This window comes from Acanthopagrus latus, unplaced genomic scaffold (assembly GCF_904848185.1).
Source record: "Acanthopagrus latus isolate v.2019 unplaced genomic scaffold, fAcaLat1.1, whole genome shotgun sequence".
Taxonomy (NCBI): Eukaryota; Metazoa; Chordata; class Actinopteri; order Spariformes; family Sparidae; genus Acanthopagrus; species Acanthopagrus latus.
In genome coordinates this window covers 1-67950 of record NW_023504060.1, presented here as the reverse complement: position 1 = coordinate 67950, position 67950 = coordinate 1, and the positions used below count along the sequence as shown (strand labels likewise).

At 41.9% G+C, this 67950-nt stretch overlaps 1 protein-coding gene and 4 long non-coding RNA genes across 32 annotated transcripts; 2 read left to right on the top strand and 3 right to left on the bottom strand.

Moving 5' to 3' along the window:
- The first annotated feature begins 1242 nt into the window (after window positions 1-1242).
- LOC119016110 lies at window positions 1243-2086 on the top strand. The gene is made up of 3 exons (XR_005073818.1): window positions 1243-1321; window positions 1638-1752; window positions 1843-2086. It is a non-coding gene; the product is annotated as an uncharacterized LOC119016110 (long non-coding RNA).
- Window positions 2087-3425: 1339 nt separating this feature from the next.
- LOC119016109 lies at window positions 3426-4015 on the bottom strand. The gene is made up of 2 exons (XR_005073817.1): window positions 3986-4015; window positions 3426-3584 (listed from the first exon to the last, which is right to left on the bottom strand). It is a non-coding gene; the product is annotated as an uncharacterized LOC119016109 (long non-coding RNA).
- A 4645-nt stretch (window positions 4016-8660) lies between these two features.
- On the bottom strand, window positions 8661-9282 carry LOC119016107. The gene is made up of 3 exons (XR_005073814.1): window positions 9244-9282; window positions 8939-9012; window positions 8661-8754 (listed from the first exon to the last, which is right to left on the bottom strand). It is a non-coding gene; the product is annotated as an uncharacterized LOC119016107 (long non-coding RNA).
- Window positions 9282-10611, bottom strand: LOC119016108. Of its 2 annotated transcripts, none has more exons than XR_005073816.1 (5): window positions 10598-10611; window positions 10371-10437; window positions 9686-9803; window positions 9465-9529; window positions 9282-9343 (listed from the first exon to the last, which is right to left on the bottom strand). It is a non-coding gene; the product is annotated as an uncharacterized LOC119016108 (long non-coding RNA). The 2 variants fall into 2 exon arrangements; XR_005073815.1 differs by having other exon boundaries at window positions 10371-10434.
- A 24692-nt stretch (window positions 10612-35303) lies between these two features.
- On the top strand, window positions 35304-58115 carry LOC119016111. 27 transcript variants are annotated; one of them, XM_037092009.1, is made up of 13 exons: window positions 35501-35563; window positions 35781-35851; window positions 44159-44209; window positions 45474-45593; window positions 46586-46677; window positions 46959-47042; window positions 48009-48078; window positions 51796-51896; window positions 52219-52327; window positions 52414-52523; window positions 52950-53122; window positions 53225-53281; window positions 53935-58115. In XM_037092009.1, the coding sequence occupies exons 8-13, from the start codon at window positions 51833-51835 to the stop codon at window positions 54022-54024; spliced, it is 603 nt and encodes a 200-aa protein (XP_036947904.1). In that variant the 5' UTR covers window positions 35501-35563; window positions 35781-35851; window positions 44159-44209; window positions 45474-45593; window positions 46586-46677; window positions 46959-47042; window positions 48009-48078; window positions 51796-51832; the 3' UTR covers window positions 54025-58115. The 27 variants fall into 27 exon arrangements, 21 of the variants coding, with proteins under 21 accessions (XP_036947906.1, XP_036947902.1, XP_036947904.1 ...); XM_037092006.1 differs by lacking the exon at window positions 45474-45593 and adding an exon at window positions 44361-44466; XM_037091993.1 differs by lacking the exon at window positions 45474-45593 and adding an exon at window positions 44361-44784 and having other exon boundaries at window positions 46586-46710.
- The last annotated feature ends 9835 nt before the right edge of the window (window positions 58116-67950 follow it).

Here is a 67950-nt window from a genome sequence, read left to right as displayed (position 1 = left end):
TACAGAGTAGTAGGAGATTTTGTGTATTGCACACATAACAAGAGATCCAAAGTGGTCCTAATGTTCAGATGGACCTCAACTTTGCAACAATAGTGAGTGCAATTTAGCACATCATCATAAATATTATTACTGGGACTACTGTAATTTCTAGCCCTGTTAGGATTATTAATGTAACTACTACTTCTATTACTGTCTCTCTCTCTCTTTTCCCACTCAGAGAGATGTAAAAGAAAGAAGACAGGATAAAGGTATTCAGTTAATCTATCTGAATGAATTTGACAGCTGAGTTTCTTACAACATCAAAGAACAAACTTCCTACAGTCTCTAAAAGTAGAATGGGAGGCAGAGCCTTCAGTTATCAGGATGCTCTACTGTGCAACCAACTTCCAGTCTGGGTCCATGGGGCAGACACCCTCTCTCTAGTAGACTTAAAACTTTACTTTTTGACAAAGCTTGCAGTTGGTTCAGGTGTTTCTGCCTCTAGAGACGCAGAGTCTGGATCTCTCTCTCTGATACACCCTGGGCAGATTGCCAGTCTGCTGCGGGGCTAACATGTATAGACAAACAATCACACTCACGTTCACACCTACAGGCAATTTAGAGCATCCAAATTAACCTGATGTGCATGTCTTTGGACTGTGGGAGGAGACTGGAATACCTGGGAAAAACCCCAGGCAGACATGAGGTGAACATGCAAACTACGCACAGAGTAGCCCCAGGCAAACTGGGGCTCAAACCTTGCTGTGAGGCAACAGTGCTGACCACTGTACCACTGTGCACCCTCAAAGTGGATCTGATCCACTTTACTCTTGACGGTGCATGTTGGGTTTGTTATCCTTCACATACTGAGAAGCTGGTCTTCAGCAACCTCCTGAAATGTTGGGTCTGAGTTAGATCACTTTCTTTTGTGACAGATGGACAAGTCATTGGTCCTAATGTTCAGATAGACTGAAACTTTGCAACAAAAGTGAGAGAAAGTCAGCAACGGCAGGTTCAAATTATTAGGTCTTAGCCAGTGGGCTGATGGTCATTGGAGGTCAGCTCAGAGTTTTTTGGATTAAAGGCTCTTAAGGCTAGATGTTGGGTTTGTTAGCCTTTATGAACAGGGAAACTGGTCTTCAGTAACTTCTTGAAATTTGGTGACAATTCCTGTTGTGGTAGAGGAACAAGATAGACGTTAGCTTCTCAGCAAAAGTGAGTGCAAGTCAATACACTTGCACAGTCTATTAGTCAGACATGCTGCAGAGACTGGCCAATGGCTTGTTGAGCTTCTTAAGCCTCCGCCATTGGGATGATGGCCTTTGCTCATCTCTGGACAAATGTCGGTATTTATAAGGATGTAAATAATGATTTCATTTATTTATCATTTACATACTGAGAAGGTAGTCTTACCTGGCTAATGTCAGCTATTTATGAGGACTTTTAAAAAAAGCTTTGACTGCAAAGTAGCATTGGATGACCTGTGTGTGACATTAAATTGAAACATCATGGTTTGGAGCCTTGAAAAGAGCTAGCCACTGGAAGATGCTACCAGGTTGGGTTTCGGAAAGCTGGACAGTTGGGTCTCTGTGTTACAGTGTCCTCCTTGTGTTACCTCCTCTTAAGTTGTGCGTGTGTGTGTGTGTGCTTTGTTGCAGGGGCGTGATGCTGTGCTGTTTGCTGGTCTCACCTGTTCTCCATCAGCTCATCAGATCAGTACATCTATCAAGGCTCCCAGTCACAAGCTGCCAGATCGTTCTTGTTTACCATATGGTAACACTCCAGCCCGCTTAAATAATAATCCAATTTTTTTTCCTACCTCTTTTAAATCTCACACAAACTGTGCTTTTCACTGTGCTTCAGCCCTGTCAGTTCCAGCACAGCTGTCCACCCCACTGCAGAAGTTCTGCTCACAGCTCCTGCTGCCAGTCTCCCCAGCCTCCCTTCAAGCGACCTCACCTTCCCCACCGCTTGCCCTACGCACTTTTCTGGAAGGCTGATCAAGAATCAGTAAAGACGACTGTTCCCACATCAGAACTGTGTCTGTGTCTTGAGTCAGCTTTTGGGGCTCATTCCAGAGTTTTAGCTCAATCTTGGCTCTGCCCACTATTAATGTTTGATGCCACTTGAAGGTCAACAGGTTTTTTTTTTTTTTTTTAACATTAAAGGCCCTTAATTGAGCCCCCCAGGGCCACAAACCCATAGTGTTGATATGTCATGTCTATTTGATCACACTTCTCCCTCCAAGACGCTTCGCATTAAGTCCTCGGCCAATAAAATACATTTGTGGCAGGGGATGTGACTTCACTGGCCCAATACTTGTGTAGAAAACTACATTTCCTACAACAATGCCCTTGACAACCACTAACTGGTTCTACAAGAAAAGTTTTTAAGTATTTCTAAGTCTGTGTTAAAACTGCTTTAAAAGAAAAGTCCACACATGTGAAATGTTTTAGTTTTAATTGAACATGTAGAACTGAACTATACACAACCAATTGGTTTCTTTCTCAAAAACATTATGACTTCAAGAATTTTCTATGCATCTTCATGCATGTCATCAACCTCCTTTGTGACCAACCTAACAAATAAAGAACACAGGGGGTTCAATAGTGGCTGATCAGGCCAAAGACACACAAGAGGAATGACACAACGCATTAATACATTAACTACTAATGAACTAAACTCAATAACCCCAATTCCCCCCTATTGTAGCAGGCTCTTGGTTCAGTCTCATTGGCACTTCTTGAACTGTGCCACTGCCCTGGGGCCTATACTTTTGCCAATCCAGCCAGATGAACTCAGCAAGGACAACAGGAACCCTGGGGCACTGGTAAAACAGAACAAAAAATTAGAAAAAACCTAAGTCAAACTAACCTAACATACTGTTGAATATACATCACTAACTAAATGTGCATGTTACAAATACAGGTAATGTATTTTAAACAACACTAAATAAATCATGAATATGCTGTATGAACTCCATTTTTTGTGCTCTCAATATACTAGCAAGGTTTTCTTTTTGTGAAACGAGCATCTCACATTTTCTTGTAGGAGCCCCAGACACACAGAGACCTACCCAGATAGGGGCAATGGTCCTTCATATGGTCCTCTGGATCAATTTGACCTGCATCCGCAGAGACACACAGAAACACATCCACAGCCACATACACGGACACAAACACACAGAGACATGCACAAGCATTATGCTATAATATTCTAAGAATGATGTATTCTAACAGCATTTTCTCACACTAAATGCTTGTACCTGCACTACAAGGGGGCTCCGAAGATTATCAGTACCTCTCCATCACAGTACAGAATCTTCCATCATCAGTATAACCCAAAAGATTTTAGCTGTCAGGGCTGGAGGGCTTTAGAACTATCTTTGAAAGAGAGTCAGCACACAGCGATGTGAAAGAAGAAGACTTAGAATTTTGAAACATTAATCAGTGAGTCTGAAATGTCCTACCTTTATTTGAATATCTGGAACAGAACTGTAAACTAAAACAATGTTTTTTTCTTATGCATCAAGAACATTCGAACTTCTGCAGGGTAGCAGCTGGATCTCCTTGTCCTCCTTTGTGACTCCATCTTTAATGTTTCTTCTGCAGTAACACAAAAGTGAAACACTAATGTAGGGCACCATTCTCATATATGATAGAAAAAACCTGCAAGTAAATCACTGAGTCCTCCCCACTCACTCCCCCTCTCACTGACGACAGCAGGGTCAGAGGTCGGCTGACTTACCTGATTTACTTTAATATTAACATTATACAGATGTGGTTAATGTTTGTACACCGACATGACCCCATCATTGTCTCTGCATCCTGTCCCTCCCTGTCCAGATGTTTAGGCTATGTCCAGAGTCTAAAGTCAAAGTCTGAAATCAAGAGTCTAAAGTCAGACTTTGAGTGCGTATCAGAGACCTACGTCTTTGGTTCATGAACCTCACATTCCACTTCCTAGACACATTTCTTCAATCATCTGGCAGTTTTAGTTTTCTCACCGGCAGTAGAGGGAACACGGTGTCCCCGCCTCAGCTGGTAGCACACGATGGCTGGGTCCCCATATCAGATAGGTCCTCCATCGGCTCTGAGAAACCAAACTGACACTCTTTATTAAGAGCAGCCAGCTGATGGCAACTTCGACTGATTGGAGAACAAACAAACAGGACAAGGGCATTACTTAAATTTAACCTTTAATGTTTATTCTAATGTTAAGAGTTCTTTATGACCACTGGGGGCACCAATGTAGGACATTTTCAGAATTGTACACAATAGCAAGTTAAATAAGATCAATAATATTCAGACATGTCTTTATTTTGAAATGAGGTTGTCATGGTAATCTGGTGTCATTATGACTTCCTGTGACTGTTCACTTAGTGGTGAAAATACCGACAGATGTTCACTGTGATATCATTATTGTCAATATTAATGTCAGTATCATAATTATCAGTAAAATTATCAGTGATATAGTCCATTATATTAAAATCAACAATATTATTATCAATAATAATTGTCATGTGGTGGTTTCGTTGCCGTTCACCGTGACCTGAAGGTGTAGTTCTCGTAGTTGTGATAATATCGTCTTTCCAGGGTGGTGTAGTGGCAAATAAATCTAGGTTATGATCATGCATATAAATAGATTTGGGAATATCCCATGCAGTCCCAAATGATGCTCTAATATGAGTTTTGAGCCTGATAAAAGACCAGTTTTTTTTCACCCTTTACGATCACAATGTTAAAATGAATGAGCACGAGTGCAGCCACAGCTCACCCAAGGCCCACAGATAGGGCCTGGGTGAGACATTTTGTAGGCTTTTACATAACACATTCAAAAATGGAAAATAGTAGATAACAGTCTTGTGTGATCATGACAAAGGGGGGTGGTCCAAGTGGGCACTGGTGACTTGACCCCAGGTATAAAAGTGGGTGATCCGAGGAGATTTCTCAGTTGCCCCGGGGTACCTCATGGATTTATAACTTCTTCTCTTCGAATAAACACCTTTTTGGACTGAAGACTTCCTGCCTCACCTCTGTTTTGGACTTAATCTCTGAGCTGTTCTTGCCTCTGATTTGGACTTAGTCTCTGAGCTGTTCTTGCCTCTGATTTGGACTTAGTCTCTGAGCTGTTCTTGCCTCTGATTTGGACTTAGTCTCTGAGCTGTTCTTGCCTCTGATTTGGACTTAGTCTCTGAGCTGTTCTTGCCTCTGATTTGGACTTTGTCTCTGAGCTGTTATTGCCTCTGATTTGGACTTAGTCTCTGAGCTGTTCTTGCCTCTGATTTGGACTTAGTCTCTGAGCTGTTCTTGCCTCTGATTTGGACTTAATCTCTGAGCTGTTCTTGCCTCTGATTTGGACTTAGACTCAGAGCTGGTTCTCCTCTGATTGGGACTTTAACTCTGAGCAGATTACCAAGGTCTCATATGTGGAATAATTTAACAGATAAGGAAGGTAGTATCCCACTACAGTGGAAATAGGTCAACTGTGGACCAATTAGGTGACGTTTGAGGAAAGTGGGCGGAGCTTTTGACCAGAATCCATGAGACTACAGACAGAGACACACACTGACACCATAGACACATAGACGCACAGAGACACAGAGACAGAGAGACAGACATACACCACAATCAGTTCAGTCGTGGACCAATCAAACCTGTTGAACATCCAGGACAACAAGTCCCACCTGGAAGCTCCATAGCGAGGAGGTGTGGGTTTGGGGTGGTGGTGTGGGGGTGCAGCGGGGTGGTAGGCCATGGCTCCTGGGAACGGCGGGGTTTGCTGGTGGGGGTGACCAGCTGGCTGGAAGCGGGGGGGTAGTGCAGAGGGGGGGGCTGGGCCTCCATAGTAGGATGGTGGTGGCATCAGAACTCTGTCCCGGCCCTCCACTGCTACCCATGAATCTTCCTGAAGTTGCAATGGCGGTGATGACCGCCCACCACAAGAGTCCAAGTCTGGATGGGGCCAGAACGAGATCAAAGACAGAGTTCAGGCAGGGGGACACAGAGGTCAGGGTGGGTCAGAATAGTCACAAGGGGGGATCACAGAGGTCAGAAGGGGTTCACAGATAGATCATAAGGGGGGGATCACAGAGGTCAGAAGGGGATCGTTGGGGATTCACAGAAGTCGGGGGGGGGAGGGGGGTGTCACAAAATTCGGAGGAGTCACAGAGGTCAGGAGGGTACCACAGAGGTTAAAACATACCAAGGTCTCCATTTCTGGTAGGAGCAGCAACATTCCAGGCAGGAACTGGATTCAGTCCGTTGGGGGGGAACAGGAGTCTGACACAGAGGCAGAGACAGAGAGATGTACTGAACTCTAACTAACTCAGACCAGACCTCCTCAAAGTCACCAGTCTGAGGGGATTCAGTCTGTCCTCAGTGGTCTGAGGGTTCAGTGATATTATCAAATATATTAAAATCAACAATATTATTATCATACAATAAAATTGTCATGTGGTTGGTTCGTTGCCGTTCACCGTGACCTGAAGGTGTTAGTTCTCGTAGTTGTAGATAATATCGTCTTCCAGGGTGGTGTAATGGCAAATAAATCTAGGTTATGATCATTCATATAAATAGATTTGGGATGTGTCCCATGTAGTCCCAAATGATGCTCTAATAATGAGTTTTGAGCCTGATAAAAGACCAGTTTTTGATTCACCCTTTACGATCACAATGTTAAAATGAAATGAGCAACGATGGCAGCGCACATGACTCACCCAAGGCCACAGATAGGGGCCTGGGTGAGACATTTTGTAGGCTTTTACATAACACATTCAAAAATGAAACAGTAGATAACAGTCTTGTGTGATCATGACGAAGGGGGGTGGTCCAAGTGGGCACTGGTGACCTTGACCCCAGGTATAAAAGGTGGGTGATCCGCAGAGATTTCTCAGTTGCCCCCGGGGAACCTCATGGATTTATAACTTCTTCTCTTCGAATATACACCTTTTTGGACTGAAGACTTCTCCTCACCTCTGTTTTGGACTTAGTCTCTGAGCTGTTCTTGCCTCTGATTTGGATTTAATCTCTGAGCTGTTCTTGCCTCTGATTTGGACTTTAATCTCTGAGCTGTTCTTGCCTCTGATTTGGACTTAATCTCTGAGCTGAGTTCTTGCCTCTGATTTGGATTTTAGTCTCTGAGCTGTTTCGCCTATGATTGGGACTTTAACTCTGAGCCAGATTACCAAGGTCACATAGTGGAATAATTTAACAGATAAGGAAGGTAGTCTCCCACTACAGTGGAAATAGGTCAAACTGTGGACCAATCAGGTGACGTTTGAGAAGTTGGGCTGAGCTTTTGACCAGAATCCATGAGACTACAGACAGAGACAACACAAACTGACACATAGACACAGAGACACACAGAAACAGACATACCACAACAATCAGTTCTGTCGTGGACCAATCAAACCTGTTGAACATCCAGGACAACAAGTCCACACTGGAGGCATCATAGTCAGGAGTTCTGGCTATGGGGTGGTGGTGTGGGGGAGCAGAGGGGTCGTGGGCCATGGCTCCTGGGAACGGCGGGGGATGCGGGTGAGGGTGACCCACTTGCTGCAAGCGGGGGGGTAGTGCAGAGGGGGCTGGGCCTCCATAGTAGGAGGGTGGTGGCATCAGAAGCTCTGTCCCCGGCCCTCCATTGCCACCATGAATCTTCCTGAAGTTGCAATGGTGGTGATGACGCCCACCACGAGAGTCCAAGTCTGGATGGGGCCAGAATGAGATCAACACAGAGTTCAGCAGGGGGACACAGAGGTCAGCCGGGGGTCACAGAGGTTAGGAGGGGGTCACAGTGAGTCATAAGGGGGGGGTCACAGAGGTTAGGAGGGGGTCACAGTGAGTCATAAGGGGGGGGATCACAGAGGTCAGGAGGGGGTCGTTGAGGGCGTCACAGAGGTCAGGAAGGGGTCACAGTGAGTCATAAGGGGGGAATCACAGAGGTGAGGAGGGGGGCGTTGGGGGGGGTCACCGAGGTCAGGAGGGTATCACAGAGGTTAAACATACCAAGGTCTCCATTTCTGGTAGGAGCAGCAACATTCCAGGCAGGAACTGGATTCAGGTCCGTTGGGGGAACAGGCGTCTGACACAGAGGCAGAGACAGAGATGTACTGAACTCTAACTCAGACCAGACCTCCTCAAAGTCACCAGTCTGAGGGGACTCAGTCTGTCCTCATGGGGCTGGAGGGTTCAGTGATATTATCAATAATATTAAAATCAACAATATTATTATCAATAATATTGTCATGTGTTGGTTTCGTTGCCGTTTACCCTAACCCGAAGGTGTAGTTCTCGTAGTTTGTGATGATATCGACTGCCAGGGTTGGAAGTAGGTCAACTGTGGACCAATCAGATGATGGCTGAGGAAACAGGAGGAGATCCGGCCCGAATTCATGAGGCAGACAGAGACACACACAGACACACAGAGACAGAGAGACAGACATACACGAAATCAGTTCAGTTGTGGACCAATCAAACCTGTTGAACATCCAGGACAACAAGTCCCACCTGGAAGCTCCATAGCGAGGAGGTCTGGCTATGGGGTGGGTGGTGTGGGGGAGCAGATGGGTGGTAGGCCATGGCTCCTGGGAACGGCGGGGTTTGCGGGTGGGGGTGACCAGCTGGCTGGAAGCGGGGGGGTAGTGCAGAGGGGGCTGGGCCTGCATTGTGGGATGGTGGTGGCATCAGAATTTCCGTACCGGCCCTCCACTGCTACCATGAAACTTCCTGAAGTTGCACTGGCGATGATGACGCCCACCACGAGAGTCCAAGTCTAGATGAGGACAGAACGAGATGAAGACAGAGTTCAGCAAGGGGTCACTGAGGTCAGCATTGGGTGACAGAGATCAGAAGGGGTCAAGGAGCTCAGCATGGGGTCACAGTAAGTCATAAGGGGGATAACAGAGGTTAGGAGGGGGTCACAGAAGTCAGGAGGGGGTCACGGGGGTTAAATATACCAAGGTCTCCTGTTCTGGTAGGAGCAGCAACATTCCAGGCAGGAACTGGATTCACTGGTTTCAGGTCCGGGTGTCTGACACAGAGACAGAGACAGAGACAGAGATGTACTGAACTCTAACTAACTCAGACAAGACCTCCTCAAAGCTTGACCCCCTTCAATGTGAAATATATTTCCACACAACGTCTCAGAATTCTTTGTAAAGATCAGTTTAACTCTCACACTCCATCTGTCCTCATCTGTCTGAGGGTTCTGAGGGTCTGGTTTTAGGGTAAACTTAGTGTCAGGTATAAGTGGTTTTGTTACTTTTTTCTGAGTTCCTCGATGATGAGGGTGACGGCCGTGAGTCTGTTTCTACTTCCTGATTGAAAGCGTTGGAGTACTTCCCTATTGCCTCCAAATGCACCTGAAACACAGGTGGAGGTGATGACACCCCACATGTGAGACAGACACAAAAGCCGTCCACAACATACACAGTCCTGACCCTGATTCAGTATTAACATCAGTATCGTGAAGTGTAATGTTACCTGACAATTGTCTCCCAGGAGGTACTGCCTTCCTGCAAACAACTTGTAGTCTGTCTTCTGCATCTCTGTCTCACACACACACGCACAGATAGACAGACAGAGAGACACACACACACACACACACACACACACACACACACACACACACACACACACAATCAGAACTACTGTCTCAACAGAAACCCTCTATATTTTTCTGTCAGATGTATGTAACCAGTTACCTTCGCAGGTATCCAGCCGGATGTTCAACTCCACATCTCTGTAATACTCTGCGTCCAGAGACCTCATCACCTTATATGAAAGAGACAGTCTGGCGCGGGGCGGGGCTTCTAGTGGACACTGACCAATAAAAACATTCAATTTTGCTCCATTTCTCTGACAAGTTTATGTTTATGTTACCTACAAATTTAACTGAAAAGCCACTCAGAGCTCGTATGTGTGAGTCACCATGAGCCAAGCTCAGTTCTGTTCACACGAGCAGTGACCGAGTCTGAAGAAGGAAGCAAAAACCAGCAGTTTCCTCAGTGCCACCGAGGCTTCAAAAGCAAGTCAATCCCCATAGATTCCCATGTTAAAATGTCCAAATATACCAGCAGATATAAAAATGTTTGCAGCCTTGTTACAAAAACAGTTTTGGTCATGACAACTGTATGGGGGGTGAGTTTTTCTATAACTCACCCATTTAGATATTAATAAGCTTAAAGTTAGACATAAAAAGGGCATGGCCATGCAGTATCTGTTTGGTAGCTTTGAGCTAGGTGGGCGTGTTTCATCAACAGGGCTTCATCACCATTTTTAGATTAGCTGAGACTAGGAGCCCCGCCACTTGAGCTTCAGAACAAACCTGCAGGTGACACCATGGATCATGCATTCCCCCACCAGTCCCACCATCCCACCCCACCCCACCTTTGCCCCCTCTGTCACAGCTCCTCGCGTCTCTTCAGCAGCTCCCCCGGACTCCACATCCTCCCTGCTGGACAAACACACAGGTGTGTTAGAGAGTGACATTATAGCAGTTACCTGAACATCACGGACAACAAACAGAAATCCACATCAAGCCAAGAAATCTGACGGCAGTGCGATGATGTCATCTCTACATCAGCTGTCAATCTGTCGAACATTAATGTGTGTACCTGTGAGCTTGATCTCAGGTGTGCTGTGTCTATAGCGCTGACCTCCAACTCTGCAGGCCTCCATCGCCTGACAGAGCTCCGTCTCTTCTGACAAAAACACCCAGTGTAGAACAGCTCATACAGGAGAGCTAGACAGACAGACAGACAGACACAAAGAACAGAACACTGTTTGTTCTTCTTTACTTGTGAGGGCCCTCACTGTCATGATCTCACCGACACCACCATCGAAATACATCTCACCTGAACCTGGTTCTGACCTGAACCTGGTTCTGACCTGTGAACCTTCACTAAGACCAACACAGTGGGTCTGACACTAAATGTTGCACACAACAGTTGTCAACCATACTGAGCCACCAATCAGTGATTCTGCACTCACACTGACGGAGGGCGGCAGAGGCGTGGTAAGTCCTTGGGTAAATGATGTCATAGTGACCATTGATGGAGTGGGACAGCATCACCTGGACAACAGACAAGACAGAGCTGGCCAATCAAAACACAAAGAAGAATGTCATGTGACCTGCTATGTTCATCGTCATGACAACCATCAAAGGGAAAAATAAGAGTATCACCTCAACTACGAAGTTGTCCTCTGAGATTCACTTTGGCTGAATCCCCGGGCAATCGTAGATCAGGAAACAACACCTACACACACACAACACACACACACACACACACACACACACAGGACACAGACACAGACACAGATAGACACACAGAAACACACAGACACAGCCACACACACACACACCCAAGTCAAGTTCTGATCTAGGTCTAGCTCTGGCCTAAGCTGATCTGTAGGTGAAAGCGATTGACTGATTGAGGACACAGAAGGTGAGTGAACACCTTAGAGCCTCTCACCTGTACAGCTGAGATAAAGCTTTGATCTCCACCTGACTCCACCGTCTCCTGAAAAAACACACTCACTGTCACACATTGCCACAACTATCCACAGGTAAAACAGTGATTCAATGGTCAGAAGGGGCAACAGCAGCTCACCGTTCGGGTTCTCCACACTCCCAGATGCTTTTCAAAGGAACCTTCAACAAACTGAAAAACAGGGTGAGGAGAGGGAGGATGTAAGAGAGGAGGTGAGGGAGGAGGTGAGGGTCGAGATGAGGGACGAGGTGAGGATGGAGGAGAGGGCTGAGGTGAGGGGGAGTGAGGGAGATGTAGAGAGGAGGTGAGGGAGGAGTTGAGGGTTGAGGTGAGGATGGAGGAGAGGGCAGAGGTGAGGGGTGGAGGAGGGGCCGAGGTGGAGGACGAGGTGAGGATGGAGGAGAGGCAGAGGTGAGGATGGAGGAGAGGGCAGAGGTGAGGATGGAGGAGAGGGCAGAGGTGAGGGTATAATGAATAAATTCTTAGTTAACGATCTCAGACTCACCACTCAAATTTACATCTGTTGGCTCTCATGAAGTTAGCGCAGTGCTGACGGACCCTCCGGTGGTAGTTCTGAGAGTAATACAACTACACACACACACACACACACACACACACACACACACACACACACACACATTAATTAAGCATCGTGACAAATGTTAGCGTGATGATAATCTGTCTGTGTATATATTTTGTCATATGAAAGAAGTAAACTGGCCAGGTACAGTTTTATATTGAGGCCAGTGTACTAAAAAGCCTGTGTAAATGTGTATATGTATTATTTTATTGTAAGAAATATTAGCGACTAAGGAGTGAGTTCATGAGCTTGGTCAAGAACTCACAGTAGGGAGGGAGTGACATAAACTAGTTTATTTGGAAATATTTTTCATCATTATTGTGATTAATTCAGTTATAAGCTGCTCATAGATATTCCATCTTTTGTTATGTTTATCTTAGCTGGATCAGCAGCAGCCAGGGGTCAGAGGATGCTCAGTCAGTAAAGCAGCACAAGATGGAAGAGCAGGGCCAGATCAGATAACTGAGCATATCAGCCTAATGCAAAAGAAATAGCAGTTCAAAACTTGCAAGCAGAACCCTACATTTCCAAGAGAAATGGTTTAAAAGAATTTCCTTGGATTCATTACAGTCATAGTATGAATGTAGTCCTGTGCTTTTACTGTGTAAAAGCATTTCAACTTGACAAGTCCTCACTGACGAAAAACACTGATTCAATATTTGTCTCCGCTGGGTTCAGAAATGTAAAAAGGCTGTGGAGAAATGTACAGATCATACAAAAATCAAGTCTCATAAGCTGACAGTTACTACACATTGTCAAAAAGCAAATCCATTTAATTCTCAGCTTTCTAGTGCATTGGCAGCATCACAGCAAATAGCAAGGGCATGCTTGATGAAGATCATGAGCTGTGTGCATTTTCTAGGCAGACGAGGCCTGGCTCTCAGAGGAAGGAAATCTTTCTTGTGATGCCATTGTGGACCATAATCCAGAGATTAACAGGAGATGTTGGATGTGCAGTTAGCCATGTTCACGTCAAAGAACACCTACATATCAAGCACAGAAGCTGCAGACATCCTGAGAGGCCTGCTGCCTGAAGTCAGAGGTCTATTTGATCAGGTGGAGGTCCTTGTGAGGCTGTTGTTGGTTGTTCCAACATCGTCCTGCTGAAGCTGAGAGGAGTTACAGTGCACTGGAGGAGGTTAAAGACCTGACTCAGCAACTGCATGAAGCAGAAACGCCTGAACAATGTGGCAGTTTGTCACATACACCAAGAAAGTGTTGATGCCTTGGACAGTGAAGAAACTCTGCCAGAATTTTATCACTGCCAATGATCGAAGACGTCATGTGTTTGGAACCTTTGGATGAGTTGATTATGTTGACCCTCCTGTGGACTTTGGGTCAAAATGACCCTTGTTCACTTTACATTTACATCAAAAATAGGATTTTCTCCATATAACTGCCTTTTAAAATGAGTTTTACACCCATTTCAAATAAAATTGATTACTTGACTACTTTACTCTGAACTATGGACATTTTATTCAATTTCTCCCCACCTGTGATATTCCTACCAGTTTGACCTGCCCACTACTGGGTGGTGATATGTAAATGAGGACTGTTATTATTTTATTATTATTAAATGTTATTAATATTTAAAAATAAATAAAACTGGTTTGATGAGTTGGAGTGAAAACAAGGTTAAACACCAGGTGATAACGTTTTGCTACATGCTTTGCAACCACTCAAACCAAAAAAGGGAACAGTAAACTAAAAGTAGCAATAGAAAACTAAAAGAACTACTAGAAACAACAGTGAACTGAAGGAGTTAGAGTTTTATTAAAAATTACGTGTGTCTCACCCCCACCTCTGAATCAAAACTTCGTCCTTGCTTGTGTTTATTCAAAACTGGCTTAAATGTGGTATCTGTTTCTATGGCGACCTGCTCAATCAAGACTGTGTAGCAGAGTGATAACTTAGACACCTAGGTGCCGTCACCTGTGACACCAGACCCCCACACTCCGCACCGCCATTAGCTGTGACTTTTAGCCCGACTCACCCGCTCAGACACGGCTCGGAACAGACTGCACGCGTCCCGGGCCACCATCTTCCTGTAGAGGCCCAGACTGTAACAGGTACTTGTACCATGTCTGACGTAGAACTTATTGAGGGCTTTCTTCATCCTGCCGCCGGTAAACACACAGCAACAATTCACGGTAACGTCGGTAAACTCGCTCCAGTTCACGCGCCACAGCTCGAGTCGCCGTCCACTGGAATGGTCACGATAGATCACTGTCATCTGAAATATGTCAGCAATGCTGGTTACTGATTGGACTGGTCCGGTCCTGTGAACCGGAAGGGACATAATTTACATGTTTTCAAACAAGAGCACCGCTAGTGACGACCTACGCGCCGCTATTATTTAATTTTGATGCAAGACATGGATATGATGATGTTTGAAGTTTTATGGTGTTTTACCTATTCGGCCATAAGCGGTCATATTGACATATTGACACATCATTTCGCAGGGTTTCATCAAGGCCGATTATCCATAGACTGGGTTGGGGTGTCACCTCATGATACAAGCTTTAAAAATCTTTACGTAAATGTATATATTATTCACTGGAAATTGTTGAAAGACCATACATTACTCGTTTATGAATATTCATTCACAAAAAATAACAGCAATAATAATAAAAAATCACGATTACATGACCCAGTCACAGCAGAAGCACAAAGAAGACTGATATCTGAGACTGCTATCAAAGTTAGTAGATCAGGTTTATATTTTCACAGCCATTTGGTTTATAACTCTATCCTGAAGCTACGGAATTTCAGAATAAAAGCCTGTGACTTTCTACTTGGCATCTGAGTCATCTTTCTAGCCCAGGCCTTACATATGGGGTGTTTTCTGAAGCTAAGATTTGTCTGATAAAAGAGTTCATACTTAAAACTTAATGAGCTTATCTGTTAATTCCTCTAGGTGTTTCAGAACTAATGTATAATTTACTTTGTGTGTGTGTGTTTGCTTCATAAGGGAGACTAGAAATTTTTAATACTGTTTGAAGAAATTTGTATTTGAGAAGTTTGTACTTCTGGTCTGATCATGAAAGTGTATAAAAATTAAAACATCTATCAACACCAACATTTGAACATGCTTGTAATGTAGGAAGACCTGAAAGTGTAATGTAGACGTTCACACGTTTCACACGTTTGTACATTTGAGATCTAATCATGAAAACATTTTCAGCGTACATATAGTTCAAATACCCATCAGCACCAACACTGAAGTGTCTCCCCTTGTAAAAATATCTGAAGGGTAAGACAGTTTCCATGTCTCTTGATAATGATAAAGGAAAGTTTCAGTGCTCACAAACTTGAGCTGCTGAGATTTTAACAATTCTAAACCCAACCAGGTTCCCATATGGGCAGAGGCTCTTCCAATTTTTTTTAAGTTAACATTTGTGTTAACACTCGGACTAAAGTGTGCATATCACACTTTTGCAATATTACACTTTCACCTTTCATGAGAATACCTTCTTAATCCCTTGTGTTTCTGTTTTAGTCCTTTTGAACAATTTTTCTGTGGTGTATAGTAGCTCTGCGCAAGCACCGTCCAATTTGTTATACCCCCCGTGCAATGACAACAAAGACTGTTCTATTCTGTTCTATTCTATTCTATCATATTTAAGACCACCATCTCAATATGAACAGATGCAATTTTGGAGCCACAAATCCACTTACATTGTGCTAAATAGCCACATTTGCCCAACAATCATTGAAAGTCACCTACCCATTCACTGAGGCCAATTTCTGCAGTATACATGAAGATCGGGCTTTGCAAGTGTTCGGCTGATACTTGTTCAGCCAGATCTTGGTGTTTGGACTAGCAGTGAGTCTTGCCATAAAGCTGACACTAGGACCTGTGACATATCTCATGGCTGTAGTTTTGGACCCAGAGGCAGACACAGTATACCATGTCCAGTAAACTGGATTTATTGTGGAAGCTGGTGGAGGAAAAGAGCGGCACTGGGTAAGGCAGCGGACCGGAAGGTAGGTGAGCAGGTGGAATGGTTGGAATTTAATGAGTTGAGTTGTAAGATGGTTGGAGGTGAAGCTGGCACTGGAAGGTGTTCCACTTCCTGTGTGTAGCCAAACTCATAGTTAATGATGCATCTGACCACTGCTGTGTCATCCATGCACCTCACAATATAACAGATTGGATGCCCAAACATATTCCATAGGTGTGTGTTTGTATGTATGTATGTCGCATGTATGTATCTATCTAGAGGGAGCCTCACCAAATGAAAAACACACAGGGACCACACAACTGAAAATACATACGTCAAGTAGATGGACCTTTTGCAGGTTAGTAGTATAAATAATTAGTAGTGGTCATTTCTGTTAAAGTAGGTTGTTTCCAATCAGCCGTTTTTCTAAGAGCCACACTATCACAGAGCTTTGGCCTAGCCTACTACATCAGATACCATAAAAATCACTCTAACAGGCATGAAAACGGGTCAGGGTTGAAAAAGGTGAGAAGGATTCGACTCCTCTCGGGGGGTCCAGGGGCATGGCCCCTCGGAAGACATTTTTTAATATTTCATATTCAAGAGCATCAACCTGATGCATTTTTGAGAGAAAAATCAAGCAGAATTACAAGACAGTATGAATGTATAACAAAGTATCTTATCTATACATGGTCACATTATGCTATATAAGAAATGAGACTGACAACTTCTCTCATGACATGCGCAACAGCACAAATTTAATAGCGCAATCTGCTGCAGAATTAAAAAAAGCAAGCCCTTAAAGAGTGTGTTTTGACTGTGTCTTCTTCCTGTGCACTTCTGTTTGACAGTGTGCCTGCAGTGCATGGCTGCCCTTGCTTGCATAGTTAATAGCAGTTTTATACCGGGCAGCAAGCCGCCAATTCTGTTTGTACTTTTTGTGGCTAGGTCCACGATTTAGAGAGAGGGCGATATATGGGAGTCTGTTTCTGGTCCACCAATTTGCCGCCTGGGAGATTACATCCTCAGAGGTTATCTAAATCCGGGATGTTGATGTGCCAGCTATGGCATGAGATGGGTGGAGGTGTAAATGACCTGCACTGTTGTTGCGACCCACAGCCGGGGAGTTTTAAAACCAGGAAACAGCTGATCACAGCAGTCAGTCCATCACTTCATCCACGGACATTAAGATGAACAACTGGACAGCTGCAGAGATCCAGGAGATGCAGCGTCTCCCTCGATCTCTGTAGCTGTTTGGTTGTGTCCACTTGTCGTTGTAGTGGCAAGCCTATGAATGGGTTGCTACTTTCAAAGTAAAAGCCCCCCGCTAAGAACCCAGTTCTAAACTCTATATATGCACTATAAAGCTCTTATTTGAAGACAAATTCTTTCTTTTTCAGACAGAGAATGTAATACACTCTCTCTCTCTCTCTCTCTCTCCCACAATATTCTGCGTCTACATGCCGTGTTCCCTCAATACTTCTGTTATCATCCTTGCTCGGTCATTAATCTAAATTTTCATAACGTAAAAGACGGACACACAATGGGTTTACTTACGGACATTTTCAGTGCATCGAGTTTGAAGAAATGTGTTTTTACGAATAGATTCCGGTGTCTTTGAAAAACAGTCATTAATGCTCTTTCTGCCTGGTGAAAGACATCTTAAACTGTTAAATTAAACGTCAACATCTTCCCAAAATGTAAACGACCTAACCTGAATCGGCATCGTCATGTTGTCTGCCTGCAGCCGCTGCTGACAACTGCGGTTGGTCAATGTACGGTTAAAATGACATCAAGTGTTCAATGTTTACACCTTCCTAACCGGAACTTAAAAATAATATGCGTCTCACCTGAGGCTGGCATTGCCATCTTGTCTTTGCTGCTGTGATAACTTTAATTGCCGTCTCGTATTTGCACGCCTTCTTCTTCTTCTTCTTCTTCTTCTTCTTCTTCTTCTTCTTAAATCATTAAATCGTCCTCCTGACCACCGTAGCAACACGTAGGCGTGTTTATATGGGGCGTGGTTTGTATGGGCGTGGGTTGTGGTGGCTTCGTGGGTCCCAGTGGCTGCAGTTGAGTATTAATGGACTTTCAAGAGTGGCAGCTCATTTCTAGGTAAGAGTCAACTGCTGATTTCTTTCAGCTACAGTGCTGACTCCTTTTTTTTGTCTGTTTCTTTTTTTCTGCTGAAGTATTCTTCTGGTGTGAAATTGACGGCCACGATCTTTTTTTTTGCTAAATGTGAAACTGTAACCGATTTTTTTCTGTTTCATCCGCTAAAAAGTTAGTTTTTTTGTGCTACAGTTAGAGAAGGTGGACTTAAAGACTGTGTAAGTGAAACTATCCACTGTTTCTGTTTTGAGGACGAGTTGAAGTCTACTTTTGCTTTAAAAGGTCCTTTGCTGTTAAAAACTTTCATGGCATTTATTGTGCCCTGTATCTTTGCTTCTCCGTTTCTCCTCCTCTGTCTTTCTTTACCCCGACGCCTTCCCTGTGTCTTTGCTTCTCCTGTTTCTCCTCCTCTGTCTTTCTTTACCCCGACGCCTTCCCCTGTATCTTTGCTTCTTCCGTTTCTCCTCCTCTGTCTTTCCTTTTCTCTGACATGTCCCTCTGTATCTTTTCGTCTCCCATTTCTCCTCTGCCTATCCTTTTCTCTGACAGATCAGCTCCTCCTGTGTTTGTAATTCTATTGGTTTTCTTCTTCATCTTCACTCATCTTGTCTGAAGGCTCCACTTGTGTATTTGTGTCCCTCATTTGTTTTTCTCCTTCACTCCTTGTTTTTTCAATAAATTCCTCATGTGACATCCCCTCCTGACACACCACTTGCACTGTGAGTCCTTCATTGTAAGAAAATAATGATTGGTAACACATGACAAATTGCCCAGTAATAATATTGTGTATGAATATCTACCTAAATTGATCATCTGTGTAAATCCAATGTTTCCTATGATAATCTGGAATAATCAAGAAAAAAATTCAAATGATAACAAACAACTGTACTGTCTGTCTTAAGTCTGTATTATTGTATTTTTCATGACTGTTTGTGTCCACTTACCAAATATTAGTATGTTGAACTTCAAGTGAAGAACATATATAACAACATTAACATTTTCAGATCAGTTTCACTAATGTCATTTTAAATGACATGCACAGAAAGCTCTTTAATCACTTATACACAATGGCAGAGATTCTAAATATTTCTTCTATTGACACAAATGTCCATAATTTAAAAGGAATGGTTTAACTACATAATGACTTACAGTTTTAATTATGTGAATATGTATGTTGTAAAATGAACTTACTAAAGGCGTCTTCAGAGTGACAAGATCCAGTGTAACACTAGCTGAATTCAGTGGTAGGACTCGAGGATGGGCTCATCAATGCTTTCTCATCCTGTAAATTTGACAACATAAATGTAATAATTGTAATAAAAAATAACATACTGCATTGACATTCTTGTTTACAAATAAATAGATTTATCAAGAATGAACTTCAATCCCAATTTGCAGGTCTTCTCCAATAAAGGTTTTAAAATTACTGTGGTGGACTTCTTAACAACTTCAAAACACCTCCAGTGATAAAGACTCAGTACTTTTTCCATAAATGGACCTCCAAGACCATAAGTTTGTTTGCTGCTGCTTCTTGTGACCTTGCTAAAAACTGATCGAGCCCCACCGTCCGATGTCCTCGCATCATGTCTTCCTTTCTCTGTTTCTCTTTGAATCTTCTCTTTCATTTGGTCCATATTTCCCTGACCTCATCCCATCGTTATCAGATGAGCTCTCCTCTGTTTCTGAAAACCATAAAGACATATTTTGCCTCAGTTTGGACTTCAAGATTCTGGTACGTGTCAGCACTGAAACTGATGACAAGTCTCACCTGTCGCTGCAGGATGGGCCACTTAAACCACAATCGTATGTCCCATCTCCTTCAGAGGAGTGCTCTCTGTTTCAAAAAAACATCAAGATTTATTTTACTCATTTTGGATTGAAAATTCTCACAAGGAATCAAAACTGATGACAAGCTCTAACCTGTCTTTGCAGGACATAGCGCTCACTGTCTTTTTCTTAGGCAGGTTGGGAACCCTTTGTGTAACTTCTCCCTCTGACTCTTCTGAATCGTCATCTGAGTCATCCTGCATGGGTTTCTAGTCATCTGTCCCACCCTCTCAACCGTCATGATGGTCTGTCACGTCATCTCTGAGGAGGATGGTCTGTCCCGTCATCCCTCAGGAGGACACCATCTTCTATTTTTAGAAAAGGGCAATGACGATTGTCATGATTGAAAGCACAGGAAATGATTCAAACAACTCTTACTTTTTTCTGCTGGTTTGGAGGCACACATTTCTGTTTTCTGGAGAATTTTGTAAGTCTTTTAACTGTGGTTGGCAGATTCTCTCTTACTTTCAGAGATGGGCTGAGGACTCAGTAATTTACCTGCATGTATTATGTCTGTTATATATGAGAAGGTCACACGCCCTACATGAGTCTTTCACTTTTGTGCTCCGGAAAAATTGAAGACTCAAAACAAAAGACGAGGATGAGGACACCCAGCTGCCACACCGCTTAATGTTCATGTTGAACTGTATTTGAGGGGAAAAAAAAAAAGTTTCTGTTTATAAGTTCTGCTCCAAATGTTCAAAAGTTGGGCCATTTCAAACATGTGGATTAGTTGTTTTTAACAGGTAAATAGTAAAACAATTATAGTGAATGAATAATCTTTATTGTCATTGTACAAAAATGTACAACGAACAAAACTCCATTGCTGTCAGAGAAAGTATAACATGTAAGAGGTTAACAGAATACTATGCCTCAGCAAGTACAATCGTAAAGTGTCAGCTGCAAAGTGTCAGCGCAATAAATTATGCAGAGATAAACTGTATATTATAAAAAATAAGTCAAAGTCACAAAAGAGGAAGAGGACATCTACTCTGAATTTTTGCCAGGAACCAGTGTTGAAAGCATGGCACTGGAGAGATATGATCTTGCCTTTTTGTCACAGTAAACAGAATGAGGAACCCACGTGCAGAGCATTGGTACAAAAGACTAGGGAAACTTTTTGAAGAGGGCTCTGGTACAGGCTGGTACTCGGACACAGAAAGTGTCCATGGCTGCACCTCATGCTCAGGCTGAGGCTCAGGAACAGTAAGCTGTAGCGGCGGTTCAGGTTCGGGAACAGGAGCAAGAAGACATGACTGAGTGGGGATTTTTGAGCGTGGTGCTACTAGTGGCACATGGGGACTTAAATTAGTATGTTAAGGGCCTAATAGGGATAACCTGGCTGCTTCCTGAGAATACAGATAATTACATGAAGCTGTCAACTAATCCCCATGTGGCCAAGAACTAACATTGCAGTGTAATTGTGGTATAGCTGGATCCTGGAATTGGAATGCTGGGTTATACGGATTTTATGGACTATTGGACGCAATTCACGCACATTAGTCTCATGCAGCCCAAAGACAATGTTGGATTTTGAAGACACCATATAGGTATATCCATTATAAAGGATCCAAGTTCACCCTCATAACCCATAAAATGAAGGTTAGGAGCCTGCAGTGCCTCTGACTAGAAGTCCCCGCAGAGGGTGGTGAGGACAGCGGAGAAAATCATCTGAAGCTCTCTTCCTCCCATCCAGGACATTGCTAAAAAACACTGCCTGACCAGGGCTCACAACATCAGGACTGACACCTCCCATTCCCACCATGGACTGTTCTTGCTGCTGGACTGGAAAGAGGTCCCACAGCCTTCGCAGCAGAACAGTCAGGTTCCACAACATCTTCTTCCCTTTTGCCATAAGACTGAATTCCCTCCTCCATCCATATTGTATATTGTGAGATGTATTGTATATATATTATACATTGTATTACATATATTTTGTCTGCACTTTTTAATGATTTATTTTTCATGTAAATACATGCTGTTTTTTAAAAAACCGTTAATCCTGCACTATCCTGAGCCACTGAAACTAAATTTGGTTCCCATTGCACTGTAAAGTGTAATTTGAATGACAATAAAAGAAAGTCTAAGTCAAAGTCTAAGTCTATAGCTGCTGCAGAATTCCAAATCACTCTAGCCCTGACCTCCAAATAAAGACATGGAGCAGTGGGCACTTTTGGACATTTTGGCACCTCCCTCTGGCAAAAAAGGTTGTTCAAGTAGCATCGACTGCACCTCACATCCATGATCTCACTAGGCACCCAGCATGTCACTACCAGTGCCTGACTATGCCAACCTAAGGCCCCCAGGAGCCCCAGGGGCTCCACCCCACGTCCATGATCTCAGTAGGCACCCAGCATGTCACTACTAGTCCCTGACGATGCTGACCTAAGGCCTCCAGGGGCCTCGCCCCACGACTAGGAGGCCGTGATCTCAGTAGGCACCCCGCATGTCACTACTAGTCCCTGACAATGCTAACTTAAGGCCCCAGGCAACCCAACACCTACATGCATCTTGAAATAATCTGAGTTGCCTCCCAGAGGCCCAAATAGGCCTCAATGGGCTCAAAGTGTTCTAGATGTGCCCAAAATTAAAATGTATTTTTACTTTGTCTGACTTGTCTACAGGGTCAAGCAAGAGCCCCAGATGGCTCCCAGGAGCCCCAAACTGAAATTGTAATTGAAGACCATCAGACATGTCTGCCAAGTGTCTGTGTCAACACTGTGGTTCAACACTGTGCGCCCCCAGGGGACCCTGAAAAGACCTGGGCTAGGGAAGGTACTAGAAGGCTGTGCTTCAGTGTTCTCCATGAAAGAGTGTTTGTGAGTCTTCAAGATTGACAGCATTTGGTGCTGAAATCAGTTTTTCTTACATTAAAGAATCTTAAGGGTGTATGTTGGGTGCTATAGCCTTTATTTACTGGGAGGGTGGTCTAAACGACCTCCTGAAGTTTGGGGTCAAATTCAGGTCACTTCCTGTTGGGACAGACAGACAATTTATGGGTCCTAATGTTCAGCTAGTTAGACCTCAGCTTTACAGCAAATGTGACAGTCAGTTGATACAGCCACATTTGGGTGAACAGGCCTCAGTCATACACTTGCAAAGTCTGCCTCTTGATTAAGCCTCGCTGCTTCTTCCACCAAAACTTATACAAATGATCTAGGCCCGCCCAAGGACCACTGTTACTACACCCGGCCTAGGATATACCAGAGCAAAACATAGTGATCTCTCCCTTTCCTACCCCCCCCCCCCAAAAAAAGAAAACCCCAACAAAAACAAAACAAAACCAAAACAATACCACCAGAAAGCAAAAATAAGGGATTTTTATTTACCCAAATGGAAAAATACTTCAGGGTGAGCAATACCTAAAACTATAAACAACAACAAGCTGGTTTTAACACAAAAGTCAACATAAATACAGTCTTCTTACCTCACTCCCTAACAAAAAACAGGAGAAAAAGGTGTACAAAGAAAAAAGGCTACTCACCCCTACTAACTGGACTGAAAAAGTATTTTAACAATTATTTACAATATTTACAATATGTGCCAAAAAAGAGATACAAATCTCTGCAACACCGAGATTTAAATTTGGCAACAGTCACTAAATCAAGACAGTGATCTGAGTGAGAGAGAGGACTGGAGGGGCTCATCAAGTTATTTCTAAGTTGTTTTTTTTGTTTTTGTTTTGTTTTGGTTTTTTTTTAATTGTATATTCTCACAGGATGGTCTCCACTGACCTTTAACCTTGACTCAGGCCTTCCCATACCAGTTAGTCTTCTGAACTAATTTGGCCACTGAAGCAGATGAGGCTGAAACTTGAACTATGTACCAGGGGGCAGGCCAGAGGGCACGTGTGGCATCCATTATATTCTTAGTCGAAGGGACAAAGTTGCATACGTTGGGAGTTTCTTCATTTCTATCATGATAACATGGGTCCAGTGTCTTTAAGGCCTCTTGGGTCATATTGTTTTTCATTTCCTATTAAGTGAGACAAACTATGTCATAGCACTTGTGTTTACTGACGCCTTCGCTTCAATCAGTAAAAGTGACTGGGAGTTTGATAAACCCTTATTTGATTGAACAGAACTCAGTACTATCATCATATTAATCTGTCTGTTTGTATAATTCAGAAAAAAATAAAAAAAATACAACGTCTCACTTCTTAGCCTCAGCCAGTTGGCTTGATCACCTGTGGTGCTTCAGGTCTATTTAACCACCTACTATCATGTAAATGAATACAATATATAAACACATTTATTTATATATTGATCTTTACAGCATTGAGCATTGAGCCACCATGGTTAAAATGTACATCTCCTACTGCTTCAGGATCCAAAAGAGGACACAATAGGCAACAGATCAAGTCTTTGACAATAGGCCTCAAATTAAATAGATGTAGAACCCAACAACTTTCTCAAGACCTTTGAAACTTTGGAGTCATGCTTACCCTCTCCAAAATATCACGCTCCTCCCCCAGCAGGTGGCCCTCAGGAATAAGGTTGGATGAAGATGCATTTTATGGCCTTGTGAATGGCCAGGACAACCAAGGGCCCTGCACTGGGGACCCTCATAACCCCCCAAGTAATGATTGGAGCAAATTCTGAAAATTAAAACAACATTTTTACTTCCCTGCATCATTGGTGGGAGTATAAGAAAACTACCTTCCTCTTCTGAACTGTTGAACATAGGAGACACCGCATAGGGCTTTTGGACAAATCTTTACTGTGAAGCTTTTCACAATTAGAAAAGCGGATAAATATGGAAAAATAGATACAAAAAACTCTTTAGCTAAACCCTGTTAACATTTAAATGTGAGGATTACTGGACTTATGACTTTGGGAAAACAAATTCCACTATTTTGCAAGTTGAACTGTTCTATTGATCACATCAAATTCAAGGAACTCTGCAGGGTGACTGAACGTTTTAATGCACATGCTTATTTTTCCCCTTTTCTGAAGGTTTTGAACAGTTTCCATTTCCTCCTGCTTTCTCCTTTCTTCCCCTGTGATTCTTGAAATTTCCTTCTCTTAAAGGGCATCTTCCAGGTTTGTGCTGTTCCACTTGATCCTTCTTCACTTTCCCTCTCATTCGTCTCCAAATGCTCCTCTTTTAGTTTTCTCCTTTGCACTTCTTTAGCCCTACTCCTCGTCATCACCACATGCTCCTCTTGAATCTTTGTTTCTCTCTTCTTTCCCTTTTCACTCCTACTCTCCATCTTCTCCAAAGGCTCCTCTTGAATCTTTGTTTCTCTTTTCTTTCCTTTTTTACTCTTACCCCCCATCTTCTCCAATGACTTCAGTTGAATCTTTGTTTTTCTCTTCTTCATTTTTTCACTCTTACTCTCTATTTTCTCAAAAGTCTCTTCCTGTGTCTCTTTCTCTGTCTTTTCTCCTTCTTTTATCTTATCTTCTGTCTTATATTTGTCTTCACCTTCAGTCTTTGACTTCTCCAAAGAGCCCTCATCCACCTTCATTCACCTTCTTTTTCTTGTCCATTATATTGTCCCGCCCTTTCTTCACACAGATTCTTGTGGAATGTTGTGTCTGCCACTGAGACTTCATTCTCCAACAGCCACTCCTTGGACACTGTTTCTCCCACGGATCCTTAACGGATTACGTTAAGTAAATAATGATGATGGTTACTATTGAAAACTGTACCAGTATTCATCCTTTGCACTATGTATTTACCTGAGGGAAATTATCTGTCCAACTGTGGATCCAGCCTGGTGTTTGATGCTGTTGCCTTAAAAGTGTATAGTAAATACATGTTGAGAATTATTTTGAAAGAACATGTTATTTGTAAGAATGAATAAGTTAAATATGAGTCAACATTCAAATTCAGAAAAACGGTTAATGTGTTAAATATGTAGTTAAGGAGAACTGAATCTCATTTCATTTGATGTGGAGTTATACTAAAAACAGACTTCATTACCCAGGATGCTCTTGGGAAAAAGGTGAACGTGGCGTGATGGTGTCAGATTCTGTTGCAGGAAGCTATGCTGTACCTTTAGTTTAGTTAGCACACGCTGTATGTATGTTTTTCTTGTCGCTTTTCTTTACTCACTAAAGGACTGAATGGAATGGAATTAACAGTCTTGCTTCGTCATTTTTAGTCATCAGCTGATTCTGATACATTTTTTGGTGCTGAAACCCAGGAAGCAGGAGATAATGGCTGACGAAGACAGAGACTACGAGGGCGACTGGACGGTGGGGAACAACTTACTGAAAGGGCAAAAAGAAAGTGTCGGACAATATGGAGTTCCACCACGAGACTGCTGAATCAGATCGATGCCGAACTATTAAAGGAAGACCCAAACGTTGGCCGTGTACAAGAGATGCTGGTCATATTATCAGCAAAGGAGGACAGCTTACGTGAGCTTGACCGTGTAGTGGAGTAACACACTTCACTTGAATATGCCGAGGAGGAGATCAAACTCGCAGAGGATTACAGAGACCGCATCATCGGTATGAAGGCGCGAGCCCACCAAGTGATCAGAGCACATGAGACTGTGAGTAACGGCGATCCCTGGGCTGCTCGGCTAAGTGATGTTAGCGCAAGCTCCGCCGGCTCTCGGTACAATAACCTGACCATGAGACTGCCAAAGATGAAGATTGATAAATTCGATGCAGATGTAAGTTTATGGCAGGTTAAAGCTTCAGTCTCTGTGAAAGTGAAGGAGTACAGGGAAGGCGGGAAAAAAACCCAATGTTAATTTAAAAATGTAAAAAAGGAACAACCTGGATAAAGTTCAAATAAAGATGATCAGTAGTGAGATTGTTGTTTTCATGTTCAAGCACTAGGCTTTTTGCCAATTCTCCGCCATTGTTTGTTCACACAGAACCAAGCAGCTCCAGTGTAAAGACGAACCAGTGTGTGCTTCACACAGAAAGCCGGCGCTGCAGGTCCAAAAGAGGCGTGATGGTACTGATCATGACGTTGAGATCTGTGGGGGTTTTTTTTCAATATGTTTCCCCTGGTGTCCTCCTGCTAATCTAAACATGTACCCGCTGACTGTTTTAATCATATGGATGCAGCTATAATGTGTAGTGATTAAGGTCTTCACCCACCAAACATCCTGGAAAGTGACAAAGTTACGTTTTTTTCGCTCTAAATGACATGATTACATAATGGGCACGAGTAAACAGGACGCTGTCTGACTCTTTCACTCGCGGGGAGGGATGCTGTTTTCTGAGGAAAGTTCGTAGTCTGTACTCTCGTCAGGAGGGCTGACCGTCGCGGTGATTTTTTTCAAGACTAACTACAACAACACAATAGTGGAAGGAGACAAACACTCGGGGAATTAACTCCTTACGACCCTGTGTCCTTTGTCTCTAGACCAATAAATACTCTGTAACTGAATGATGTCAGCAATGCTGGTTACTGATTGGATCCTGATTATCCAATCACAGTCATATCATGACTTTGATCACGCTCAGAGAGAGGGACAGACATCGGACAAGACAAGACAAGCATGGCGGAGCAACTGCAGAGAGGGAGGAGTAAGTGCCCATTTTCAATCAAAATATACATTTTTGTTCATGCTGGCCAAAAAAAATGCTGTCAGTAGTAATTTTAACTGTTACAAGTGATAATATTTGAAGTTATTTTAAACACATATCATTAATTTATAGGAATTTTTCAAAGTCCATTGCAATGGACATCAGGAGCTGGGTGGGTTTAGCTAACACTCACATGTTTAGTGTCAGTATATAAGCCTGTAAGCTTTTCATAGGTAAAGTATGGAGTCACAGTTTATCTACTCATGATTATAACTTTTTAAACACATATTTTATAATTCTAGTCACTGTGTGTGCTTCCACCAGCTGCGAAACTACATCCTGTTATATCGTGCGATCATGCGTGAATTCGAGAGGGCTACACCATCAGAGAAATCAGCCTAACAAAAGGTGGGAGTCAGCTTGAGGTGAAGCCAGTGCTGGTGTGGAAACACAACATGCATATCGAGTACTTGGCAGTCGCCTGTTGGCCATTGGCTGGCACTAAGAGAACCACCTGTGTGGAGGTGACGATGGAGGGAAGCTATGACAGTGGATAGAGGGACAGTAGAGGAGATGGAAGATGAGGAGAAGGAGAAAGAAGATTCAGAAGTGCCAGGGATTTCACACCTCGGCTGGTAAGGTTGGTATGGGGAAGGCTCTGTCGCCTCCCCCCAATCCATGGATTTGTACAACCATTTTAAAAAGGAGGGAATGCATATTTTCTTTGTGAATTTACAGAATGCATTTACAGAAAAATGTGAACATTTGTCAAAGACCAGGATGTTAACTGTGAAGTATGTGGTTTCAAGTTTTCTTTTTAAATAGAGGAGTTACCCCTTGTTGAAAAGTTTATTGTCATATTACCCATGTTTTCCCTCCCAATAAACCTCATGCTTTCCTACAGTCAAGGAAAAAAAAAGAAAAAGCTTCCGGAGAGGGTAGAGAGTCCCCTACCCTAAACCTAAACCTAAACCTAAACCTAACCCAAGCCAGGCAGCACTCAGATCAGATGACTGCTCAGTGATAACGCAACAGCAGAGTGACCGGAATGTCAGCCGTCTCTTACATGTACATCTGCAGCGGCTGAATTATTTATTATTACAATTGTAAGCCTAGCAAGGGGAGAGAACCTGTTGGAGAAGGCAGAAAAACAGACAAAAAGAAGCAAAGCTAACGGTTGACAAACATCTGGAAACGTGGAAAACACTAACACACAGAAATGGGAAGTTTGGATGGAGAGTGAACGTGGTACGTTACGGAGGGAGATGCCAACGCACCTACCAGCCCTACTGGGATATTACGGCTGAATACGACAGGGGAAGGAGAGTGTACTTCATGTCGCCTTCAGGGGGAAGGTGACCCTGTGGATTTGAACCACCATTTAAACCAGAAGGAAAGCTTATTTTCATCTGTGTTTCATCTGTTTTGACTTTTTATTCCAAAGCACTTAAGGTGAAACATGACACTACAGAGATTCTCCCTCCCTTTCCCTGGAACCTGCTTCATCAGAGCTGGTTGTTTAATCTATCAGTTCAAAATCAGAGGAGGCAGCAGCTGCAGACAAGACGGACGTGGTTGTTCATCCTCACAGCCTCATATTTGTACTTCTGTCTTAGGTTTCTCTGTTACGCTGTTCGTCTCTTCTTCAGTTCTTCTCTGTATTTAGTCTTTGTTCTCCCTGTACTCCCTGTCAGTTTTCCAGAAAGGAAATGTCAAACCAATCTGTGCAGATTCCTAATCTTTGTATAGTTTATATACATTTAAGGTGAAGCCTGTCACTTTTTTTCAGGTGTCAGCGTGCTGAGAGGAATTGGGAGTCAAGGTGAAGTGGGAGAGTACAGGACATGGACGAAGAGGAGGGGGAAGATGAAGATTCAGCCTCCCTCCACACAAGCTCACTACTGAAAAACTGTAAATAAGTTTGTTTTGTAATAAAGTTTGTTATTTAAAAAAAGTCAAATGTTTTCTCAGTGTCTACAGAAAAAAATGGCCCTGTGACAGTCATTTTCCTGTTGTCACGGTCAGTGTTGCCACAGTAATCTTGAAAAAGTAATCTGAAACTGATTACTGATTGCTTCTTTAAAAAGTAACTTTGTTACGTTACTGATTACTTGTCTTTAACAGTAACTGAGTTAGATTACAAGTTACTTTATTAGTTACATTCAGCAGCTGCCAACAACACCCTCGCTGCCTCAACATAAAAATGACCTCCTGCAGAAGTGGAGGCTGCAGCTCGCTGCTTAACACCACCTGGTGGGCCTTGCTCTGTGAGCTTAACTGTGCTGTGCTGCGACTGTCATGTTTTTGAAGCTTGATAGTAATTTGTTGCCAGCACAGAGTTTACGACAAACCTTAATATTCTCATCTGTAGCTGCCACAAACTCAAAATAATGACTATCTCCTGCTAGAACTTGTTGCGTACGTGACATCACTCCCCGAGATGCAAGAAGAAAGCAAAAATACATACTTTTACCAAGGAAAATGACTAAAGTAAGAGTAACACATAGTGACTTGAATACTTAACTTTATTATGATTACTGGTTTGGAAATATCAACGCGTTAGATTACTCATTACTGAAAAAAGTGGTCAGATTAGAGTAATGCGATATTAAGCAACAATTTACAGTACACACAACAGCAAAAACACTAATATAATCATAGAGAGGCAAACATTTCTCTGCCTCTGCCTCTTCCTCCTTGGGCTTTGGGTAAGGGACATGGCCCTGGTGGGGGATCTGGCTGATACCTGAGGTTGCAGAGGTTGCTGGGGTGGCCTGATGCAACAATCCGTAGTTCCGGAGACGCATCACATTCTACAAAATCAAAAAATCAACGGTAACATTTAGTGCCACTGGACTATCCTGCTGTTCCGTCGTGGATCACTGAAGGATTACTCTTGGCCTGTTGTCCACTCAGAGCAATGGGACATATAACACTTCAGTCCAAAGAGTTGCTGACATGTTGCTCTTTTGCTGATTCGTAAGCTCTTCTTCTTTTTTTTTTCTTAAAGTATTTTTTGGCCTTTCTGGCTTTATTGACAGTACAGCTCGAAGATAGAGACAGGAAACAGGGTAAGAGAGGGGGAGTGACACGCAGCAAAGGGACCCGGGTCGACTACCGGCCCGGGTCCCTTTGCTGCGTGTCCACTGCAGAGCTTCAGCACATGGGACGCACACGCTACCAACTGAGCTAAAACAGGCTATATTACAAAACGAGGTGAACTGGTTTAGTCTTAACTCTTGGTTGACGGTGTTGGGAGGGGTCACGTGTTGATTCCCCAGTGTCAAATAAACAAATGGATAAGAAGAGGACACAGCCATCAGGTGCCCAGGTCAGGAAAAAGACAAGAGAAGAAGAGGAGAAACCAGCAGAAGATAAAGGTACGGAGCCATGTCAAACACTCTTCAGAAGTGTGACCATGCATGTAATGAGATGAAATGACGTTAATTAGTAGAAGTTAGGCTAACTGGTATGTTTGTTAGCCTCTTGCTACACTGCTGGCTACAATAGTAGATGACGACAGCATCCGTTTTCAGTCCAGCTGACCTGCAAACATTCTATCTAATTCATTTCACCCTAATAATGTAACACAACATGACCAGCTCACATAGTGTGTGTTAAACATCACGTTAGGTCCTGTGCTGCTCAGTAAAGTCAATTATCACTTCTGGAAGCTAATTGCTGGTGTAACTTTCTGTTTTTCATTTTACAGACAGTGGCATGTATTTTGTACACAGCTGTACATAGTTTTTTTTTTTTTTTAAATTAGTCACAGTTACTTATAGTTAGGTACATTTTGTTATTTTTTAATTTGTTAGCGTTAGGGCTGCACAGTGGCCCAGTGGTTAGCACTGCTGCCTCACAGCTAGAAGATCCCCGGTTCGCGTCCCTGTGTGGAGTTTGTATGTTCTCCCTGTGCAAGCGTGGGTTTTCACCGGGTACTCCGGCTTCCACAGTCCAAAAACATACTGAGGTAGGTGTCCGTAGGTGTGAATGAGAGTGTGCCTGGTTGTTCGTCTCTATGTGTAGCCCTGTGATAGACTGGCGACCTGTCCAAGGTGTCCCCTGCCTTCGCCCTAAGTCAGCTGGGATAGGCTCCAGCCCCCCCGCGACCCTGCAGAGGATTAAGCGGCGTACATATATAATGTGTACAGATAATGGATGGATGGATGTATGGATAGTTAGCGTTAAATATTGTTAGTTAGATCCCTGCACATGGACTCTGCCTTGACGTGTCGTGGAGGCTTGCGTGCCTCTGTGATACCAGGGAGTGTCCAAGTCCCTAGTATCACCGAGCCAGACAAAAGAGTCCATAAAAAAATGTCGAGTCGTAGAAAATATCACAGGAACTTATCCAAGCCAATTAAGGAAAAGAGGAGAAGAGCCAGAATGAACGAGAGCTTGGGCAAGTTGAAAACTCTCATCCTGGATGCATTCAAAAAAAAGATAGCTACAGACACTCTAAACTGGAGAAGGCGGAAATCCTGGAGATGATGGCGAAGCATCTCTGGAATCTCCAGAGGGCTCAGATGACCGCAGCCCTGAAGCACTTCGGCTTCATAAACCCCCTGTTCTTCCACTTTTAGGAGGTCTTCAACAATTTTTCAACAAAAATGTTCCTTTAAAAATTCAACAATACTTTATTTACCTTCTTCTATTTTTTATACACTTAAGTTTCATTTTATAGGGATTTTGTATTGTTTCATTTGGAGTTTATAATTTTAAAAAAAAAGGCAGATGAATAAATACAAAATCAATAGGAACCAGATCCACTGCATGACGCCCCCAGCTACTGGGGTTCATCATTTTTTAAACCTTACCTAACCCCTAACCCTGAAATGTGCTCCTAAACACTTTCTGGAAGTAGGAGTTTCACTCTGACACTTGGTTAAATTTCAGCAAAAAGTTGGAAACTTTTCAACTTTTTATAGGTATCTATTAGGGATCGACCGATATGGATTTTTCAGGGCCGATACCGATACCGATTATTGATAACCAAGCGAAACCGATAGCCGATATGTATAACCGATATTTATTTGCAGTAAAAATGAAAATTTTGGTGTCAGAATTTACAGAAAGACACCTGGGATTAGAATGAATACAGTATACTGTTTGTTTACATTGAAAAAATGTCCTTTTGCTCCAGTGCTCTTTGCAGCATGTGTAGTGTTGAATTCCACCTCGTTGGGACAGTCTGGATTAGTATGTGTTGTGGCAGGCCACAACACATACTAACTTGGCAAGAATGGAGTGGTGGAAATGGGTGGCACACTTTTTCAGAATTGCTATGATGTTTGTAACTGCTCTTTGACTGGACAGCCCATCATTTACTACAAGCTGCAAAGAATGCGCTGTGCAACTTAGGTCTGGAATTTCAGCGAGCCTCATGCCTTTGACCATATTTGCTCCACTGTCTCGAAGCACAAGTGCTACACGGCCTTTGCTGATTTTCCAGTCATCAAGCATGCCCAGGAACGTCTCTCTTATATACTCTCCAGTGTGGGATCCATGCATTGCTTTTGTGTTTAAGACAACCTGCTTTCTGTTCCATTCATTGTCGATGAAGTGGCATGTTAAACTCATCAATGATTCTATGGATCCAGACCAGCAGTCTGTAGTGAAAGAAAGCGCATGGCCAGCATTCTCTGGTTGGATCAGGGCTTTTACCTTTTCAACAACCTTGTTGTAAACCTCTGGGAGCATTTCGGTGCGGTAATATTTCTCAGATTTCAGAGAGTATTGCGGTGCCGCTGCACCCATGAAGCGTTTAAAGCCTACATCAGACACCACTGTGAACGGCTGGTTGTCTGTGATGATCATTTCTGTAATCAGTTTGTCCAACATTTTAGATCGTTGATCTGAATTTGGCCACTGTTTTTGTTTCTGAAACAGGTCTTGTATAGTAGGCTGAGATAAAGTTGCTGTCCCTGCTTGAGATGGAGCTGATGTCGTCCCCAGCTGTGACTGTGCAGTTGCATACAACTGACTGTGATGGATCCTGAGATGGGACCACAGGTTGGACATGTTAAATGTCTTTGCACTTGTTCCTCCCATGCTCACATTTTCTTGGCAGGTATTGCAGACTGCCTTTCCTGGGGTTGGCTGTGCGAAATACTGCCATACTTTACTTTTGACCCGCTTCTTTGATCCATCCATCTGTAATGAGGATTTAGAGAAAGAGAGACAAAAGAGAGTGAGAATTAAAAAAGAGAAATATATATTAATTTATTAGAGCAAAACTGTCTGTTAAACTTCCGCTACACTACATAATATTCTTAATGTTCTTCTATTCTACATTAATAACATTTAATTAATGATGTCTTATGTTCTCTCCCTCTCAGGTAGGATACATCTGATCCAGCCTGATTAAGACCAAACAATAAAGAGGGTGGCCAGAACCTTGGATCACTACATTCATTTTATAGATATAATAGTTACTTTTCAGATGAAAATTTTACATAAAACAGCAGGAGTAAATAAAGACACAACTTTCAGTGCTCACCAGAGTTTTTCACTTATAGTTCATTATTTATTATTATATTTATTTATTTATTTAGAGAAATGAATTCATATTCTGAATCTCAGAACATTAAATGTACACTATTGTGCTTAGAACTGTATGTCATATTACATAAGAATAAGGCACTTGGCAATTGTAAATGCAAACAATAAAGGCTACTTTACACACGTGGGTTCTAGACGGGACGGTAAATTTATTGATTGAAAAAACTCGTGCTCTCTGCTTGACTCATTGAAATGGCCCATCATTTCCCTGGACTTTACGAGTGACCGGCAAAAAGATGAATATTTAACACATATTCTGTGTGATCATTGTGTAGTGGCAGCATGAGCACCGAGGGAGAGGACACGTTAGTGTGTGGTGTTAAACTTATAGGCTATAATGGCCTCGGACTGACTCACTTGTGCCAAGTAGCCAATCAGTGAGGGATGTGGGTGGGACATTGTTACACAACCAAGAGAGTGGTGACTTCAGGCAGAGACAGCTGCATCAGAGCCGAAGGAGCGCATTTTAAAATACATTAATTAATTTTATCGGTTATCGGTGAAAAAACGGCCGATGCCGATGATCGTAAAAATGCCAAATATCGGCCGATATTATCGGCCAATCCGATAATTGGTCGATCCCTACTGCAACCTATTATTGTCAAAAGGACTGATTTCCATATCTGTGTCCTTTCAGGACGCAGCCAGTTCCCGCCTGAGGGCCCAGGGGAGCTGGAACTTGCTTATGCTGGCCTTGGGAAAAGGATTATTAGTACACACAGTGAGGTAATCATACATATATGAATATGTATTAAACAATATTGTACAATGTTCAATGACTGATGTTAATAACCTGCTGAATAGTTAATCATATTTCACTTTGATTTAAAGATTGTGGCTCTCCTTGAGGAGGAGTTTCCAAAACCAAAATTATTAAAAGGATGATGGAATGTTCTTCAATCTACAGGTAGCATTTTTCTCAACCAAAAATATAGCTATAATTTTTTTTCACATTCAGAGCCCTCAGAGATGTGGTTATGTGACATCCTGCTTTGAAATACCATTCATATTACACAATAGTGGTTAGAGGACAGTACTAAAGTTGCCAGATATTAATGCATGTATATTTTACAATGTTTTGAAGGACCCGTGTGTTGTTCCTCTTACATCTTAAACATAGGTGGGAGCAGACGTTTGCAAGCTGTCCATACTCCCGACTGACAACGAGGGGTACTCCACAAGGCTCCTCAAATCAGTGTCCAACAACGGCAAAGACATAGTGTATTGTTGTTCCACTACAGGAGCAACTTTCCACCGAAGCGCTTCCTTTTGATTCGCCAGAGTTCGCAAGATGCCACAGGTCATGCTGCATTTCATGTGGCAGTGAAATGCCTTTGCAGAGGTTTGCCGCTGCATGTAGAGGGATGCGATGGCAAAGTGACTGTAAGTTTTTCTATAATTTCACAAATAAATATGTAACATTTCATCTTGTGCAAATGACTGTTCAAAGTCTATAGCACTAGCTCTTTTTTTCTTTTAAGGAGAGTGAACCTGACGCCTCTTGAGAAGATTGCCAAGTTATTATGCAGCCTTTTCCACCATGACAGGGATGGGGGAATCCTCAGAGGTAATGGATGTTGTCCTCCAGTGTAACTTTGCTATTGAGAAATAAAGTCTTATTCTTTTTGTCCTTGGGAAGCAAGGTAGAAGACAGTTGTAATATTTTTTTAAAGTCAGAATTATATTTCCTGTGTCCAGGAGATGTGACATGTCTGAGAGAGGTTCATTAACCACAATACATTTCTCCTAAAAATTAAAGTATTTATTTTTAAATTTTCTTTTAGGTTTGCCCAGTCTGTCTCGTATCATACCCAGTTGGTATCCTCCCATCTCACACAAGCACATGTGGTGACAGGTAAGAGGTTTTGACTAATTCAGGTTTACTTAATTCAAGTCCATGTTCTGAGTCAAGTGAAGAACATGTAAAGACTGTCACGCATAATTAGAGTATGATTATGTGTTTGATGCTCTTGTTCCTGTTTTGTGCTCAAAGTGCTGTATTGTGACAGCTATAGTAGTTGCATCAGAGTGTGACTGCAACATCATCTATTTGCAGTAGAAATCAGAACAGAGCTACTACTTCTTAGGGTTCTGATTTGATGACTATGTAAGATGGAGCCTATATGCATGAAGAAATATGTGAAGAAATAATAACCACTATTGATCTGTCTCCTTTTGCCATTCTGTTTTTTGTCTGTCCTAAGAATGGGCAGTGCTCTCTGCAGTGGAACAGCTATGGAAAAAGAATTACCAAGGCCTTCTGTCCCCACGATTACCACCATCTTTTCATCAGGTTATTTATTCAGAACAATTACTGTTGTGGTGTAATTGGATAAAAAGGACATTTGTTTAGCTGAAATTATTTAATAATACTCACAAAGTTACAACATACAAACATCCCCAAAATAAATTTGCTACAAGATGTTTGATCCAGTCATTTAAAAAGGAACATTGATTTCAATTACCTACCCTTAATTTATTGCTTTAAAATTGCAAGGCTTTCAAAATGTCACTGTCGAGACAACTAATTCAGACTCTGGAGTGACAGATTGCTATGTTGCTGTGATCTTATAATATTTCGAATACTTGTAGTAATGGCGCTGGTAAAATATTATCTATTTTTTATTTTCTAAATTATTTTTATTATTTTCTCCCTCCGTTTTCAAGCGCCCCCCTGTGGATGACAGCGCCCCTAGCATTTGCCTATACTGCCTAGCCAATGCACGACTGTAGAATTAGCTGAAGAACTCTGTCCAAAGGAGAAAAAATACATTTTACAATGGCTAATTCAAATTGCAACATGTCTCTCCTGTGAGACAACATGTGTTCTGCCGCTCATTGGAGACCCAGTGTACTCGGTCATGTACGGTTTGAAACATTGCTTTTGGTAATTTTGGAAGGTGTGGCAAGCTTTCAATCAGTGTGTTAATATGAGAGAGCACCTGTTGGTATTTGTTTGGAAAATGTTTTAGAGAAGGAGATCAGAGGCATGACTACCTCGGCTTTTGGAAATCTTTCTTTGGTCACTATAAAAATTGCCTCCAGTTCCCGTTTTACCTGCTCTCCATCCCTGGCATTTTTGTCATTGATTCCAAATGAAAGAGTCACTTTGAGGACATGATCCGTTTGCTTTGTGTTCTCCAAAATGTGCAGGGCATGGCACAATCGTGCTCCCGGGTAAGAGTCGACCTGTACTCTGCTGTCATTGCACTTTGGTAGCCGTGAAGTATTTGAGTCACCAAGTATCAGGATTGGCCTCTGGATGCTTAGCTTTTAAATGTGTCATTGTAATGCTGGTGCCTTGTAAACAGGCTTTGTCCTCTGCCACTTGATCCAGTTTTCCTTCAGCTTTACTTCAGCTCTCATTGCAGCATCCATATTAAAATCAACCAGTTCTTTCTTGACCCAGTTTACTGCCATGGTCCATGGCTCCTGCCAGTTTGTGCTGTCAGTAGTGAAGTGGAAATCTGCCAGTACACCCTCAAAATGTCTAGTGATAACTGCAACTGTGTCCTCAGTCCAGTCGCTGCAAGCTGTGTTAACTTGCGTGTGCACGTTCCCATCTGATGGTTTGGTTTGCACAGCCAGCCTAAGACGTTTGTAAGCATCCTTAATGTTTGTATTTTCCAAAGTTTTCCTGTTGAATTTGAAGCAGTAATAAAGGTGCTGATGAACCTTAAGATATCTTTTTTTTTTTTTAAACTCTTTATTTAGTTATTTTTGTGTGTGTATGTGTATATATATATATATATATATTATATTATATATATATATATATATATATATATATATATATATATATATATATATATATATATATATATATATATATATATTATATATATATATATATACAGTCATGGAAAAAATTATTAGACCACCCTTGTTTTCTTCAATTTCTTGTTCATTTTAATACCTGGTTCAACTAAAGGTACATTTGTTTGGACAAATATAATGATAACAACAAAAATAGCTCGTAAGAGTTTAATTTAAGAGCTGATATCTAGCCATTTTCCATGGTTTTCTTGATAGTAACCAAAATCACTTAAGTTCTTACATCAATAGCTATGGCACTGTACTGCCAAAAACACTGCTTTTAAGCATTCCATGTTTTCTTTTCTGTTGCTTTAAACACATGATACACACAGGAGTTAGTACTTGATTGCGTAACCATTGTTTTTGATGACTGAAGCCATGCGTCTTGGCATGCTCTCCACCAGCTTCTGACATTGTTCTGCTGTCACAGCAGCCCATTCCTGTTGCACAAATTCAAACAAATTTGCTTTGTTTTTGGGCTTGTGGTTCTCCATTTTGAGTTTGATGATTTTCCATAGGTTTTCAACTGGATTCAGATCTGGTGATTGAGCAGGATGTTGTGGTTCTCCATCCAGGCTTTAACTGACCTTGCTGTGTGGCAAGGGGCATTGTCTTGTTGGAAAATCCAGTCATTCGAGGCAGGAAAGAGTTTTCCAGCTGATGGAAGAAGACTGTTTTCAAGAGTAGCCCTGTACATGACCTGGTTCATTCGCCCTTCACACAATTGCATTTGCCCTGTTCAACTCATACTGAAACAACCCCAGATCGTCACTGATCCACCCCCATGTTTTACTGTAGGGGCAAGACAGTCTGGTTTGTAGGCTTCTCCAGGCCTCCTCCTAACCAGTAAGTTAGCTGGAGTGGGCATCAACTCAAGATTGGATTCATCACTGAAGAGAACCTTAGCCCAATCATCAACAGTCCAATCCTTGTGATCCCTAGCAAAGAGTAACCGGGCCTTCCTGTGCCTTTCGTTGATGAAGGGCTTCTTCCGTGCTCTGTGTGACTTCAGACCAGCTTCAACAAGTCGGTTTCGAACTGTCCTTGCCGAACAAGTCACATTTCTCGACAGTGCCCACTCATTTTGAAGGTCCCTGGAGGTCTGACGACGATTCCTGACACAGGAACGGACGAGTGCACGGTCATCTCGTGGGGTAGAGAGACGTTTCCTGCCGCGGCCAGGTAGCAATTTGGTAGTGCCGTGTTCGGCTTGTTTTTTCTTGTTGTAATGAACAGCTGTCTTGGAGATCTTTAGTTTTTTTGCTACCTGTCTCTCACTCATGCCAATTTCCAGCAGTGCCAAGATGGCTGCCTTTGTGGCTTCACATAATTCTTTTGTTTTAGGCATTATGTGAGAGCTGACAACTTCTGAGTTGTGCTATGGCTTGAATGTAAGCAGGAAACCACTCTAAGCCTTTGCATGTGCAGTGCTGCTTATGACATGAAATGGCCTCTTATATACCCTGGGAATACAATTAAGCTTAAGATTGTCAAATAGGACATAAAGTATTATGTGATCAGCTGCATTTTTTGTCGTGTTCATTGTATTATACCTTTAGTGGTACCAGGTATTAAAATGAACAAGAAATTGAAGAAAACAAGGGTGGTCTAATAATTTTTTCCATGACTGTATATATATACACTATATTACCAAAAATTATTCGCTCAACCTGCCTTTACTCATCTATGAACTGAAGTGCAATCCCATTCCTAACTCATAGAATTCAATTATGATGTCGGTTCCACCTTTTGCAGCTATTACAGCTTCAACTCTTCTGGGAAGACTGTCCACAAGGTTGAGGAGGAGTGTTTATAGAATTTTTGACCATTCTTCCAAAAGACGCATTGGTGAGGTCACACACTGATGTTGGTCGAGAAGGCTGGCTCTCAGTCTCCGCTCTAATTCATCCCAAAGGTGTTCTATCGGGGTTCAGGTCAGGACTCTGTGCAGGCCAGTCAAGTTCATCCACACCAGACTCTGTCATCCACGTCTTTATGGACCTTGCTTTGTGCACTGGTGCACAGTCATGTTGGAAGATGGAAGGGGCCCGCTCCAAACTGTACCCACAAGGTTGGGAGCATGGAATTGTCCAAAATGTTTTGGTATCCTGAAGCATTCAATGATTCCTTTCACTGGAACTAAGGGGCCAAGCCCAGCTCCTGAAAAACAACCCATACCATAATTCCTCCTCCACCAAATTTCACAGTTGGCACAATGCAATCTGAAATGTACCGTTTCTCCTGGCAACCTCCAAACCCAGACTCGTCCATCAGATTGCCAGATGGAAAAAGCGTGATTCATCACTCCAGAGAACGCGTCTCCACTGCTCTAGAGGCCAGTGACGGCGTGCTTTACACCATTGCATCCGACGCCTTGCATTGCACTTGGTGACAGTGTGGCTTGGCTGCAGCTGCTCGGCCATGGAAAACCATTCCATGAAGCTCTCTGCGTACTGTACTTGGGCTAATCTGAAGGTCACATGAAGTTTGTAGCTCTCTAGCAATTGACTGTGCAGAAAGTGGCGACCTCTTTGAACTATGCGCTTCAGCATCAGCTGACCCCTCTCCGTCACTTTTACGTGGCCTACCACTTCGTGGCTGAGTTGCTGTTGTTCCCAAACGCTTCCATTTTGTTTATAATAGAGCTGACAGTTGACTGTGGAATATGTAGGAGCGAGGAAATTTCACGACTGGATTTGTTGCACAAGTGGCATCCTATGACAGTTCCACGCTGGAAGTCACTGAGCTCCTGAGAGCGGCCCATTCTTTCACACATGTCTTGTTTCACAGGTCTGCATGCCTGAGTGCTTGAATTTATACACCTGGGGCCAGGCCAAGTGATTAGAACACCTGATTCTGATCATTTGAATGGGTGAGCGAATACTTTTGGTAATATAGTGTATATATATATATATAGTATATATATATAGAATATGTATATATATATGTATATATATATGTATATATATATGTATTATATATATATGTATATATATATATGTATAATATATATAATATATATATATATATATATATATATATATATATATATATATATATATATATATATAATATAATATATTATATATATATATATATATATATAATATATATATATATATATTGAAGACAGTTCAGACAACCACTTCTTCACACTTGGGCTACTAGTATTTTTCCACGAGGTGGCTATTACTCTCTTTGCCATTAGCATGCTGAAGTCCACAAATATTCGTTGATGTTTTTTAAACTTCAAATTATCTGGATATAGACCAAATATAAACAAATGTGGGATTAATGGTATTTGAATTTGTAAAATATTTTGAATACATTGATTTATTTCTTGCCAGAATTTTGTATTTTTGTACATTGCCAAATACAGTGGAAAAAAGTACCTTTTTCCTTCCACATTTAATACAAGTATCAGGTATAGCACTGTTATATTTGTGAAGTTTTTCTGGAGTGATATATGTTCGCATCAACCAGTTGTATTGTAGTATTTTCAGGTGTGTATTAGAAGTTCTTGATTGTGTTTGAGAGCATACTTCCACCCATTTTTCTATTGGGATGTCCTCCTGTAGATCTTCTCTCCATGCTCCCAGCCTTCCTGCTGATGTTTCTGTGCTTCCATCTACTAGACATTTATATATTTTGGATATTAAACCCCTCCTTAAAAAATCCATATTCATTAATTTTTCTACAGTAGACCTTTCAGGGATGGATAATGTTTGATTTTGGTGTGTTCTAATGAAATTTCTCAACTGAAGGTATTTAAAAAAGTGGTTTTGGGGTATATTAAATTTATCAACTATTTCTCCAAATGACATCAGCACTTCTTGTGAGTTGTAAAGATCTCCTATTTTTGCCAGTCCTTTAGTAGCCCAAGATTTAAACCCCCCGTCTGTTTACCTGGAGGAAAGGAGTAATTGCCCCATATAGGGCTAAAAAATAGAAAGGGGGGGTGTTTCTCTTAGATACTTTTTAACTTGATGCCATACTACAATCATATTTTTCACAATAGGATTTTTTGTGGTTTTTTTGAGGATTTTAGTGCTTGCTGAGTACAGGTATACCGGGAGGTCTAACCGTAGTTCTTCCATACCTTTCCAAAGAGGAACTTCTCTTTCTGCAAAGTAAAACAACATTGTTCTTAATTGGGCCGCCCAATAGTACCAGAGAGGGCAGGGACATTTGAGTCCCCCTCTATCATACGGTAAGTACAGTAATGATAGTCGCGCCCGGGGACGTCTCTTATTCCACAAGAATCTAACAAACAGTCTGTTAAGCCGTGTGAACAGATTACCTGGAGGGGGACGAGGAAGATTTGAAACAAATACAACAGTTTGGGCATTATGTTCATTTTAAAGACGTTTATTTTTCCTATTAGTGACATAGGTATGGGTGTCCACCTTTCCAGTAATTTTGAGATTTCTTGGAGTAACGATTCATAATTACTAGCTACGATATGCTTAAGTTGTGGGGCAATTTGAATGCCTAGATATGTAAAACAATCCACTATTTTAAACTGAGTGGCTGCTCTAGGAGGATTTTTGCTTTCTAACTGGTTTAAAAACATTATTGATGATTTTGATTTGTTTAATTTATATCCTGAGATTTTTCCAAATACACCAAGCAGTTCTAGTAGCTCAGGAATGGATTTTTCCATCTTTTTAAGGAATATGATTACATCATCTGCAAACAGAGCCAGACGGTGTTCCCGTTGTCCAATTGATATGCCTGTTATATTTTGATGTGTTCTTATTGCTATTGCCAGTGGTTCTATAGCCATAATAAAGAGGAGAGGGGATAGTGGATCTCCTTGCCTACAGCCTCTTTGTATCTTAATGGTTTTAGATATATTACGGTTAGTCATTATTTCAGCATATGGTTCTGTATATAGAAGTTTTATCCATTTATTAAAGTTTTCACCAAAGCCAAAACGTCTGAGGATTTCAAATAAATAAGGCCATTCTACTCTGTCAAAGGCTTTTTCTGCATCCAGTGACAGTAATGCTGCATCTGCTGCTCCTTTCTCCTCAAATAATATATTTAGAATTCTCCTAACATTATGGAAGCCTTGCCTACCTTGTACAAAACCATTTTGATCTTTGTCAATAACATTTGGAATTATTTTCTCCAGTCTCCTGGCTAATATTTTACTCAAAATTTTTAGATCCACATTTAAGAGACTGATTGGCCTAAAGTTTTCACATTTGTTATTTGGTTTGCCTGGTTTTGGCAACAAAGTGATTAGTGCTCCCCTCAATGATGTTGGAAGGACTCCGTTGTGAAAGGATTCCTTAAACATTTCTAGTAATGCTGGCATCAGTCTGTGCTTGAACACCTTATAAATCTCAATAGGTATTCCATCTGGCCCAGGGGTTTTCCCCCTTTGATATTGTCAATGGCTAGAGATAGTTCCATTAATGTTATATCTTTCTCTAGTTCTTCTTTAATTACTTCTGATATCTTGGGAACTTGAATTTTGTCCAGGAAGTTATTCATTTCAGATGTATTTGGATCTATTTCTGAGCTATAAAGCTTTTCATAGAATTTTTGGAAATTTTCATTTATTTCAATTGGATCAACAATGTTTTCATTGTTATCGTTTTGTAGTGATGTGATAAGTCTTTCATTCTGAAGTTGTTTGATGCGCCATGCCAGTACTCTGCCAGATTTTTCCCCTTGGTCATAGAATGTCTGTTTAAGTCGGAGTAAACTCAATAAGGCTCTTGTCGTAGATATTTCGTTGTATTGTGTTCTTGACAAAAGTAATCTTTGATGGACGTCCTGAGAACCCGACTGGTAGTATTCTTCTTCTAATTGTTTTATTTTTGTTTCTAATGATTTTGTTTTATTGTAGGTTTCTTTAGCTTTAAAGCTAGTAATGCTAATTATTTGCCCCCTGATAAAGGCTTTAAACGCTTCCCATCTGTTACTTTGTGAGGTTTCTGTTGTATTTATTTCAAAATAGAACCCAATCTGTTCATCAAGAGAAGTAACAAAGTTAGTATCAGCTAGCCATTTTGTTTTAAATCTCCATTTGGGAATATCACTAGTCAGTTTAGGGTCATGATAGACTAAAGAGTTTGGAGCATGATCAGACAGGAGTATGGCGTCGTAGGACACCTCCTTTATTTTATATTTTAGTTGTGCTGAAACCAAAAAGAAATCTATGCGGGAGTATGACTGGTGTGTACCAGAATAACATGAATATTTTTTCCCATTGGGATTGTCTTCCCTCCAGACATCAATTAAACTCATTTCTTTCATAAAATGATGAATTACACCCCTGCTTCTTGAATGTGACTGGTCGATGCCTGAACTTTTGTCTTTCTGGGGATCTAAGGTGCAGTTAAAGTCACCTGCCATTATACAAGCGCCGGATAAAGAAGCCATGGTAAGAAATAGATTTTGGAAAAACTTGGGTTCGTCTGTATTTGGAGCATAGACATTTATTAGGATTAATTGTTCTCTAAGAATTGCCCCTTGAATGATCAAATATCGTCCTGCCTTATCTTTGATAACATTATGAATTTGAAATGGTATAGAGTCGTGGATTAAGATCATAACACCCCTTGCTTGAGAGGTAAAGGGAGCTGATAGAATTCTACCTTTCCACCTCCTCCTCACTTTAAGCTCATCTTCCTGCGTTAGGTGAGTTTCTTGCAGAAATATTATTTTAGACTGTAAAATTTTAATCCTGTTCATAACTTGTTTGACCTTTTTTGTTTTTTGTAGCCCTCTGCAGTTCCAGGATGTAATTCTAACCTTAAGATCAACAGACATAAGGACCCATTGTTTTGAATTTTCCCAACAGTTTCAGTATTTTCAGACCAAACAACAGAAAAAAAGAACAGTAAACAAACTTATTACCCTCAACTAACATCAATCCACCTGAGTATTACCACGTCAGGTGTCTCCCTCCCCTTATTTTGTTGGACGTCCCGAAAGCAAAGAGCTGATCCACACGAGGTGAGGATCAGTATAGCTATGCTGATGTCTAAAAAAAAGAAGAAAAAAAAAAACCAGAATGAGCGTAACTACTCCGCCACTATGATTTCGAAAACTGTTTCCATATTTGCTTAAACAGTGCATATAAATCAGAAAATTGTTCTTTCTCAATAACTCAGTGAGGGAGAGCGATCAGAACTCAGTGTAACTAACTTTCACTCTGCCCTCCACTCCTGTTTCTGCACTGCATTTAAGTGTTAGAAAAATGTTCCATCAGCGGTTTTGGGTTACATTTCCTATGGTGTCTTATGTTTTTCACTACCTCCGTCTGGATGATTGTCCGACTGGATCTTCTTAATGAAGAGCTCGGCTTCGTCGGCGCTATTGAAGATGTGTGAGCGCTCTTTGTAGGTAACAATAAGCCGGGCAGGAGGGATCATACCGTACCGGAGCCCCAGTGAACGTAGTTGTCTCCTCGCCTCCTCAAACTCTTTCAGTTTCTTGTGCGTCTCTGCGGTCACGTCTTGGTAGAATCTCACCGGGTCATTTTTGTCGAGGACTTGCTTTTTTGCCCTGGCCGCTCTCATCACCGCTTCTTTGTCTTTGTAATTCAGGAACTTCATAATGAGGGTTCTAGGTGCAGAGTCAGTCTTGTGTTGTCTTCTTGGTCCAAGCCTGTGAGCTCTTTCCACCGTAATTTTCCCCCGCAGCGTCTGCAGCTCCAGCGCCTCCGGTATCCAGCTCTCCAGGAATCCACAGGTGTCTTCACCTTCCGCGCCTTCGGGTAGATTAACAAGCCGTACGTTGGAGCGGCGTGAACGAGCCTCCAGGTCCACTACTTTCTCTTCCAGATATTTATTTTTCCCCTCTAAGGTTTTCACCTTCTTCTGGAGCGTAGTCACATTATCTTCTGTTGTTGAGATTCTCGTCTCCGCTTGCGTAACTCTTTCTGAGCAGTCTATTATATCTCTCCTTACACTTTCAATTGCGGAGAGGATGCCATCAAATTTGGATGAGATGTCAGTTTTCATAGTGTTAATGGCAGCCAGTATTGTTGTCAGAGATGTACTGGTCTCTTCCTTGGTAGTTGCAATGTTTTCCTCCGACTGTTTTTCGGGGCTAGCGCTGCTAGCGCTGCCAGCTCCAGCGCTAGCTTCCATGGTCTCGTTGTTAGCGGTGAGCTTGGCTTTAACCGTCGGAGTTGCAAAATTTGTTACTTTGGTTTGTTGTGTCCTACTCCGGCTTGACTTTCTTTGATTCATCGGTGTTTTCTCAAACCTTGGTATTGTAGTTTGGCTGAATGACGGACAGAAGTAGCCTATTTTAGCAAGGATTTAAATTGTTTAGTAGCAGAGCAGTCTTGCACGCGTCTTCTCAGCAAGCCGCCATAACCGGAAGTCCCCGTTTAAAGACTTTATGCTCTTGGAGATAAAGCACTTTGTATTTGTATCAATTAGCTCATCTTAACAGTTCACATATTTTTAGATGTTTAAATATGCAGAAGACGAGCAAATTGCATTCAAATGCCACACATGCTTGAGATGCAGTATGTGTTAATTGTGTTATTAAAAGTGATGGAAGTTGTCGGTAGTTATGTAAAAATAAACCTTTGTAGATACTATAAATAGACATAATTAGGCACATTGTTGACACCTCCTTTCTTTTGGGCATTTTAATGGAGTCAAAGCTGTTTTTAAGACCTGTAGTTTGCATACTGATTCTAACCCAGTTTGACAATGATCCTGCTTGATGTTTGTAGTTACAGCTATTACATCACAGTGAATTGACTGACTGATTGAGTGATTGAATTCCATTTCCCCAGGGTTATTTAGAGAATAGCTATGGCCCGGTCCAGTCAGCAGCCTCAGTACAGCTGTAGTAACCCAGAGCAGTCAACTCCCCCTGCACAGGATGGTGGGTCATTCTTGGACAGATGGAATGTACCATGTAGGCTCACATTCAAGTTGTTTGTCACTCCAGTCATACAATTACAACTGTATGTATGAATGTATGTATATATGAATGTGTAAGTGTGAAAGAAATAAATTGATAAATATATATATACAGTTTTTTTTCACACGTACATACATACATAGACGTGTGTGTGTGTGTGTGTGTGTGTGTGTGTGTGTGTGTGTGTGTGTGTCCAACCTATTGATGGCTCAGATTTCTCAGATATCTGTGTGTTCCCACAGCTGACCGGCCACACCCAGAAGAGGAGGAGATAGTGAGAGATGAGTGTGATTCAGCAGTGTCTGGAGCTCCACCTGCTGAGCATGGTATGTCAAGTTCTGTTTTGTCCAGATGTGTCATTCATGAACAGTTACTTGAAGTTGTTGTGTACTTTCATACATGATTATTTTAAAAAGGATGGTCCAATTTTGCCCAAAGTGTTTGCTATTTATTTGCTAATGCACAGCAAACCCCATGCTTAAACATAGACAATCTGCTCTGTAGATCTCAACCGCGGTCGGCTGCGTACGTGCCATTAAACTTGGCTATGCCATGGCCACCCCACACTAGCTTTGTGTCCCATCTTGGCCACCCCAGTAAAAATATACTGGATATGCCACTGATGGATATACACCCGCATGGTCTGAGATATATTTTACCCCTATTTGACATTTGAAAATTTTGTGTCTTTCTGAATGAAACATTAAAAAGTAATCAGTTCTTGAATGAACATTATGAGGGTGGGAGAAAAAGGTAAACTGCCTCATTGTTGGGTTTAATTCCCTCCAAACATCCATCATACCTGCTTCAAGGAGAAGTTTCTTAACGGTGACTTTCTCAGGATTATTTCTTTCTGTTAAATTAGTCGAGTCGAGGGACTGTTGGAATTGTATCTTCCAGTCTCCACCACAGATAAGGACCCCACCAGTGTCTTCAGCAATTATATCCAATATTTTCCTCCATAAATGTTTTATCATTACCTGGGGGTCTATACACATTTAATAGTGTTACCTGCTTGTGGTCAATGTAACCTTTTACTAGAATGTATCTCCCCTCAGTGTCCTTTATCTGTTTGGAGATCTGGAACATAATTTTGTCAGAGATTAATATTATAACTCCTCTCTTTTGTCCATGTTTGTAAGATTAGTAATATGCTAATATATTTTCAAAAGCCAAATGTTTAAACTTTTCATGCTCTTTATCACTGAGGTGAGTCTCCTGCCAAAAAATAATATGTTGTTTTTCTCTTATTTTTCTCAGACTCATTTTGGATTAATTTTTAATATTTCCAGACATTTCTCAAACCAGAGCTGCAGGCCCTGCTCGCCCTCCCTCGTACTCAGCACGGACAGGGTAGAACCAGTAGGTTATTATTAAAGGATATTGTTGTTACATGGTAAGAATTTAAGTGGTGCTTCAAACTGATTACTAGACAGAACACTGCTATGTTCACTGTACAGAGCATGAAGCACTAACTCCTTGATAACTCTGTACAACAAACATGCTAGTGGTCTGTGTGTTACCGCTTGGTAAGAGAACACCCAGCAGATATAATGTGGGCAAGAAAAGCAAGATGAAAATAAACAGTGTGTAACTTTACAATATAAATCTAAGTGATTGTCCTTATTGAAGTGGGCGATCAGTGGCAGCTTTTATTTTTGTTACTTTCCGGCCCCCCCCCCCAGATTAATTGTTACCCCCTGTGCCCCCCAGAAGAAAATTCTCTGGACGCGCCCCAGCTGTAGCTGATCAAGCCGTTTTGTGAGGATCTGGATCAGTGACTGAGTGAGGACGAGCAACACGTTGCTGCCATCCACTGCAAAGCAGGAAAAGGCCAAACAGTTGTGATAATCTGGGCCTACCTGCTGCACCGGGGCAAGTTCCAGGAGGCGCTGGGCTTCTACAGAGAGGTCCTGACACGAGACAAGAAGTGTGTGACCATCCCCAGTCAGCGGCACTGTGTCATCTACTACAGCTTCCTGCTGAGGAACCAGCTGCTGTACAAACCCGTCGCTCTGCTCTTCCACAAGATGCTGTTTGAAACCATCCCCATGTTTACTGGAGGAACCTGCAAACCCTGCAAGTCCTGCCACAAGATGAACAAGATAATGAAGAAGATGAAGTGGAGGACAAGCTCAAAGGTGCAGGCACTGATGGGAAACCTCCTCAGGCCGCGATGTGAAGTTCATTGTGAAAGACTCAGTAGAGGAGAAGATGGTGGAGATCCAGAGGGGGAAGCAGGACCTGGTGGAGAAGGCTTTTGGCTCCAAGAACAATGACAGGAAAACATCTTGCATCAATGACATCAAGGCTCTGATGGAGCTATAGATGTCTGACAATGGGCCTGAGCTAATGTGTCAACAGTGCAACAAGACAAACTTTGAACCATTACAACAGTTGACTGTGTCCTCTATTGTTGTCACAGTTCATATCTGAGAGTTTTTTGCACACGTTGTTAATGTTTGCTTCCTACTTTGAATTTGATATTTTGCTTTCATAGTTTATCATTTTTGTTCTATTTTGATTCCAGCTGTTTTATTAAAATTTTGATAAGTAGTTTTGTAAGTTTAATTGTTCTAAGTAGTTGCCATTATTTGTTTTGCTTTTAGTCCAGACATATATTTATGGATCGCCAACACATTCAGCACACAAACGAGTGCTTTGGCAGTATGTACAGTGTTACCTCATGCCAATAAAGCCAGTTGAATTGAGAGAGAGACTGAGAGACTGGCTGACTCTGTTTCCAGCACTAAGACTGTATCTGACTGTCCATCCACACTTGACACCCAGCAGAGGCTGGATAGTACAAACACTCCCACTGGCACAGTTGAGTTTTTGATTTTGTTTACATTTTTTTTTTTGTTTTTTAAAATGTCACTTTTCAAGTTGTCTATTTTCCTTTGTACTAATTAAAAGTTAAGTTACATGCTATGAGGAAGTGTATGCCATATGATTGATCTTAATCTGTGAGAAGTTGAGATAATGGCAAACATGGTGTTTTACAGGAGGGCTAATGTTACGTTAGCTCTGTAAGGGAGCGGATGCTCTGTAACTTTGCAAGGGTACATCGCAGAGGGTTACGGCCTATGAAACTGTCAGGTCTGAAATCACGTAGTGGAGGACGAACCTTACGTAACCTTACGTAACCTTCCGTAACCTCCGTATGGTGTGCCTTTTCCCTGCGAGGTCATTGAGCAGAGTTAGAGCCAATCAAATTTGTGCAAAATGTGTGCATTGCAGAGAGATGTGCAGGTTAATACACTGATTAGTTTGAATTCATGTCAGCTAAGGATGAGAATATTAAGGTTTGTTGTACACTGTGTGCTGGTGACAAAGTACTATCAATCCTCAAAAACAAATTTGAAGTGGCAGCATGACTGAATGTAACCAGGGGCGGACTGGCCATCTGTGTGTTCTGGAGAATCACAGAACGGTCGGTACTCCAGGATGGCTGGTGGCCGCCACAAAGTCATCACCAGTGTTTTTTTGTTTTGGTTTTTTTCGTTGTTTTGTCCGGTGGGTGGCAACAATCCGTCTTTAAGTTACATGCCAGCCGGCAGCCGCCCGTGCACACCAGCAGTGACGGACTGGAATTTGGGCAGATGCCAGAGCCCTCGTGGGCCGTTTGGGCCGGCCGGCCGACCAATGAGAGCGTGGCATGACCGTCGCAGCTATGTGGCATCAAGAACATTTCTCTCGCCCCCTTTTAAAGTGTCAATAATGAGCTTCATCTAAATTACAGACAAATCTTTCCAATTTCTTCACACTGGTATTTATTTTATCTTATCAGTATTTATATGCCACATATGCGTCTCTATATCAGTACACAGTGTACCAGAGCATGTGAGCGCAGCTGAGCGGCGAGAATTTCTGCTCCCTGCTTTCGTGGGTGTTCGCTGCTTCGCTCCATCGCTCAAAGTTATACCAGACAGCTCCGCTCAAACAGCGCTCTCCGCTCACCTAAAATTTCATTCAGCTCCGGTGAAATCGCTCCACGCTCGCTCAAATTTAAAAGAGGGAGCAATTCCTGACGTTTTCCACTGAACTACGGCTGGGACACACTGCCCGATGTGGCCTAAACTGACATGCAGCGGCTCTGTTGCTGGAGAGAGCCTGTCGATTGAAACCCTTTTCAGTTTGTAAAGAACAGTAGATTGTTTTGGGCTGCTGTGTTCTGTCTGTTTGAGCCAGTGGATGGCCTTGTACTGCCATCTAGTGGCCAGTCTTGGAACTGGAGCGAAAAGGAACCATCGCTCTGGCCTTTGGATTAAAACCCGCTCTGCGCTCCGACTATATTTCACACGCTCCACTCACATGCCCTGCAGTGTACAGTCACAAACTTTTACATCAGTCTGCATTGTTTTGTGGTGAAGTGTCTGCTTCAGATGTTTAAAAACGTGCATGTTTTGAAATAAAACAAATCTACCTACATTTTTTAAATTTGATTATTTGTCTGCAAAAGTTAAAATGGTAAGACGGTAAGACATGTTTTTGTTATGGAGAGGCTGGCTCTGATGATTTATTCATTTTTTTATGCGTTGGGGTTGTGCATTGATATGTCAAAAGTGCATGTTCTTTCTGTGCGTCAAAAGTTCCATCTGCAAGTTGCCCCCGATAAATAAAATACCCGATCAATACATGTTGCCCCGAAACACATCGTCGTTATCAAGTAAGGAGTTGTTCATACCTTTGGTGGTGACGTACATCAAGGACTTCTGTGAGAAGCTGTTTACTGCACATGATCAGGGTGCCAACATATATTTATATGTATATCATTTTGAGCCAGAGGTTTTCTAAATAGTGCTTGAAGCTGAGGTTTTGTGTTGAATGTTTTCAGAAAATGGAGCACGATTTCAGAAACTGTGTTTTAGCGATTGAGAAAAACTGCAATAACCGTCACTGGCAGCGCTCTTATTTTGAAAACATGTAAACCACGTCCTTCTGGTTCAAAGGATGAACCAGTCCAATCAGCGACGATTCCTGACGCCCGAGGGTACCTACCTCTTCCTGTTTGGTTAATGTTGTTGTGTTTTCTGATTTATGATTGTGTTTATTGATTTGCGTTTGTTTTTTTTATAGGAAAATCAGGAAAAGGAAAGTCCTCAAAAGTGACCCAATGTGGTTTCATCCATCTGAATTTCCTGGAGTGGTGGTGGGAGGAGGAGTGCCCTCAGCAGGAGGTTTGTGCCCCTGGTACTCCATTTAAAGGTTTGTGCCCCTGGTACTCCGTTTTGAGTCCATTGACTCTGAGTGAGAGTGGGGCTTGCTGAAGGCTCCTGTGGGGCTGTGGCACAGAAGCCAACGTCAGTAAATAGAAGGTGGAAAGCCGTAATTTCTAGATGTCCCTTTCAAGCAACCTTGCAATCATGGCCCATGGCTCTTGACTCCCCCTGCTGGTCAAATCGTAGAATGCAGATTTTTGAAAAGCCGTAAGCAAAACTAGTAAATGCATAACATGGCCTGACAACCTCTAATCAGGGTCCTGGCCTATAATGCTTGCAGGAAAGCTGCACAGGAGTCAAAAGAGCATGCCACTGGCCGCTTCCTGGCGTGGGATAAACCAGCTCAGTCCAGCTCACAGAGCCGCGTTCCCTGCTGTTTTAACGCCAAGGTGAGTCTCTGTTATTTTACTGTAATTTGGATTCTACAAGATTGTATTAGAACGTGTCATTCTTAATGATTGTGCTGTAATTTCAGACATGGCGTGGACAAGCAAGTGGTCCCCCTGATGAGGGATCGAGTACCTGCACAGGAAAGACCTCTACACCACCCTCCTCAGCCAACTCAACCAACCTGGTGGATCACAAGTAAGTCACATTTTAGTTGTCTTTTTCTTTCAGTGTGTAGAAACATGACGTCTCTGTCAGATGTATCAAAGAGATCATTTCCATCTGCCAGCCTTAATAATGAAACATTATACAACAGAAAGCGCCTGATTTCCTGTTTTTTTCCTGTAACATTCCTGTTACAGTGTGCACTGCAACAGGAATGAGGGAGCTTTCCAAGAAGACTTACACTGAGACAAAGACAGTAGAAAAATACTTATTTACACACTTACCTTTACTTATTAATACTTGCTGTAATCCTGGTGAATATTGCTGGTCACACTGAGCCCGTTAGATTCCGCTACCCTGATGGAGAGAATTAAAACCGGCAGTAGCGCAAACAGAGATCCTACAGTCTAATGTTGGAGTTCACTGTATGTCTGTGCCTGCATTCCTCTCTGTTTGCAGGGATTCTCAAACATCAGTTTCAGCGACCAGCACCAAAGCGGGAGCTGCTGTCACCAAGGCTGCTGAGGAAAACCTTCCTGATCGCTGAGACAGAGAACATGGAGGACTACCCTACTCAAATCATGTCCACATTTGACATTGAGAAAGTCCTCAAATACGACTCTACCAAGAAGGTAATTTTGATGCAGCCTTATGAACAGGAACATTTTTAACTGAAAATATAGTCATTGAGTCAATTTAAATTAAGCATCGATTATGTTTTATTGATCATTTAGGTTGAATGCGGAGCAGAGAGAAAATCCTATGAAATTATGGCCAAGCATAACGCTGAGGTGAGATGTCTTTTAGCTCTCTTCTTCAGCTGACACCTTGAAAAGTGTAAGAAAATGAAGCCATAGATCTCCCGTCACTCTTCATGTCTCAAAAGATAAACAGTCCCGGAATAACACAGAAGATATGTGCTAAGATTACTGAGAATTCATCACTATCGTCCATTTTAAGGCACACGTACAAACATCAGACATGAATTCAAAACAAATGAAAGACAATTACAGCGTGCACCTCTTTGATCACATGTAGAATAACCTCATTCTGGAGCAGTAAGTTTTTCCTCTGCAGCAGTGTTGGTCTGACTCATACTGCTACTGTCCCATGACATCACTGCATGGCATCATAACACGTCCCTTTATGCCCTTAACTAAACTCTGGTCCTGTGAGCACTAAATTGCTTAGTCCAAAATGATATTCAGGTGGACGTGTTTCTATACATGTCACCCTGTTAACCCTTTTTTATTACATTTGTAATCAGGTTTTATCGGCTCGATGAACACAAATAATTATCACTTTATGACAAGAGCATACACAATAAACATCTCAGTGAAGTTACTTATGACAGTTCTTATATGCACACACACACACACACACACACACACACACGCTTACACTGCTGTTAATGTAAGAGTGTCTCTGTTTTCTGTTTGGTCAGATCCTCGTGGCTGTAATCAAATGTGAGGAGTCTCTGGACAAAATGCAGCCAATGGCTGAAGGCCTCATGGAGGTACAGAAGAGCTGGTGAGGCACCTCCTGAACTGATGTACGTGGACCGCGGCTGCTGTGGCGTTCATGGTGTGTCACACCTGGAGCAGCTGTTCAGTGAGTGGGCCGACAGTGACATGATGGTGCGGCTTGACATCTTCCACTGGATTCACAGATTTGATGCAGCAGTCAGAACTGATCACCACCCCAAGTACGCTCTCTTCAAGTCTGCGCTCTCTGCTGTGGTGTTCTCATATAATATGGACCACATGGCACGGCTCATCCAGGCTATATGTTCAGGTCACCACTCCAAGTATGATTCCCTCTCTGATGTTCAGATCATTGAAATGCATGTCAGCAAAAATGAAGCATTGTGTCAGGAGGATCACTGTTGGAGTCCTGGAGACCTTTTCACATGTGCAGAATGCCATCAACATCCTGAAGGGACCAGCTGGGATGGATGACAACCAGGTCCATCTGTTCGAGGATGCAGCAGCCATCGACCGTGTCTGGGAGAACCAGCAGAAACACCTGGAGTGTTTCAAGGATCCACCAGGGAGAGACATTTACACCATCACCAAGCACATCACCCGTAATGGTGTGGCCCTGCCACATTCCAGCACAGTGAGAGGAAGCAACAGCCTGGAGGGATTCCACTCCTTCCTGCCCAGCATGATACCAGGGCCCCACTGTGCTGCAGTCCTCTTCCAGGTGTATCTGCTCAGTGGAATTACATGCTGGAACTCTGACAGGGAGTGAGCCGGCGTCAATGGCCAGAAAGGGAGGAAGCACATGGTGCACGTGTCTCCTCTGATAGACCGCCTCAGCCAGAGGTGCCAGGACTTGTTTGGATTGGTTGAGGAGGCAAACTACCGGCCTCCTGTGCCTGCTCGGGAGGAGCAAATTGGTTTGGAGTATCTGTTCTCTCAGTCGTCAGAACCATTCAGAGGTCCAGACCATTACACTTAGACCAGAGAGACCCTTCAAGCAGCGGAGGAGGAAGGTGATGAGGTCTGTTCGGCCGCAGTAAAGGTGATCCGGGTGAGTCATCGCTGGTGCAAAAGCTGAAGTTCACACTCTCAACAGTACTTGCAGCTGTTCCCCAGCCGCAGGTATCTGCAAGATCAACTTTCTACAAGACAAAGAAAGCAGAGCGCTGTGGTACTGGATATCAGAGTGCCGTGAGACTGTACACCTGTGTACTATGTGGCCACTCCAGTCAAGGACACAAAAAACACAGGAAAAAAAACATACTGTGAAAAATTGAAATCATCCACCTCCAAAGAACTTATTTGAACCCAGTGTTTATGTTGTCATAATGGAGGCCGTAACAATCAATAATATTATTATCAGTGATATTATCAATAATATTAAAATCAACAATATTATTTATATTATTTATCGGATGTTGTCTGATCCGATAGGACATGCGAAGTCTGAGAAGGTTGGCTGTCGGCTGTCTGAGCCATTGGATTCTCTGTTTGGCAGTGTGCTAGTGAATCAGCACGGTGTGTGGGAGGGGCGGGATACTGTGTGTGCACTGGTTTTCTACGCACTCCGTTCCTCAGTTCTTGTTTTCATGTTTGGGAGTACTGGCATGAGACTAGCTGTTATTATGTCCGTTCAGGACGAATTAATCTGTGTTTGTTTGGTAATGCCTCGCTGCATGTTTAGTATGCAGCTGTTTTTGTCTGAAATAGTTAAGTTTCGTTTTGATCAAAAGTAAAGAGAGTTGAATGCATAAACCTCTAGTCCAGCATCTTTAACACTAGAGCCAGTTGGCCATATTTATTTTGTTTATTTATATTTTATTTGACAGGGACAGTGCATATTAATAAACATTTCTGTAAATATACCACATTTAGCCAGAAGGCTAGTTTTCATCTGCAGTCCCTGGCCAGATGTAACAATAGGCTCCCTGAAAGGCAAATAACAAGATTTAAAAAAACAAAACAAAACAAAACAACACATCAACTAAGATAAGAACAACACTTTCTGATAAAACATTAATCATAACCACATATCCTGTAAGTATTTAATAGTTCACGGGATAAAATACATAAAGCGTGCAGGACAAACAACAGTCAGTATCAGACAAATTCAAATAAAGGTAAAACTAGAGAGAGAATACAGAGAGGCATGCGCATCACATGCAGGCAGTAGCCCACCAGAGCAGACAGCACATGCACACAACAGCACAACATACAGCAACAGTGCATAAAAACAAAAACAAAACAAGAAAACAACAGCATGTCTATCAGTCATAAACAAACAAAAAACTAACCAAACAACAACAACAACAACAACAAAAACATGAAAACGAACCATATGGACGAGCTAAGCAAGCAGGACAAAATCACAGACACACTGACACAAGAAGGCAACAGCAGGGGGATCAGGTTCAGTGCTGGCAGGTCATATTATCAAAAAAAACACTGTTTCATATTGGAACTAAAGGACCGATACGTGTTTAGATCTCTGATACATGTTGGGCTGTCGTTCCATTCTCGTGAGGCTGTGACAGAGAAGGCTGACTGACTAAAAGCACTTTTCCTAGACGGAATAATGCAGTCCCCCCTTGTGACTCCTCTTGTGATCCGACATGGATTTGTTCTAATGTTAACAAATTCTCTGAGTGGAGGAGTGGACAAGCCATGTATGATTTTGCAGAAAAGACATGCGTTTTTGTGCTTAATCATGTTTTCCCAACTCAATAGATTGTATTTTATTAAAATTGCACAGTGGTTGTGTGATTAGCCTGAGACCAGCTCGTCAAACAATAAAGATGTGAGGGGGATGCCGCCCCCCTTGTTAGCGAAATTACCAAAAAGCATCCCCCTTGTTAACCTGCCATCAGTCTCCATCCCCTGGTAGCAGATAGTGTGTTACAAATCACAAGCGGTCGCGATCAGCTCCATCGCTCAGTGGACTCAAGCCGCGCACGGCTGCTTTGTGATCCAGCTGCCTTAACCTCCCCCACCATTTTCGACCTTCCCAAGTTGATTGGTGTCACTAAGTCTTTAGGACCTTTGGTTCCCCGAGTTATGGCCAATTCAAAAAATCAACTTTTGATAGGAACTATGTACAACAAACTAAATCTAACTATACCCACATCTAACTATCCCTATCTAACCCCATCTAAACTAACTATGAACTATATACAACCTAACAACATCTAAATACAACTACCTACCTAATATATACAATTGAACTATTTACAAATACAAAAAATATAAGGAGAACGTCGGCCGTGTTTAACTCATATCCCCTGTTGATTGAGGCAAAAGTTAGTGTGCAGAAACTGTTTAGGAGCATGTTTTGGCCATTTGGAGTCGCTCTGTACCTATAACAAAAGTTGAAATTTTCCAACTTTTGGGTGACGTTTTCCAAAGTGTGAGAGTTTGGGTTCAGGCACATTCCCCGACTGGTTGAGGTTAGTAAACATGGCCAGGTCAGGCTCTAAGTACCTAGTACATACAAGTCAACTGCAAGGAAAGTAAGTCATTTGTCAGACATCTATTGGACTCTTTAGTCTGGCATCGGTGATGCTAGGCAACTGGAAGTCACCTAGCATCACCGATGCACCTAAGCCCCCACGCCACGTCAAGGCAGAGTCCATGTGGGGGTCCTAACTATAACTATATACAACTAAATTAATGGAACTAAGACTACATCTAACTAACTATAACAAAGTGTCAAACTAAAAATAAATCTAACAAAGTATACTGAACTAAAACTAAATACAACTAACAAACTAAACTAACTATATACATTATAACTATTTACAAAAAGGAGAACGTCGGCCATCTTTAACTCATTGTCTCTGTTGATAGAGGTCATAGAGTGCTGTCAGTGGGAAAACTAACGTGAATGTCAGGCACAGTATTCAGCAGGTATCAGTTTGGCAGCTACAGCCAACCTATGCTGGCTGACATAGGTCGGCTGTAGCTGCCTCTGCGATACCTGCTAAATATTGTGCCAGACATTCACTTTATTTTTCCCACTGACAGCACTCGGAACCTCGATCAACAGGGTTAAGGAGTAAAAACGGCTGATATTCTCCTTCAAACAATCACTCGTTTAAGGAGAGGTTATGCTATATGGCGCGCTTCTCTGGGACTCTTCTATGGGGTTCCCACTGGGTGTCAGGGGATGGGGAGGGGTGGGGGGTGGAGGTGAAGTGTTCCCAGTGGCAAGTTGTGCCTCATTGGGGAAATTATCTTGTCTTTTAGACAAACTTTATCCTCCCGTTACTGGGGAGGGAAGGGAGGGGAAGTTGGTGGCTGGGTGGGGGTTGAGGGCTCTTGAATCCCTCAACCCCCAAAGGAACCCCTCATCTTTGTTTTCGCCCGATACCTTCTTTGTGGGCGGAAGGGATTTGTCCAGTCACTTTTACATTTTTTGTAAATGGCATAGTTAAGGCTTTTTTTCACTCCATCATGGTCCACGATTTAGTAAGGCACTGCAAAAACACTCAGGCCAGCGCTTCACCTGATGCTAACAGAGAATATATGGAGAACGTAGACTCTTATTTTCCCACAGGCGTTTCCACCAGCACCTTGCAAACACAACAGGTGCACATTCTGCTGAGTTTTACACTGTTGCTAACATTATTTACCAGGTATGGGGATGAAAACCACTCAAAGTCAGGTTTTTTGGGAACAGCTGGAGAACGAAAAGTCCAATCGACTTGAAACCAAGTTCTAGGCTCATTTTAGGCCCCTCCGGACCATCTGGTAGCAGTCCCAAGAGGATAGGAGCTATGTTTTCTGAGACCATTTGGAGTCTGTAGATAGCACTAAAAAATGTTGAAATTTTCCTGAAATTTCCCCCAATTTTCCCAAGTGTGAGAGGCCAAATGGTACCTCCCAGAAAGTGTTTAGGAGCACATTTCAGGCCATTTGGAGTCTATCTATACCTGTAAAAAAGTGCCCTTTTTCCAACTTTTTCTGGAAATTTGCCTGAGACGGCTGTTTTTCTGCACATGCCCCGAGTGGTTGAGGTCAGTAAACATGGCCAGGTCAGGGTAGGGTAGGGAACAAGGCTCGTTTTCCTGTCCAAGGGGAGAAGGAAGATGCACGGTCCATCCCCCCATGAAATCTCCCATACCCCCGGTCCCAAATGGGTTGGCGGTCACGCTTAGGTCTACGCCCATAGCGCACCTCTGTCCAACCCTCCTCCATATGTTGGGTTTGGTGAGTGGTGTATTTAAATAATTATATTTCTTTTCTTTATGTATTAATTGTTGTTATAAATATATGATAAGAGCTATCTATAAAATAAAATATTTAAATCAATTTGTTTTTAACTCTCAAAAATATATATGAACTAAAGAAAAAATATTAACTAAAAGTGCTTTCCCAAAAATTAGGAAAGATTTGTTTTTCTAAGATAAAATAAAATAAAATAAAATCCCTGTTTCATCTTTTTTCTTTTTTTAGTATTTCTTTCAAAAACTAAAATCTACGTGTGCCCACAACGTTTCGACCCACTCTAGGTCTTCATCAGGTAAAGGCACACTGAAAGAGAGCTGGCTTGCTAGCTATCTGGCTCCTTGATGTGTCTCTGTTAATGGTCAGAACACAAATGAGTGTTTCTCCCCCTGCATCTCCTTATATAGCGTCAAAATTACATCCCTTAACATTTCTACATTTTTGTTAGCCATTCCTTATTTCAGTCTTTTTAGCCCCTCCCCTTTTTCATTTTTCTCTTTCTCTATGTGGAAAAACCATTACAATGAAAATTTATATTAAATTAAATTTTAGTGTTAGCAAAATGTGAATTGTTTTTTAACCCTTATGATAATGAATTATATTTTTGAATTATTTATAATGAATTATATATTTAATTTATTATGATTTTAATACATAAATATATATCAATTTTTCTGAAGTTATTACTCGGTTCTGACTTTATGTATTGGCGCGGCCTTCAAGCTATGTACAACTTTTTAAATTGTGTTGATAGGCCAAGTAAAACCGGAGTTGTGATCAATATTGTCCGCCACGTTTTTTCGCTAACATTGCCGTCACGTTTGCTGCGCGTTTGGTGCAGGAAGAAGCGATGATAAAAACGGGCTGCTCTCGCAAAAGCGTCCGCAAGCAGTAAGTGTTTACAAGCAAAACACATTCCCGTTGCTGGAAAAAGGCATCATACCAACCAATCACAAAATGATATGATAAATCACGTGATTTGGTTGCTGAGGAACGGGGGAAGCTGTGGGAGGGACGGTGACGGAGACACAGACAGCAGATAGAGACAGCGACAGAGATGGCGAGTTGTGAGAGTTGAGAGATTTGTGACATATAGCGTGTTTGGAGTGTGTAATTCGTGTGTCATATAGTGTTTAGTGTAGTGTGTTTAGTGTGTTGTGTAGTCGTTTTTTTGTTTCATGAGTCAAAACAATGAGGAGACTGCTGAATGTGGAACAGGCAGGAGAGCTGAGAAGCCCTGAGCTTGAGGCACTGCCTGCATTTAAATGTAAGTAGTTACTTATCACTTTGTAAATTTCAAAAACTTATGCACAACTTTAGCAAACAACTATTTGTATTTGCATTCTAAGTAATAAAATTGGTTCATTAAACATATTTGTGGTTTTCACAATCAAAAATCTAACTTTTTTCTACTCTGATTTTATGATTTTTCTTGAATTTAGGTCCATTGTGTTAATACAGTTTGTCAAAATGAAAAAAATAACTGTAGATTCACACATGTGAGGTTGTGCTGAAAATAATGACACCAAACAAGGCAAGGTAAATAGTTTTTAAGGTGAAGTATAATGGTAAAATCAAAAATAGTCAAAAACGGCCAATTATACTCTGGACTCCTAAGGGTTAAGTTGTGGGCAGACAGATGGATCAGTAACATTTTAGATCTGTATGAGAATGATAATCGTTTAAGTTTCAATGAGATCAAGCAAACGCTTAGCATTGACTCTAAACATTTCTTCAAGTATCTTCAGATAAGAAGCTTCATAACAAAGACACAGAACTCTGTAATTCTTCCCTGTCAGAATTCTTCAGAAAAAACAGTTCAAAGTTCAAAGTTTTATCAGATCATCATGGCTGCAGGAAAAGAATCTTCAGAGGATAAAAGATTAGCATGTTGCTCAGACCTTAATGAGGAAATCACTGTAGAAGAGTGGCAGGACATATGTTTTCAATGCCAAGCACAAACAATAAATACAAGGTTTAAACTCCTCCAGTACAAATGGCTGATGAGAACACACTTCACTCCAGAATTATTGCATCGCATTTACCCTTCTACCCCAGATACTGTGTCAAATCCAGCTTTCCATAAAGGTAGCATGTTTCACTGTCTCTGGGAATGCACCCACATCCAAGAATTTTGGAAAGAGATTATTATAATTATATCCATCTTTATTAAGGAACAACTTCCATTTTGTCCTAAACTTTGTATTTTTGGATGCTTCCCAGCAAGCTGTACATTTAGCAATAGCAGTAGGAAGAATTTGTCTTCTTGAAGCTAAACATAAAATTGCACTGTGATGGAAGTGTGCTCACAGACCAAGCAAGCGAGTCTGGGTTGAGGGGCTGCTGCAGTGCCTTGCCCTACAGTGACTTACATGTGTTATCAAAGGGAAATATAACACTTAAGATTTGGGGCTCATTTCTGGAATTTCTGGAAGGGGCCGATTTCATTACAGCTTTGTAGTCTACTGCTTTTATTCTTATTAATATATTTTTTATACTCTTAATTTCATTTAGTCTTTTTCCTTATTAAAATCAATATGATTATGAAATACGGGAGCATTCTGTTTGTGGGGTACAATCTGTGTCCATCTGTGCATGCACACAATTGTCACTCCTTTATGTTATTCTTCTCTTTTCCTTATATGCCATGATGAGAAACAGTCAGTTACTGAACCAGCAAAATATGCCACTAGTATCTGCATTTTTGTACTTATTGATGTGCCTTGTTCTGTTTTGTGTTTTTGTACTGTAATCAAAAGACAATAAAAGCACTGGTCAAAAAGAACAAGTTTCTCATCCCACTCAATCCTCGCCATGGGCTAGTTAGCTTCATTATCAGTGGTTCTGTAGAATATATCTCTACCTGGACTGCAAGCTCAGAGAGCTGTTGGTGGTGTTCAGGCTGCACCACTAGAGAAGGAGTTTGTGATGGCTGAGCGGTGGGGAAGCATAGATGTCTTTGGCACAATGTCAAAACTTTTCTTCATTTTATTGACCTTCTTTGAACTTCATGTAAGTATTTACATTTAAATGCTACTTTATACTTTTACTCCACCCGCCTTCAGAGAGAAATATTGTACTTTTCACTCCTTTATTTTTGCTTGAGTGCTTTTCAAATGAAATCTTAACATTGTACATAACATTTGATATGTGTAGAAATGACTACACATTATTTGATTAAAGTGGTTGATCTTAATCTTTGCAATGTAAAACCCTGTCTGTCTATGAGTCGTTAGCAGCTCCACTTAAGAAGGATTTCCTCTCGTATCTTTTCACATGCTTTCCATGAAATAACAGTTCAAGGTCCAATGAGGTACAAGAATGAATAATCAATTTTAAAAAAGCAAAGATTAAAGAACAGATTTTCTTCTCCCCTCTCCCATTAATCTTCTCATGACCCACCAAATAAAGGGAGAGAGAGAGAGAGAGAGAGAGAGAGGGAGAGAGAGAGAGAGAGAGAGGGAGAGAGAGAGAGAGAGAGAGAGAGAGGGAGAGAGAGAGAGAGAGAGAGAGAGAGAGTAGCAAAGCAAAGTCTCCCAGATGCAAGATGAAGGAAATAACAAACAATGACAATATCAAAGATACTAATGAAATGACAACAATAATGACAATATTACAGAGGGTGTTGAGCAGGACCATGGGGCAGAGGGTGGTTTGTACAGGTCCAGAAGCTACAGCTCCAAATACCTACAGAGAGTAAGGGGGGAAGAGAAAGTATACAATGATGGGAAAGGGAAGATGTTGGGTTAGTAACAGGCATTGAGAATTTCTCAATGAACACAAAGATGGTTTCTCCAGATGATATTGCTGTATTTACACTAGACCACAAACATGCAGACAAAAGCAGATGATTTGGCTTCTCCAGCATCATTTATATAAAAATTTGGGTAAGTTTTAGTTTGAATGTATGTAAAACACTCAGTCAGAGCATGTCATTTTTCATCAATATCACTGAGGTTCTTCTTCATAGGGACTTCCTAACTCTGTTGTAGGCTACAATAAAACAAATAGTGTGTCAGAATTTCCCATTTAGATTAGAAGATCAAAATGTGAAATTCCTGTCCAAAGTAGATTGAAAACCATTAACAATGCAAGGGGCAAATAAGGGACATTTCAAATTCGATGTCATATATCCTCATTATGGTTCTTTTCTCAATGAGAAAAGAGTTTGTTGTTGTCATTCAACATTTGATCGTCCCTCCGGGTTGAGCTCTGTGCACTCACTGCCTATCACAATGCAGCTCCATGAAATAAACTGATACAACCTTGGAAGAGGGCACACTAACAAAGTTTGATGTTAAAACTTTACCTTTTTCCATTTTTGGTGACTGGTGGTGAAAGGCTTGTGTCCTACTGTACTGCTGCATCACTGTAGAGTGCATCAGGCATCGGGCTCTTGTTCTCTTCTCCCTGAGTGGACTCTGAAAAAACCCAAAGGAAAACAAATTACAGCAGACTCCACTACACATTTTATCTTGTTCAATCATTTCAACCACATGACATGGCCAATACAGCTTGAGCCGAGCTTTTCAGGAAGCACTCATATTACATGTCCAAGCCAGGCTCTAGCTGTTGGAGGCCCCAAGTTGTTTATAAAGCTACTTCCAGTATGGTAGTGGCAATCGACATGCTTTCTGGATACCATGATTTTACACTTCTCAGTGATCTCCTAAATTCAGGTATGGGCCTCCATCTGTTTGGTGACCAAATGAGGTCGAAAGAGCAACTGGTATGGAAGACCTCAGTCAAGGTCAAAGGTCACTGGAGACCATTCTTTCAGTATATACACTCAAAAAACCCAACCTCTGCAACTTTGTCCCTTCAACCTCACAAGGAAGGAAACACTCATAGTACATGTCCAAACCAGGTTTTAGACGTTGGAGGCCCCAAGTTATTTGTTATTTGCATGAAATAAGCAGAGACCTTCAGGCATCACAGTTAGTAGTTCAAAGAACATTATTATTTAAGTTGGTGTCCCTATGTCATTCCTAAAGCTACTTTTGGTTTTAGAGGAGCAGAAACCCACTGCTAACAGTCTTATAGTACATTTTCAGACCTCTATCTTTTGTGTGGGACCAAAAATCACCATTTCTTAATGGCCCCTAGGGACCTCCGTGACCACTTTCTCCTTTTTATCATCTAAAAAGATCCATTTTCTGCAACATGATCCCTTAAAGCAAAAAAACATATGTATAAGCTCTAAATGTCAAAAACTCAAAAAACTGACATGAGAGATGCTTGTATCCATTTTTCTTAAGTCCCATTAATTCTTCATATTTTCCAGGAATAATATTTTTCAAGGGGCTTTCAGGACTGTCAGGGGCCATTGGGACCCCTTGCAGACCACTCAGACTGCAAGAAACAACTAATATTTTTGGACACTGGGGGAAACTCATGGTAAGTCAGTGACTATTGGGGTACCTTTGCAGACCATGAGAAGGTCACGAAATGCCTCTAAATTTCGGGGCTACGAGGGGCCGCCCAGAGTTCATTATGCTCTTTTGCGGGGCCTTGTAGACCACCAAATTGGTTAAATAAGGCATTTTTATTCTGGGGGACATGCAGGATACTGTGGGTCCCCAGAGTCACACTGAGGGCCAATAGAAATCATTGCAGGCAACTCCAATGCATTTTAAATAAATGGCCACCTGTGCCCAAGATTCATATTGTTAGGGTCTAATAATGATAAACTGGATGATATTGAAATATTGGCCCCCAGAGTCTTGATTAAGTGCCCCCTGGTACCCAAAAATGCAACTACTAAAAAATAAATGCATACCTGGATACTGGCACTGCGATATTGGCTTACTGGGAAAATGGCCCCAATACACATGAATGGATGGCATGCCCAACATATTGAATACTAAAAAAGATGTTAACTTTTAGGTAGATCCCGATAAAAAAGGTCAACTTTTCAATATAAGATTCTGACCAACCTTGGAGCTGCTGAAGATGACTCTATGTTGGCATAGGAGCTGAAAATCTTCTTTGCCCACTTCAAGGTCACAGCACCAGAGACAGCACCACTACACCACATGGCCCACAGCAAACCTCACAATTGAAGAACATAAGGTGAGGTGCATGCTGTGGGCCGTCAACCCGAGGAAAGCGGCTGGTCATGAAGTGCTTTGAAAAACTGTTCCGTAGTCACATTTCAGCAGCCCTACCCCACAGCCTTGACCCCCACCAGTTTGCCTACCGAGCAAACCGATCCACAGAGGATGCCACAGCCATAGTACTCCATACTGCACTATCACACCTGGAGCAGCAGGGGAGCTATGTGCGTATTCTCTGTGTGGATTATAGCTCTGCATTCAACACCATCCTCCCTCACAAGCTAGTGGTCAAACTGGGGGACCTGGGGCTTCCACACACAACCTGCATGTGGATCAATAGCTTCCTTTCTGTGAGGGTAGGAACGTAGATTGAGCGGTAAATCGAGAGCTTCACCTTTCGGCTCAGCTCTCTCTTCACCACGACAGACTGATACAACATCCGCATTACACAGAGAGGGAAGATGCAGGTTGAAGTTTCCACCTTTTTAAAGTGACTTTGGATTCAGTTAATGATAACCCTAACCCTTTCAGTGCTACTGTCACATTTCTGACAGCCCGACCGACAGCTGCCTTGGACACATGCTCTGCATCACCAGTGTTGTACAAAAAACTGCCGTTGGCAAAAAAACGGAGTGTAATATAAAGAAATTGTTTGGAACTGAGAGCATTTCCATGATGTGTCATGTAAGCGATGTGAGGGCTGAGAATATTGTTTAGATAAATGATTGATGGTGCTCATCAGGTAATGATAAAACATCCAATCCAAGTCTGATAATCCTCTACCGATCGAGATTTCTGCAGAGTATTTGCGCTTTGACATCAACTGACACCTCGAGAAACGGACACGCCATGTCTGCCACTGCCTTCAGTTTGCAGGCTTCACTTTAATAGCAGGGGAAACTCAAGGTTAGTTGAAGCAAACCTGCCAGCGAGCAGGTTAGTTTCATGGAGTATGTTGCCCGGGTAACTTACTCAGAGTTATGATGAACTGGCTTTGTGAAACCAAAAAACTAGAGTTTTCCTCATCTCAGGGTTGACTAAACCTGCTTTCTGAAACAGGCCCCTGATCAATGAACACAAGGACAAATAGACTCAGACACAGTTTTTATCCAACTGCAATAACAACCATCAATGCTGCAAAAAATAGTATGCAATATACTGTTTTTATGCAATGACTGGGTGTGACATGATTTTTATTCTTTTTTATATTTTTTATTTTTAATAGACTCAATGATGCACTGACTAGAGAGCACTTTAAATTTCGAGAGGGTCTGTACTGAGATGTTTGGCATTTGGGTTTAGGGAGATCTTGGGTCTTTACTGACATATTGGTGAAGTTAGGGTTAAAGGGTCCATGGAGATGTAGGGCTTCATTATGGAAGTATTAGGTGTCACAAAAAAGTCCAATGCCCCCTATAATTTTATTAGGTCTCAAGAAAGGGGTCAAAAATAGGGTGAAATGACGTCCAACTTTGAAATCCACTTTTGCAGTTTTTAGATCCAACTTTGCAGTATTGATAAAACCCGGACCCTAAGAGCGCTGCACTAAAACAAACCTGAACATCTGAGCTAGACGAGCTACATGATCTACAACATATTTTCACATCTTGTTTCTGTTTCTTTTTTTAGATGCAGCCAGCTTTTGTAAGCCCAGGAACAGCAAAGATGTTGACAACTCACACAACAAAAATGCATGTATTTATTTATGTGTTGTAGCACAATCAGTTTATAACTTAAAAATGAGGAAGCAAGACTGTTAATTCCATTCAGATGTCCTTTAGTGAGTAAAGAAAGGGGACAAGAAAAACTTACATACAGCGTGTGCTAACTAAACGAGAGGTCCAGCACAGCTTCCTGCAACAAAATCTGATGTCATCATGCCACGTTCACCTTTTTCCGCCAGAGCATCCTGGGTAATGAGGTCGGTTTTTAATATAACTCTAAATGAAGTAAGGTTCTCCTTTAAACTACATATTTAACATATGAACAGGTTTTATGAATTTGAATGTTGACTCATTTTACAGTTTTTTCAAAATGTGAACACTAAAATCAAAAGTATTACATAATTATCAAAACCTTAAACTCAAGAAGCAAAATATGGCCCAGATGTGCACCACTATAAGCACAATGTCAGCCTCACTCTTTTTACAAAACAATACACAGTGATTTACAAAACACTGACAAATGACCACACCTATGAGCCAGTCAGTAAATACAGCCATCAGATGCACCAACACATGATTGCTTAACTGGAGACACACCAATCAGGTTCAAGCACTATAAAAATGCAGCAGATAAGTTCACTTGCCTTTAACTAAAATGGAGGGAGTCAGAAGAGTGTGAATGAGGCTGAGAGGGGGAATCCACAGAGGAGAAGAAGGTGGTAGAGGAAGAGGCGGAGGCCCAGCCAGAGGTAGAGGCCGAGGTGGAGGAAGAGGAAGAGGAAGCCCTGAAGCAGGAGGAGAACAAGGAAGAGGAAGGAGAGGACCAAATTTATCTAATGACACTCGTGCAACACTAGTGGACCATGTCATGAACCATGAACTGATGCTACGGGAGGCTGGACTAAGAGTTCAGCCAAATATTAGCAGATATACAGTGGCATCTGCCATACAGATTTTCTCAATTTCTAAAACACAATTTCTGAAACCGTGCTCCATTTTCTGAAAACATTCAACACAAAACCTCAGCTTCAAG

Coding starts and splice junctions, on each gene's coding strand:
- LOC119016111 (XM_037091991.1), top strand. CDS start 35,537: ATGACAGGGATGGGGGAATCCTCAGAG. Junction 35,564..35,780: donor GGATGGGGGAATCCTCAGAG/GTAATGGATGTT, acceptor ATTTTCTTTTAG/GTTTGCCCAGTCTGTCTCGT. Junction 52,328..52,413: donor CCTGCTGTTTTAACGCCAAG/GTGAGTCTCTGT, acceptor CTGTAATTTCAG/ACATGGCGTGGACAAGCAAG.